Genomic DNA, 72,089 nt, shown 5'->3' with positions numbered 1-72,089 from the left:
TCCGTGGTATTTCACCACCCGGTTTGGGTAAGCCGTGGCTAGTTGTGTCATTGTACAGGTTTCTTTCATGGCAATGAACCGTGCTGTCTTGGTTAATCGGTCCACTATCACCCAGATCAGATTTTATCCTTCCTTGTTGGTGTTGTGGGTAATCGTCCTACGAAATCCATGGATATGGAGTCCCACTTCCCTTGGGGTATTTTGAGGGGTTGCACGAGTCCCTTTGGCCTGCATCGTTCGGCTTTTACTCTTTGGCAGTTCAGACATTTGCTCACGAAGTCTGCGACTTCCTTTTTCATGTTGGGCCACCAAAACAATTTCTTCACGTCTTGGTATAGTTTATCGCCTCCGGGGTGTACGGAGTATGGTGAGCTTTGTCCCTCTTCCAAGATTTGTTGTTTTAGGTGGGGGTGTGTTGTGGGTATACACCATCTTCCTTGATAGCGGAGGCTGCCACTATCAAATAGTTTGAATGGTCCGTCTTTCCCTTGAGCCAGGTCGAGTCATATTTTATCTAACTCAGGGTCCTGTTGCTGCCCGGTTTTGATTTCTTCGAGTAGTGTGGGTATTATCCTGAGATTGAATAGGTGGATTTCGGAATTTGTTTGTCCCTGCTGAACTATTTCCAAATTCAACCTTTGGAAATCCTTGCATAATTCGTCTGACAGGACCCAGGTGGAGTTGAGGGAGTGGTTAGTCCTTCGGCTTAGTGCGTCTGCCACGACGTTAGCTTTTCCCTCGTGGTACTGAATATCCAAGTCATAATCTTTTATGAGTTCCAACCATCTTCGCTGCTGCATGTTTAGATCTTTTTGAGTGAAGATGTATTTCAGACTTTTATGGTCCGTGTAGATCTTGCATTGTACTCCATAGAGGTAGTGCCTCCAAATTTTTAGAGCGAATACGATGGCGGCTAGCTCTAGGTCGTGTGTGGGGTAGTTTTCTTCGTGGGTTTTGAGTTGCCTGTATGCGTATACTATTACCTTGCCCTTATGCATTAGTACGCTCCCCAGTCCCTTTTTGGAGGCGTTGCTGAAAACATCGAATCCTTCCACTCCGGAGGGAAGGACTAGTACGGGGGCTGTGGTCAGTCTTTCTTTCAGTTCTTGAAAGGCCGAAGTGCAATTGTTGTCCCACCGGAAGGGGGTTTCCTTCTTCATGAGTCTGGTTAGGGGTTGGGCTATCTTGGTAAAATCGGGTACAAATCTCCGATAATAGCCGGCCAGCCCCAGGAAGCTTCTGACCTCCGAAATTGCCTTCGGTGTGGGCCATTCCTTGACCGCGTGGATCTTGTTCGGATCCACCCTGATCCCTTCTTTGGTTATTACGTGTCGCAGGAATGACACGTTATCCTTCCAGAATTCGCATTTGGAGAATTTGGCGTATAGCTGGTTTTTCCTCAAAGTTGGCAAGGTTGTGCGGAGGTGGTTTTCGTGTTCCTCTTTGTCTTGTGAGTAGACCAGGATGTCGTCAATGAACACAATGACGAAGTCATCTAGGTGGGGCCGAAATACTCAGTTCATGAGGTCCATGAATATTGCGGGTGCATTGGTTAGCCCGAACGGCATTACCGTGAACTCGTAGTGGCCGTAGCGGGTTCGGAAGGCTGTTTTAGAGATATCTGGGTCGGCTACTTTTATCTGGTGGTATCCGGATCTCAAATCGATTTTTGAGAACACCCCCGCCCCCTTGAGTCGGTCGAACAAGTCATCTATTCGGGGAAGGGGATACTTGTTCTTTATGGTAACTTGATTTAGTTCCCTGTAGTCGATGCATAGGCGCATGCTTCCATCCTTCTTTTTGACGAACAATACCGGTGCTACCCATGGCGAGGTACTGGGGCGTATGTACCCTTTGTCTAGTAAATTATGTAGTTGTGTTTTCTGTTCCTTCATTTCTTTTGGTGCCAACCTATAGGGTGGTTTTGAGATTGGGGCAGCACCGGGCACCAAGTCTACGGTAAATTCCACTTCCCTGGTTGGAGGTGCCCCAGGGATTTCGTCTGGAAAGACATCTGTGAACTCGTTTACTACCGGGATGGTCCGAGGTTCGGCTGCCTCGGTGCTAAGATCCTCGATCGAGCATAGGAAGGCTTCGTGCCCTTTCGTCAGGTACTTTCTCATTTTCATCATGTTTACTAGTTTGGTTTCTGGGTTCTTGTGGGATCCGTGGTAGGATACCCATTTGCTGTTTGGACCCCTCAAGACCACTTTTTGTTCGCCGCATAGAATATGTGCTCGGAATTTCCCTAGCCAGTCCATACCAAAGATCACATGTATTCCGTCCAGTCTGAATTGTATTAGATTGCTAGGGAACTCTACTCCTTCGATGGTGATCATTATATTTTTGTACATACAATCACATTTTATTACTTCGCCTGATGCTACCTTGACTTGCAGTTGTACTCTTGTGTTAGTGTTTAAGCCAAGTTGTGTGGCGAATTCGGTTGCTATGAATGAATTGGTGGCCCCTGAATCGAATAGTACGGTGCAAGGGGTGGTGTTTACGAGGAAGGTCCCTGAGACTATGTTGATATCCCCGATTCGGGCTTTGCTTATGGTAAGAATTATTCCTTGGGTGATTCCCGTTTCCTTTGTGGGAACCGGTGCTATGGTTTTTTGGGGCGAGATGGCCCTAGTAGTCTTTGATTTTCGCAGGGGGGTTGTGTGACTTTCCCCGGTTTTCCTTTTGTGTCCCTAGTGCGTCTTAGGTGGGCCGTATGGTATTTGTTGAAGTTGGGCTGCCTTTGCATCGGCTTCCTCGAGAGTCCTGGGTTTGTGTAGGGTTAGGGTATTCCGGCTTTCGAAGTTGAGGCCTGTCACGAATTTCTCTATCTTGGTTGAATCTGTAGGTACTAGCTCGGGTGTGAGACGAGCAAGTTTGAGAAACTGTTGGTAATATTCCGTGATTGGGTTTCTCCTTGCTTTAGGTGGAGGAATTATTCGTATATGGCTGCCCTTATGTGACTGGGGTAGAACCGTTCTCGTAGTCGTGCTTTTAGGGACTCCCAGTTGAACTCTAGTTCTTGTTTATAATTAGGTCCCTTGTGGACCCACCAAAGGTCGGCTTCGTGTTTGAAATAGAATGAGGCTACTTCTATCCGGCGATCCTCCGGGCATTTTACTGCTTCGAAGATTTTGTCAACGGTTCGGATCCATTCCTCGAGAATTGTGGGGTCTTCTCCTATTGAGAAAATGGGCGGCCGATGTTTTAAGATCTGGTGGTTGACTTCTGAGTTCTCACTTGGTACTGGTGGTGGTGGCTGGCTACTGTTTTGGTGGGTAGTGTTGCTTAGTGTTTGAGCAACTTGAGCCAGTCGTTGCAGGTACTGAATCAAGGATTCGTGCGCGGAGGGTTCCGGTGTCTTTGACTGTCTCCTTGTTGGTGCCATCCTGACGGATTACAGGGCCGATATTATTTTTAAGTTGCATCCTTACCTTGATGCTATAAGTGTAAGGGGAGTTCTTTAAATTAAGTATAGAATAGAGTGAGGAGAAGGTTATGTAATGATAGGTTGGCTCACAATCTCACCGCGCGTCCTAAGTTTCCTGAATCCTATGTTCCTAAATACCTAGAGTTCAAGCTTAATGTCCTAAAGTCTTGTCTTAAGAGTCTTATCCTAGGGTCAAACTTAGGCTCTGATAGCAACTGTAACACCCATAAAATTTAAAACTTTGAATACTTATGAAATAAAGGCAATACTATCATTAATCCCAAAACAGAGCGTTACTAAACATCAGTGTTTGGGGTGTTATGCCACATCTGAGCTGGAGAACTCAGATGCAAAGGCTATACTAACTAAATATCCTCAAAATAGTGTCGTTACATCATAATGTCACGTAGGCCGATAAAGAAACTAACTATCTAAGCCTTGGGTCCTCTAGCGCGCTCCAAAGCTACTCATCTGTGCCTGAAAGCCAAATATATATGCTCAGCGAATAATGCTGGTAACCCACTCCAACGCGTTAAAATACAATATAGGTATATATATATATATATATATATATATATATATATATATATATATATATATATATATATATATAGGAAAACCATTTTGAAGTCGGAAGATATATACTTAGGAGACTCTTGCTTTAAAACTGAGAGAATAGACTCAACAGGTAAGGACAAGCACATTCATCAGTTATAATCATGCATATAAAGATACTAGCATACACCCTAAGGTCACAAGATTATTTCACATCATTCGTATCACTATTCAATCATTCTCTCAACACATAAGCACACTTTGGTGGTGCCGCGGGACCAATCGCATGCCCATACATGAGGGTTAGCGCATATAGCGCTAACACAGCCCCGAAGCACCCTGCCTTTTACCGCAGCACGAAGGGGTTGATCGCAACCAACCGATGAGCCGCAGCTCATCATAACGTTTGATCGCAACCAAACGGTGGATCGCATCCCAAAAAGTGTATTTCTGACCGCAACCAGAGTATGAACCGCAGCTCATTTATAACGTTTGATTGCAACCAAACGGTGGACCGCAGCCCTATATAATATTTATATAACTGACCAATCGCAATCGGCCTGGTTAACAGCCGATGGTTCTCAACACATCCAACTGCGCGTATAGCCAATTTGATCGCAACCGAATTGGGGTATCATGCACACATAACACAGAGCAAGCACATGCAACCCACATTAGCATATTGGGACAGGGGAAGACGTATAAATAAAACTTATGCGTGGTCATCCACATACTAGGAATATTCCTAAGGGGTTCATACATCTTTCACCTAGGCCAACGGGATAACAATTCAACTAGCATGCAATACACAAGACTCTTTTATCCTACGAATGGTACCCAAAACATCAAACTAGACTCAGGCATGACAAACGGCGTTAGTTGGGACACCACGGGGAACAGAGAAACATCAAACGGGGAAAACCACCATCCACACTGGGAAAAACCAGCAGGTGGCCGGCGGCGCAATTCTGGGGCAGCGGGTAGGTGGCGGGTTCCCCTGCCCCCACCTACCCCCCACTGACCCTTTCGTAATAATTTGGTCCCGGGATCTTTCGTGGAACCCGAAACCATGTCTAGACATATTCAAACACAAACGACAACACCACGTAATCAAGTAATGGGTTAAAACCAAGAATCACATTAAATACATCCTAACTTGACTTCTAAACCAAGAATCACATTAAATACATCCTAACTTGACTTCTAAACATAAACAAGACTCAATTCCCAAACATGCAAAATCTCACCCAAATATACCAAGAAAATCACAATACGAAAGCCACGATTTAACCTAGGGCTCTAATCATATATAAAGCACAAGATGATCCTTTTATAGTGGCAACCCAATGGGATTATTTTAGGAAGATTCCAAATTTCAGCATTTCGCATTCTCGACGCGTCGAGCCTCTAATCTGGGCGTCTCTTGTAGCTACTAGAAATTCTCGACGCGTCAAGAAGCTGGCTCGACGTGTCGAGGCTCTGATGCTTCGGCTTCTTCCTCTTTTTGATCCATTCGTGCTTGAAAATCTCCCCTTGCGTTTACACTTAACCTGTAATGGTGAAAAAACACTACCAAACACCGTAAGACGTTCAAAACAAGTGTAAAACCATATTCTAACGAGAAAGCAAGGAAAACAAGTATTAATAGGCACAATTAAATAACTTTGTTACTGAGATGAATCAAAATAGCTATAAAAACACGCACAAATGTGATATAAAAACACGCACAAAATAGCTATATATATATATATATATATATATATATATATATATATATATATATATATATATATATATATATATATATATATATATATATAATATATAATATTATCAAAGCGGGCCGGCCCGCCCCACCGCAAGCCTAATTTCTGGCACGCTTTTGCGCGTCAGCCAGCCAGGTAGGATTCTTGCAACCCTAACACGCCCTTCGGGCTGAACCGCGTTTTTTTTTAAAGCTTTTGTCTTTGTTGAATTCAAAGTTCAAAAAAAAAAAAAGAAGTAAAGTCTACAAATACTAACATTGCAAATTTGTAATCCAACTTTATAGTCTAACAAAAATTAATACTAATTCAAAATTCAAAAAAATAAATAAATTCTAAAAATAGTATTAATTTTTTCGTGTTTAAAAATTAATAAAAATTATATATATATATATATATATATATATATATATATATATATATATATATATATATATATATATATATATATATATATATATATGTATATCTGGCCCGGGGCCCTTGCCGAAGGCCCACACTTGAAAGGGGCCCACCACCCTATTATATTACCTTCATATATACTACAGATGTTTTGTATAATAATTTACTATACATTTTTGTCAGCGAAATGAGAGACAGTTGAGATGGTAAGACTTATGGCCCTTGTATTCAAGCTCAAGTGATTAAATCCCTGCGTGTATATTAGCCTTCACATTAAACATTTCTTCTCTATTCTATTTATATTTCTAATATGTATTTTCTTATAATTTAATTTATAATTTTGTGATTTTTTTATCTTTCTATAATTATAGTGTGATTTAAAATATAAATTGATTTGTGATTCATATCAAATTTTGAATCTATTTTTGTTCGATTAATTTATTAATATTTAAAATATGTGTTGTTTTTCGAACTTTATAATGAGTTGTATATATATTCCTCCCTACTCTATTTATATTTCTAATATGTATTTTTTAAATTTAATTTGTAACTTTGTGATTTTTTTTTCCTTTCTATAATTATAATGAGATTTATAATATAGATTCATTTGTGATTTATATCAAATTTTGAATCTATTTTTATTAGAGTAATTAATTTACTACTTGTATTTAAAATATGTGTTATTTTATGAACTTTATAATGAATTATGTATATATAATATAATTTTCGATTTAGTTATATATGAATAATATTTCAAAATATAGTTTAGTTTTTTTTTTTTTTTTTACGAATTATCTAGTCAATGTAGTTTAAAAGTCTTATCTTGCGTCATCGTATTCAAATTAATATATACAAATTTTTCAAAATTGATATAACTAAAAGAAAAAATATTTATAAATATCGATATCAATATAGAAGATGTGCAATTTATTATGTATTTTTTATTCGAACTATTTTACCAATTAATTATGTTTTATATTTTATTATGAATATCTTTTATCACGTTTAGAGTTTTTTTTTATTTATTTCTTCCAATAATTAAGATTTTATGCTATACTCTTATTTGTAAGTTTTGTTTTATACATTTTTATTAAAAATTAATAATGTGATACTCTATAAGCTCATTTGGTTTTAAATTATTTATTCGTTTTTATAAACTATAATTCTTTATTTATGAAAGTATTGACGCGATTATTGATTATTTTGGATTTAGGAAGGCATCTTGAATTATTTTCATGTGTATGTATAATTATTAAAAACTTGTGAATCTTATTTCAAATTATTTGACACTAATATTTTTTCTCTTATTTAATTTAAATTTTAGTTATAAGAATATATAATTTAATTAGGGGTGTGAATACGGGTCGGCCCGCCTCATTAGACCCGCCCCCATCGCGGGCTTTTTATTTGGCGGGCTTTGACGGGCCGGCCCGCGAAGCCCGCGGGCTTGGAACTATACAGCCCAAGCCCGCCCCATGCGGGCTTGCGGGCTTGCGGGTCTCGCGGGCTGGCCCGCGGGACATCACTTAAATTAAAAAAAAAAAAAGATTAAATAGTATATAAACATGTTAAAACCGCTTGAAATATCGTAGCGGAAACTTCCATATCCATAAACATCGCTCAAATCTCCCGGCTCGATACCGCGCGTTCAGCAGAACTGTAGAAGGGTGATCAAAGCTAGGGTTCAACAACACACTCAATTTCTCTCTCGGCTTCAGATTTTCCCTCTACAATTCCCGTCTGTGTATAATACATATATAAATATGTATGTTTGCTAGACTTAGAGGTGATTTAGTAATTCATAAATATGTATGAATAGATGATTTAGTTTTAGTAATTGTTTGATAGAGTTGGAGGCGGATGGAGACAGCAGAACCGAAGAACTACGTACTCTAGGAATTATTGAATTAAGAATTGGCGAAGGATTATTGAATTATTGAATATTTCCCCTTCTGCGTACTCTTAGATAGTCAGATCTACACACTGCCTAAGAATTAAGATATTATATATATGATTTTTTTTTTTAAAAAAAAAAGATATTATACATATAATTTATTTATTTATTTTTTAAATATGGCCTGGCCCGCGGGCCGGCCCGCAACCCGCGCGGATTTGCCCGCGCGGGCTCTGGCCCTTCGCGGGTCATGCCCATTAGGCCCGCATTTTCGCGAGACTAATTTCTTACGGCCCTAACCCGCCCCATCGCGGGGCGGGTGCTGGCTAACCCACGGGCTTCGGCCCACTTTGACACCCCTAAATTTAATATAAGGCTCTTTTTGTTGCTATGCCCTGGGCCTATAAAATGATAGGACCGGCCCTAATAATATAGGAATAACACAACTCATAAAAGAGTCAAGGCATGATCTTTCCTCACTCAATAGATCAAAACCCGACAAGTACAACGCAAAAGAATGAGACATACACAACCGGCAACACATGCCAAGGCAACACATGCCTTTTGTGACTACACACGTCACAAGAGAAGAACTCACAACACCGGCTACAATAGCCCTCGTGATATCACCCATCACGAGTTGATATGCCTGCCTTATGCCCGGTTCCAACCTTATGGCTACCCCCAACCTTGTATCTTCTTTCCAACCATTACCTCCAGGACCCCTGTACTTCTTAGTCCAACCTTTTCCCTCCCGGGACCGTCGTCCCCCACCAACAAACCACCAACAAAGCCACCAATTTCATAGTACACGAGGGTACCGTACACACACACGGCGACACACGCATTCCCAAGAAAATACGTGAACCTGACACACAGGGCATAACTCCATAATCGCATCACGGCCACCACGAAGACCGCTGCCGTACCTTGGTGATTAAGGCCCCATAAATAGAAATCGTGCAATCCAGGTACAGCCACACACGCATCACCCCTCAACAGGAATCAATCAACGGATCACAACGAAGGTATGAAACATACTCAATCAAGGAATGGGTCACAGCCCAACAACAGCAACGATGAATAACACAAGTTATCATCAACCAATCGGAAGGTACAAACAACACACACGCTAGCATTTAGACACCGAACTAGCATGCTTATCAAATGGATAAACCAAAGGTAGTTCCGAGGAACACACAAGACACATCACGGTTCAACGAAACACAATGTATACCTACCACATAGTTCTAGACATACGAAACATCAAGAAGACACTCAAATAGTTCCACAAAAGAACATCGGGAAGTCAAAAGACCAAATACCGAGTCAAAAGAATCACAGGAAACAAATCCCCACCAACACCATATTACGTACCCGCGGGTTGGCCCACGGGTAGGCCCCTACCCGTGGTTCCGCCCGCGGGTACAGGTCTCCCACATTGTGTACCCCGCGGGTGGGCCTCCTACCCGCCGTTCTGCCCGCGGGTACAACCTGTACCACAACACCACATTTCGCGAAATTCATCTCCAAACACAAATTCAAGTCCAAGACATGTCAAATCTCACCCAATACAACAAAATGACTTGAATCATAGGAAATGCCAAGCAATGGCACAAATGAACCCTAAACACAAGCTCTAGATATGGATTTTCACAAGAACATGCATAAACACTCACATTTCATAGCAAAAGACAAGTAGAATCCAAGAAATCACATATAGGTAAGCAAAATAGGTTTTGTAGAGCATGAGTTACCTCTTGTAGACTAAAAGACTTCACTTAACACCTTAACAAGCTCTCCTCAAGGCTCACCTTCCAAACCAACTTCAAGAACAAACCAAAAGATCATAAAGATCCTACCTTTAAGAAAAAGACACCTAAGATGAAACCAAAAACACAAGATGGACTTAGGTCTTACCCTCCTAGATTCCGAAATAGGTGAAAGGTTGAATCTTGGAAGCAACTCTTGAAGTCTTGGTAAGGTCTCAACTTGGCTTGGAGGAAAAACTACTCACCTTTTTAGAGAGAAGGTAGAGCTAATATTTTAGAAAGTGTAAGGGATAGAATGAAGATGTCTTCTAGGTTAGGTTACAATACTAACACTAGGTGAAAGGTCAAGAATGCCCTTACTAACATTAGGAAATGTAAGGAACAAGGGAACTCCCTTCAAACCTCAAGGTACAACTTGACTTTGGAGTTGACTAGTCAAATACTAGTCCTCAAGTATTAAATTTCAGGATTTTAGGAATTAATTCCTCAATTGAAATAGGATTAATTACTCAATTAATCCATTAATTGAATTTGGATTTTTGGGGTGTCACATCCTCTCCCCCTTCAAAGAAGCTTCGTCCCCGAAGCTTGGGTACGACGAATTAGAAGAAACGGTAATAGGAAACAACATTGTGACAAGAGGTTCAAGAACGAATTCTTTTGGTCAAAACTCAAAAGATTTCACAAGAATTCCAAACAAGAAAGAAGGCATATCAAATCAAGAATTGACAAGAATTTAACAAAGGGTTGGATTGAGCATCACGAACTCTAGTCTTAACACCAACATCAACTTCTAGCCAAACACTGTGAACAAGACAACCAACACAACACCCACAACTACTACTAAGCTAACTAAGTCACAAGGCAACAAGCAAAACAAGCACGAAAGCAACAACAAGCAACCACCAATGGCAACAACGGTAAGGAGATACAACTACTAAGGAAAAAGGGCGAACAAGGTAGCCACAGCTTCTAGAAGGACTCGCTCTCCGACTAGTCGGACTCTTCCTCGTCTTCTCCTCTATGACTCGAGCTGGCTTCGATCTGGTCTAACCTGTGGTGCACGACGACGAACTGCGTCTTCATGAAAGCGAAGCAACTAAACCAACTACTCAAACTACAAGCTAACAACCACGGCAACAAGAGAGAACGACTAAACGCACACAGAGCAACCAGCTGCCAACGAACCTACTAACAAAACAAGCGAGGGACGCAACAAGGTTCCACAACGAAAACGGTCGGCTTGCGAAACGAATGACAAAGCTTAAGAGATGGGTTGCAAACGAGGTTTTAAGCAACAAAGGTGATCGCCACTAACCAAAGTTAGAGAAATGAAGGGTTCAAAGTAAGGTAGTAAGATTGATAAGCTTGGTCACAACGAAGTTCAACACCAAAACCATCGGTTAACAAATCGAGAGACAAGACTTAGGGATAGGTTGAGGGTTCACAAAGGTAAGACAAGAAAGAAAGATAAGGTGATAGATAAAAGATTTACCGGAAAGGAAAGCTAACTTCACACCGAGCCTAACTCCTGCTCAAAACTAGCCAACGATATACTCAAAACGAGACGACTCAGCTAAGGAACAAGCCACAAACAGAAACTAACACCACAAGAACTCTAAACTAGATCACTCGGGATCACAGAACCAGGGTTGCATCTTCAACTGATCTCTGCTGGCTTCTTCAACCAAAGAAAACAAGGTACCACCACTACTTAACTTGAGTTCGGCATCTGCGTGAACTTGATCCGTCACTTCCGACAAAGGCTACAACTGCTATATCCAAAAAAAACACGAGTTAGATGTCCTTCTCTCCGGCTCTTAGGCTAACTTGATGAGGGCTACCGAGTTAACATTTGCATTAGCACACCACTTCCAACTCTCAACAAAGCAACGCTTGAAACTTCAAAACTCCGGTCCGGATGAAAGGCTCAAACAGGAACGATAACAAAGGAGAAAGGTAACTCAGGGGAAAGAAGGCTTACAAGAAGAGATTCGGCTCAACGGAAAAGATTAGAGTGAAGGATTTGGGTTCAGAAACTCAAGGACCACGTTACATAGGAGTAGGATCGAAGTCATCAAAGTTGCAACTTAGGAAATAAGGTTACCACCTTGCACAGAATCGTTAGAAACGGGGAATACAAGAACGAGGTTCGATTCAAAGGGACGGTCAAGGTAAGAGTTTAGGTTCAACAATTCGAGGACTATGTTGATTAAGAAGAAGAGGATTGTAAACAAGGCTACAACTCAAGGAGTAAGGAATCAAAACGAGTTTAAGGAAGTTGAAAAGAATTTTTCCCCACGGAGGGTATCCGATTTAAACTCAAGGGTAGCGCTGATGAGGAAGGGAATCAAATTTTTTTTCAAAGTCACAACTTAGGAAAGATGAGGTCGTAACCTTTGACAGAGTCAAATCAAGAAGGGAACAAGAACGAGGTTTGAAAGAATTGAAAGGATTTCCTAATGAAGGGTACTAGATTTAGGCTCAAGAATAGCGTAGTTTAGAAAGGAAATCAAGATTTTCAAGATTACAACTTAGGAAGATGAGGTTGTCATCTTGTATAGAATCAAATTAAGATGGAAACGAGAACGACACTCGAAGAGATAGGAATGATTTCTCGGAAAGAGACAATTGGTTTGACAACAAGATGATAGAAAGACGGCTTAAAGAGGGTTAAGGATTCTCGACTCCAGGAAACTTCTACTTCGACTCGGACGCGGTTTAACTCTTAGACCTTGCCGGATTCTTTCATAAGTTGATATCACCGCCGCCATGCACAAGATGGTTTGGAAAGAACACAAGAACAAAGTTCGGAAGAAAATGATCACTTGGCAAAAAGGGTTATTGGGTTTGTTTAAGGGAAAGAAGAGATTTACGAGGGTCAAGGAAACACTCAAACAAGCTAACGCCCGAAGCTAACATAGAGGAAATGCACAAAGACGAAGGGAGGTGCAACAAAAGGGTACAAAACTAACTTCCACGGTTCCCACTTGCATCTGTCTCACAACTGTTGATCTTGCCTTGCCGAGGTTGTTGCTGAGTCCGTTGAAGTCTTCCTCTTGCGGTCCCCTCGGATTCCTTTTTGAACTTGCTGAACTCGATAGAGGTCGGTTGCACAAAGGTAGGCATCCTTGACACGAGCAGGATAGAACCATTCGCGTAACTTAACCTTCAGGTCTTCCCAACTGAACTCCGGATCTTGTCTATAAGCTGGCCTTTCAAGCATCCACCACGAGTCCGCTTCTTGCCGAAGGTAGAACGTAGCCAACTCCACCTTGCGATTCTCCGTGCATGCCACAACTTCGAAGATCTGGTCAAACATCCGGATCCACTCGCCCAACACGGCGGGATCTTCTTCACCGGCGAAGATCGGGGAGCGGAGACTTGCGACTTGACGTACTATGTCCCAATTCCCATTCTGAAGATGGTGGTTGTTGAGGAGGCCTTTGCTCAGCGTCTAGGTGATCTGCGTCAGTTGATGGAGACTTTGAGCTAACTGTTCACTGGTGACTGCTTCTGAAGATCTTGCACGACGTCTCGATGGTGCCATCGTCGACTTCTACAGCAACAACACGATAACGGGAGGAAACTTAGGGCCCGCACCCTTACCTGGTGCCTTAACTAAAGAGAACCAAAGCAAAAAAGGAAAACAAGCAAAGACAACACAACAGAAAACAACACAAGAACTCACAACCTCACCACGCGTCCTAAAGTCCTAAGCCTAACACTTAGATTCTTAAGGTCGCTTTAAGGTCTCAAACCACACTTAGCCACTTAGTAAGTCTAGACTTAACCCTTCCTAGGCTCAAACCTAGGCTCTGATACCAACAGTAACACCCCCCCCCCCCCCAAAACATGCTATATAAAAAGCCTTAACACATGCAGATATCACAACAAAACACTAGCACAGCGGAAGATAAAACAAAACACTAGCACAGCGGAAGATAAAAGGTAACTGGATAAACGAAAATCCAAAACATGGGGTGTTATGCCATGTCTACCAACAATGATAAACGCTACGGCCAAATATGCATGGTATACAACTATCCCAAAACTCACAAGTCTAAAACTAAATTGGCTCACAGGCTGTAAGACAAACAGAAGGAGCTACACTATCGGGTACTAGACATCGTGCTCGTCTAGACATCACCTGAAAGAACACAAATAAACATGGGACGATGCCCGGTCAGCGAATAATGCTGGTAACCCACCAATACATGTGAAATATCATACATAGATAGACATAAGTTGTAAAACCATTTTCGAAACAGAATACATATATATATATATATATATATATATATATATATATATATATATATATATATATATATATAAGTGTAAAACCAAGAGTAAAAGCTAACATAAGACTCAACACTCTCACAAACGACTGGGGAACACATCCCAAGACCATAGGAATAACACAACTCACAAAAGAGTCAAGGCATGATCTTTCCTCACTCAATAGATCAAAACCCGACAAGTAAAACGCAAAAGAATGAGACATACTGTAACACCCCAGATTTTCAGGATATTCAAAACTTATAAAATAAAGGTGAAATCTCATTAAATCCCAAACAGAGTACGAGTGTACGGGGTGCTATGCCACACCTGAGCTAGAGAACTCAGGTGCACAGGCTAACTAACTAATGTCTCAATGATACGAATGCATAAACATGGCACGCAGGCCGAAAGGGAAACTAACTACTCCTATGTTCCAAGCTCTAGCGCACTCCAGTGACTTAATCTTCTGTGCCTGAAAGCCAAATATATCTGTTCAGCGAGAGATGCTGGTAACCCACTCCAACGCGTTGAAATACAATACATATAGAGATATATATAGATATACGAAAACCATTTTGAAACATGAAGATATATCCTACGAGACTCTAGCTTTTAAAACCGGGAATGACTCGACAGATAAGGCTAGACACAAGCAACAGTTATAACAAGCGTATACAATCCACAACAGGTAAGACAGATAAAGCTGAGCATAATTAATAATCATAACCCAACATAAACAATCCCCAGCATAAATCCCTTAGTCACATCCCCCAATATACTCATAAACACAACTCCTCCATACCTCATCACATAGCACACTTTGTTGGCGCCACAGGACCAATCGCATGCCCATACATGAGGGTCAGCGCATATAGCTCTGACACGGCCCCGCAGCACCCTGCCCCGTCTCACATTACGGAGGAGCCGATCGCAACCGACTGATGGACCTTTGTCCTACATAATATTTATATACCTGACCGGTCTTTACCAGCCTGGTTAACAGTTGGGATGGTTCTCAGCCCATTCAACTGCCCGTATAGTGGACCTTTGTCCTATATAATATTTATATACCTGACCGGTCTCTACCAGCCTGGTTAACAGCCGGTATGGTTCTCAGCCCATCCGACTGCCCGTATAGTGGAACTTAGTCCTATATAATATTTATATACCTGACCGGTCTCTACCAGCCTGGTTAACAGCCGGTATGGTTCTCAGCCCACCCGACTGCCCGTATAGCCCGATTGATCTTAACCAACTCGGGGTTACATGCACACATAACACATGGCAAGTACATGCAGCCCACATTAACACATTGGGAAGGGGGAGAAAACGTATAACAAAACCTATGCGTGATCCATCACATACTAAGAATAGTCCTAAGGGGTTCATACTTCTTCCACCTAGGTCAATGGGATACCAATTCAACTAGCATGCAATGTAATAGACTCATAAACCTACGAACGGTACCCGAAATATCAAACTAGACATAGGCACGATAAACGGAATCTGTTAGGACACCACGGGGGACGGGGAAACATCAAACGGGGAAGCCGGGAACCCAAGATGGGGAAAATTCCAGCGGGTAGCCGGTGGGTGGGGGGCCACCCGCCGGCTGCCCGCCGGATTCACCATTCCGGGCAGCGGGTCGCCGGCGGGTAGCTGCCCGCTGCCGGGATCACCATTCCGGCCGTGGGTAGGTGGCGGGTCCCCTACCCCCCCCCACCTGCCCCCCACTGACTCTTTTCACACAATTTCGCCCCGGGAACCATTGTGGAACCCGAAACCATGCTTAGACACTTTACAACGCAATCAACGACAACACGTAGACAATTAACGGATCAAATACGAGAAACGAACGGCACATAACCTATCATGCTTTTCTAAACATAATCAACACCCAAACATGCGATTACCCCACCCGATAATCCAAGAATAATATCATACGATACAACCTAGGGTTCTAATCACTTTTATATCAACAAGAATACGATTCGCCTTCTAATTGCAAGATTCGGTAAGAATAACACATAAGCATCAAGGGCATCACACAATTATCAAGAGCAACACATAATCATCAAGAACTCCATATAATCATCAAGAACATCATAATTATCTAGAATCTCCCAATATCAAGATTATCAAGATCCCCCATGGGATCATCACATCGATCATCAATCATAATCATCACAAGTCATTAATACACAATAATATTGGGAAACCCTAAGGGGGAATCATAACTATGAAAATAGGTTTTGTTGAGACATGGGTTACCTCTTAGCCTTAATTAATTCCTTGGCTATGAAGGGTCTTTCTTTAAGCTTTCTTGCTTTCTTGATTTCTTCTAGGGGGATTCTTGGAGCTCTTTTGGGGAGGTGGGGCGTTATTCTTGTGGGGGTTTCTAGGTGCCTCTTAAGTCCCCTATTTATATATTTAGGAGTCCTAGTTGGGAACTAATATTATGAGCTTGCTAATTCTATTTCTTTTGGGACTAAGGGTTGGGTTTAGGGATAAGGGTCCGTGGACTATGGTGGGCCTTTCCTAATTAATTATTGTGTTTTAATTCTTTCTTTTGGGTAATTGATTAAATGATTTAATTGATCTTAGGGGTCGTAACACGGGGTGTTACACATACACAACCGGAAACACATGCCAAAGCAACACATGCCTTTGTGACTACACACGTCACAAGAGAAGAACTCACAACACCGGCTACAATAGCCCTCGTGACATCACCCATCACGAGTTGATATGTCTGCCTTATGCCCGGTTCCAACCTTATGGCTACCCCCAACCTTGTATCTTCTTTCCAACCATTACCTCCAGGACCCTTGTACTTCTTAGTCTAACCTTTTCCCTCCTGGGACCGTCGTCCCCCACCAACAAACCACCAACAAAGCCACCAATTTCATAGTACACGAGGGTACCGTACACACACACGGCGACACACGCCTTCCCAAGAAAATACGTGAACCTGACACACAGGTCACAACTCCATAATCGAATCACGGCCACCACGAGGACCGCTGCCGTGCCTTGGTGATTAAGGCCCCATAAATAGAAATCGTGCAATCCAGGTACAGCCACACACGCATCACACCTCAACAGGAATCAATCAACGGATCACAACGAAGGTAGGCCCCTACCCGCGGTTCCGCCCGCGGGTACAGGTCTCCCACATTGTGTACCCCGCGGGTGGACGGCGAGTGGGCCTCCTACTCGTCGTTCCGCCCGCGGGTACAACCTGTACCACAACACCACATTTTCCGAAATTCATCTCCAAACACAAATTCAAGTCCAAGACATGTCTAATCTCACCCAATACAACAAAATGACTTGAATCATAGGAAATTCCAAGCAATGGCACAAATGAACCCTAAACACAAGCTCTAGATATGCATTTTCACAAAAACATGCATAAACACTCACATTTCATAGCAAAACACAAGTAGAATCCAAGAAATCACATATAGGTAAGAAAAATAGGTTTTGTAGAGCATGAGTTACCTCTTGTAGACTAAAAGACTTCACTTAACACCTTAACAAGCTCTCCTCAAGGCTCACCTTCCAAACCCACTTCAAGAACAAACCAAAAGATCATAAAGATCCTACCTTTAAGAAAAAGACACCTAAGATGAAACCAAAAACACAAGATGGACTTAGATCTTAACCTCCTAGATTCCCAAATAGGTGAAAGGTTGAATCTTGGAAGAAACTCTTGAAGTCTTGGTAAGGTCTCAACTTGGCTTGGAGGAAAAGCTACTCACCTTTTTAGAGAGAAGGTAGAGCTAATATTTTAGAAAGTGTAAGGGATAGAATGAAGATGTCTTCTAGGTTAGGTTACAATACTAACACTAGGTGAAAGGTCAAGAATGCCCTTACTAACATTAGGAAATGTAAGGAACAAGGGAACTCCCTTCAAAGCTCAAGGTACAACTTGACTTTGGAGTTGACTAGTCAAATACTAGTCCTCAAGTATTAAATTTCAGGATTTTAGGAATTAATTCCTCAATTGAAATAGGATTAATTACTCAATTAATCCATTAATTGAATTTGGATTTTTGGGGTGTCACAATTAATACATTTGTAATGGAATGATGAGATTGAATGAGATATATAGTGTAAATATGGCCATATTTAAATATGATGGGTTAAAAAGTACTTATATTAATGTGTTAATTTTGGTTAGAATTAGATTGGAATCTTTGACATAATAATACACCACATAATTATTGGAAATAAGTAGTAATCCATTTTAGTTAGTTGATGTAGCATTCAAACCATGAAAATAGTGAGGAGAAACACAGGAACAATCCAAAGGTTGTGGATGATGAGTAATAACACAGGTATGTTCTGGTGTTTTGATTTTTGGTTCGTTAGGTCACGTCGGTCTGTGCATTTCGGTTCTGCAGCGTGTGCATAAGAGCATTTAACGCATTTGTATTTGGATTTGGTTGATGTGTTGTGAGCTATTTATATGAAATGCTAACACGTAGGAATCGGGGGGTTATTGTTTCTGATTTTAATTAAAAAGAAGAATGCTTAAGCCGTTGGGTAATGGGTATAGTGTTGGTGTGTGCGTGTGTTTAAATTAGCGTGTGCAGTTTGTAGAGTAAAGGGGTTTGGAATTTTATTTTCTTTAATGTTTTATCCAAAATTATTATGTGGGGTGTGCGTGGAATGATATTGGTATTTCATTTTGAATGAATTAGACGGTATGAGTATTATTTGGTTGTTTTGCTATGCAATGTATCTTTTATACACGCTGGTGTGTGCGTTAATGAAGGAAAGTGTGTGCAACGAGTTGGGATAAGGCAGGAGAAAGTTTTGTTTTGTTCCAACGGTTTTTCTTGTGGAAAATTATTATTAGATGTGTGCATAGTGCATTGTTTTTATACGTTGATTTTTTTTTAGGGTCCATTTGGAAAGCAGGAAAATGACTTTTGGAAAATGAGTCATTTTCCGGAAAATATTTTCCTTTTCCAATCATTTTTCGGGTTTCCAAACACAGCATTAAAGAAAAAGAAGGCAAGAGGGGTATTCCGTTAAGTTTTGGTCGAACATATTTGAATAGTTAGGGTGGTGCGTTCGTACATGTATTTCAGCGTGTGCATGATACCATGGTATGGTGAGTGGAAATTGCATGATACCATGTTGGCATGGGAGGTGAAAATATATACTTTTTATGTTGTTGTGTGATTCATAACATTTGAAGTGTGAATGTTACCATGGTATGGTGAGTGGAAATTGTAGGGTAAAGAGGTTTGCAACTTCCGTTAATTCATTTTGGTACACAAAATGCACACGCCTATACAGAGCTACACATCGAATATTTGGTCCTATTACTTTGCACACGCCATGTTACGCACACACAGAAAATGGCTAATCGCGACTATGGAAGCCGACAACCAAATAATATTTAGGTATACCATGCTAAAAAAACCTGGGCCACGGTGAAATGCACATGCCTACATACATCTACGCACAAACAAGTATCAACACATCCACGATGAAACAAATTGCATCTCGGAACAAAATAAATCAAAACATTAGACCCCTAAGATAAAATGAAAATGGAAATACGATTAAAAGTCATGCTCACGCTAAGTTAAAAAAATCCAATAACCAAACACAAAAACAAATACATTATAATACATACATTATAAACAAATGCATATGTATTATTTTTTGTTGTAACTACTAAATTATTATTTATATAATAATAATTTAATAAGAGTAAAATAGAGTACTAATTATGCCAACTTTGATTGGGATGAGGTTCGAACCTAAGACTTTTTTTTATTGAAATCAATGAGTAAGTTAACGGTGAACTAACGGCAATTCTTAAAATTTTAACGGAATTAGTAACGGTGTGAGGGTATTTTAGAAAATTTTAGTGTAAAATTTAAATCTGATCAATCTTTTAATCAATCTGAGCCATTCATTTGATTAAAATCTGTGACCGCCATTTTTTCTACCCATTATAGGCCTAACTCTCTTGGGCTCTTATTAGTATAGTAGATAGTAGATATATATATATATATATATATATATATATATATATATATATATATATATATATATATATATATATATATATAATGTTACACAACAAGGCAGCGTACTGCCTTGCTGTGTAACTGTTACATATGTTACAGTGTAGCATATGTTACAGTGTAACATATGTATATTCAATATTCTTTTTATTTGCACGGGCCGCGGGCTACGGGTCTATTCCGTCCCGTTCCGTTAGATTCGCATTTCCGCACGCCTATTTTTCATGACCCTAACCCGCCCCACCGTGGGGCAAAGGCGGGCAAACCCGCGGGCTTCGGCGCACTATGACAATACTATAGGCCCGAAAAATTTGACATGTGCATCCCTTGGAAAATGACTTTACCAAAAAAAAAGGGGAAGTCATTTTTCCACAAAACATACCTATTTTCCTTTGACTAATGCATCATTTTTTATTGATCTCATTTTCCCCCCTCTTGCCAAATACTAAAAACTTGAAAAACATTTTCCGGAAGTCATTTTTCCGGGTTTCCAAACGCACCCTTAATTAAAATAATAGGGCATAATTGTTATAGGATACGAATATTTGATACGGAGTATTAAATTATCAAAACATAAATTTTTTTATATATAATTGTGAAGTTTGGATTCTTTTCACAATAAGCCTTCAAAGAAAAAAAAAAGTAAACAAAAGGAAAAAGACTAACCAACTACCCGCAAATTTTAGAATGATGGTTGTTTAGACTTTAGCGTTGACGAGAATTGCTGTCTAAATTGTCTGATTAGTGGTGCCACCATCTGTTTTCTTCTTCAAAAAGGCTGAACTCCAACCCTAAGGGCCCCCACACCCCGACCCGACAGAACATTTGGGAGGATGTAAATCATGGTAACTCAACTGAACATGAACCACAGAGGCTAGACCGGTGCTCACTGCGCACAAGGAACCCCCCTCACTTTGAGAGGTTGCTCCCACACTGCCGTTGGTGCCACCATCTGTTTTCTTCAATTACCGGCATGTGGAGATCGATAAGCTTACCTATCTTCTGCTTGTGGTGATAAGGTGAAGAGAGACTGGGATTTCTTAATTCTGCTTTAGTTAATCTTCTTCTTCTTCTTCCTCTTCTTATTTATATGAACAGCTACGAACTTCGTTTTGGGGATTTAATTAATATATGAACAGCTTGAAGCTTCAATTTGGGGATTCCGTGGAAAAAAATTAAAACATTTCTTTTTATTTTTTAAAATATCTACGTGACAATCTGTTAGATATTTATATAGTAAAATGTATATTTTGTTAAACTAAATTAGACAGAGAATGAAGAGGGAAGGCAGCTTATTCTTATTCATCCACAACCATTCTTATGGCAATATATATATATACAAGGTAAGCATAAATATGTACTAAATAGGAATAAGTACATCAGTTACAACATGGCTGTTACAACATGGACAATAATGTCCACAATAAGTATAATATTTATAACACTCCCCCTTGGACATTATTTGACCACAATCTTGTCTCGTCAAAAACTTGCTAGGAAAACCCTGTGGGAAAAACCTAAACAAGAAAAGAGTACAAGGTATACGGATAGCATACATTCATGCCTCATTAAAAACTTCACTAGGAAAATCACGTGGGAAAAAAACCTAGTTGAAGAAAAGAGTACATGATATATGTAAAAACATATATTGTATTGGTCGCCTCATTAAAAACCTTAACTTAAGAAAACCCTGTGGGAAAAACTTAGTTAAGGGAAAAAGAGTACAACTATAAGCCTTCAGGGCGCAAAACGCATAAATCTTCAGGATTTTGGGGTTTGTCCATTTAAACAATTATTTTGTAACTTTTCCCCATTGTCATTACTATATCATACTCATGCCTCGTTAAAAACCACACTAGAAAACCCAATGGGAGAAAACTAGTGAGGAAACGAGTACATGATATTTATGTGTTGCAAATAGTGAGCAACTGTTAGTCTTTTATGACTTAATCTTCAGGATTTTACGTTCAATCTTCCGGATTGATTCAAGTAAATGTACTTCTCGTTGTGTTGCTAATAGTGCGCAACTGTTAGTCTTTTATGACTTAATCTTCAGGATTTTACGTTCAATCTTCCGGATTGATTCAAGTAAATGTACTTCCCGTCTCCCCCTGAAGATAACAATCTTCAAGTTCTACATATATTTCAAAATTTGAAGAGATGAATTGGACAAATCTTCTGGATTGTCACTAGAGTAGTGTACAATAATCTTATGGCTCTTCTAGAGCTCATATAACATTTGTGCAACACAAGTGTTATTGTCCTCATTTTGAACATTTAGGGAAATTCATTGTATAACCAGTTTTGGACTTGGCATTGCGGGGATCAAACAAAACAGCCAGTACCCAAGTAGCTTATTAAAACCGTATCATGGTTTCTTACATAAATGTCATGCCTTTGTATCTCGAAGATACCGGAGGATATGTTAATCATTATTCAAGTACTTCATTTGTAGGCGGGAGCACTAGATTTTGCTAGCAATTTCATCGCAAATATGTTGCGATTATGGAACTTCTGTTTCTATAATGGTGCTCCAACGATAATGAAGTAAGGGACTTCGAGTCCAAAAAGGTTCCTTATCTGCTTCAATAGATTATTAGGCAACCTTTAGTTTGATAAAAAACATGACACTTATATGCATATAGACATGTGAAAAGCAATTTTAGATGTAAGCTGACTGGTGTATATAAAAAAATCTTCAAAGAAAAACTCGATCTTCAAGTCGAGATAATACTTATAGCTTTCACAAGCTTTTATTTCAAAAGTCTCAGTCTTTAAACATGAACTGACATTATCGAATTCTTTATATATTTCATTGATGTTTACACCATCAATCTTGACTGAGATAATAAGTTCATTATCAACCCTTTATCGAGCACACAATGGTACATATTATTCCTTCAATGAGGATATTATCTCCATTCGCAACCCTTTAAAGAGTAAATAATGACACATAATAATACTTAAAAATCCTCATTTCGAGAATTATGAATCCATCAGGGATTTCTCAAGATAAATTCAACTGCATATCTGAATTTATTATTCTGCCAATTGTATTATGTAGCGGAACTTAATGCCATTTACCGTGGGAGAGTATATTTGACTAAAATCAATTAAGGGTCTCTGCGTAGACCCATAGGCTACAGACTCGCTTCATATCTTATCACCTTGTTATTCTTACTTCTCTTTCATGCACACACCCATTTGTAACCTTCAGAGTTAACGCTTAATGGTGTATTGTTATAAAGAGAATTTTCCATTTTAGCGAGTCGAGCTATGCCTTAATTGCTCCTTTATATATTAAGTAGTCATGGCACTTCTGTGCCTAAATCTGGATCCAGATTATATAACGAGCAATTTGTAATGGCAATTGTGTTGTCGACAACTATAAACTTTTTGTAAAACTCCCATATTTGTAAAAGTAATGGCAATTTCTAAAACAACCAGATTCTAAACATTTCCCAAAGATATTTTGATCTATTCGTTCCGCATCCCTAGTATTACGTTTGTTTGGTGCACCTATAAGTCTTACCAGGGTTTTTCGTCATCTGGACGAACGTCTGCATGACATAATTATTCAAGCTATTTCAAGAGTGACAATATTTCTTTACTAGATCTAGTATTATGATCCATATCTCTTTCACCGATAGATCTCCTACACTTCTCGTGTCAAGGAGTATCGATAGATATGTTTGGTCCAAGGATATAGGACCTAGTCACTTCTTTTATAATCATTATGATCAATAGATGTATTTAGCAGATTATTTGCTAAAATCGCAAATAGATTATCTTTTGAACTCCCAGTTCAATCTAACTAGTACATGGATTTAAATAATGAAGATGTTTTTATTCTTATGAAATTTCTTTGCATTCCAAAAAGCTACGGAGTAGTATATTATCTCCCCCTAATGCCGAGAAACAATCTTCATTAGGAATGCAGTCAACGTACCCAATTATATGTATTGATCCCCTATCATGGGCTTTCGATATTTAATCAATAGACGGGGGTTTCTTTGATAGCCCTTTTAGAGGTACGTTGTGGTGGTGATATAAAATAGACTGCGCAAATAAAATAACGCAGATAGGGAAATGTTACTTCTGAAACCACCGTACTAGGTGAAAAAGGGGGTATAGCAATCCTTGAGGGATTGATTTGTGATATGCATTGAGTTAGACTTGGGTAAAAAGAACTTGACAAATAGTAACGTCATAGCAATCCTTCGGGGATTGATGGGATAGGTGGACCATTTTTTGTCATGAATTTATCGTCAAGGTCCATCCTAAAGGGTGACTTAGAGAATTAAAGTCCTTAATCTACCTTCTGGGCAAATAAATATAAAAAAAATGAGGGCTATAAATTTAAATATATATGCCCAAATCTCATGTCAAAGAGTTTCTATAGCAGAAACTAGCACTGTAAACATGTCATAGTCTTTAATTGTTACCACATGCAAGTTAAGGTTTATCAACGACAGGTGCAACCTAACCATATTGAGAATTCATGCTACTTTCCCACATATAAGTTGGGTGATAAATCTCAATAGCTATGGCCTATAGCACATCATAAATTTCCAACAAGAGAAATAACAAAATCTCTTATATAAACATAATCAAGAGATTATATGCTAAATGATGTCAATTAAAGAGAAGCACATGCAATATGTGATATATTTGTCCCTTATGTCTTGGACACCAAAAACTCAATTTAGTCATGCACATCATATTTGGTACACACAAGGCATGACATGACAAGAGATATTCTTATTAATTCATAAATTAGAAAAATGAGAGAAGTACCGTTCGCCAAAGAATAATGAGCACATGTTTGCTGCCGGGCCCATTCATTCCTATTTTGGGAGTCAAAAACAGTACTTTTCCAAGCAAACTCTCATTTTATCTCATAGTTTCATACAAGCATGAAAACATCACAAAATAGCAAGATATACAAGCTGAAAACGGCAAAAAATTTTCAGAATTGTGACCTGAATTTCAGAATTTTCTTGGGGGAAAATGATAACACATTTTGGCACAAAATTTTACATATATGTAGTTCATCAAGTATAGAACGTACACAAAAATTTTCATGCCAATCCAAGGTGTAAAAGTATTTTTCCCGAGATTTTTTTCAACATTGCTCCAGGCAGAAAAATAATTGGCAGCACACTGCCAAAACTTTACAATTTTTTCTGGAATAACCAAAACATATTTTTAACAAAATATTTTTATAGACATCAAATACCACGAGTCTAGGTTTTCCAGAAAAAAAAATTCCATGCCAAAAGGAGTTCAAGAAGTATTTTTCACGAATTTAATTTTCAAACTGCGCCGGTCAGAATTTTCAGGCAGTGATTACTATGTGTAAAAAAAACACAACTTGTTTGCTTCAGGCAAACCAACATGATGTGAGTCAATTTTTACTTTCGGAGAGTATCATAGCATTAGAAATAGAAGTTCCAAACTTCATTCATAAGTCATTAGTCACTTTAAAGATCAATCCAAATTCAGGGTCTTCCAGACCTTATTAAAAATAGCCCAATGACCAAACACTTAGCATAATTTTGTCATATACTACTACTAGAGTACAATACGACCATTGACAATGAGACCCGCATACACCAAATAACATACACCAAATATCCTTCAGGGATTGATTTAGGGTCTATAGATCCTTTTAGATCAAATATCTATAATCGAGTGCTTGGGCCTAGATAACGGGTGACAGATAAAATTAGTGCTCTTGATTTACCTTCTGGGCAAAACTATATTGAAAAAATGCACTATTATTTTGTTCAGATACTCAAATTTGAGATATTCAAGATTCAAGACTCATGCCATATAATTTTATGATAAAGACTAGTACCATCAATATGCATGAATTTGGACAAATAATCATCGACTTCCAAATCAGAATTAAATCAATTTGACATTAGTCACATAACTTGTCATAGTGCTATTATCATATAACTAGAGCTATGAATTCGCTTTCTGGGCAATGCTATGTTTAAAATTCATGTTGTAACCACTTGTTGATCATGACAATAATACAAGGATTATCGTATAATAAGTATATAAAACAGTGGCTTTAATTTTCCATCTGGGCAAAGCTCCCATTAAGATTTATAAATCTTAATATATATGGCCTATAGCAAATAATTGACAGCAACATGAGTAAAGCTGAGCAATTTTTCATGCAAAAAAATTAGCCAACAACATAGGGGTGTGATACTACTAGAACTAGGCAGCAACAACCATAATATCATTGATCAATAATTGGGTTCACTTAAACATAAACAAGTAATAAGTGTTTATGTTAAAAATACCTTCAAGAACCCAGTCTATACTGCTTTTCCGTAGCACCTAGTGTGGCACAGAGATCAGTGACAGTATGAATAATATCTTATTCCTGTCATTTGACTGTGCAACTCCTGCCTCTAGTCCAGCATGACATGTGTTCAGATTTTGAAGGCTGGATCAACATTAGTGATAAATTGCCAATCTGATGAAAACTCCAGGTTAGTAATGATGTTGCAATAGCAGGGAAGATTTGGAAGTGCCTTCGCTTCTTATTGGAAATATGTTGCTTTTCCAAAAATTCTCTATATATGTTAAATACACCATTTTCAAATTTGTATGCAGAGCACACAAAACAACAATATAATTCTTGCTTATATATAGCAACATCACTAATTTCTTTCTCCAATAAAAAATGTGCACAGCTTATCACCAAAGATCATATCAGTGACCAAAAATTAACAAGCTTGTCATCGTTTCCATTTGGTAGTATGAGCAAGGAGGTTCAAAGGAACAATTTTTAAGATAAATAATTTTGCCCGTTAACTTGCATCATATGATCAATCACTGTACTATATGAAAGTATAAATATATTTCTTAGAAAATAAGAATACTTAGCTTTGAGATTAATCACAAGGCCAGTTGATGATTCCTTGGTTGTTCCGCCTTCGGGGCCTTTCAAGAAAATCATTGCTGCCAAGAAAACTTTCCAACAACACGCTGCGGCTGAAAAATAATTCGCACCACACATTGCTGCCACAAAAAAAATTAATTTGAAGCTGCCATGCCAATCGGGAAGTAATTTCCACCGCCCAGATCGCTGCTGTCCAAGAACTATGCCGAAAGAAAGTTTGATTATGCCGGATCGATTAATTTTGCTACCAACAAGAGTTTGCAACAGCTGATCGGAATGAAGAAATCGCCACCGCCGGAAAATCGAAGCAGCTACCTTGAATTATAATTGTTGTAGACCAAGGAAATTGCCCAAATTGGAACTGCTTTTGAACCCAATTGAGAACAACACTACCCAGGTGATTAAGCGCGATCGAAAACGTAGCCCTCGATTTGGGTGCAGTCACCGTCGCTGATCGCTTGTCGCGTTGGAGTTGAGGTCGAAGGGCTTGAGAAGTGACGGCCAGTGGGCAATGTTCCTCTACGTGAGAATGGTAGAGATTTGGTTGATCAATTGGGAAAGGTTGATCTGTTCTCTCCAGTCTGGTTTAAGAGTTAGCGCTTCGAACTGGGCTGATGCCTCCTTAATATGGCACCTTCGGGTTTGGAACCCATTCTCCAGTGGTAGATCTTGTAATCGATCACTGACGAAGCTTGGATTACTGAGGCCGTCGATCGATCGATTGAGGATGGCGATGATGTTGCTGGACATCAGAGACAGCACCGGACGGCTCCAAGGCTCCATCGCCGCCCTGAAGACAGCGGATCGCCGATGGAGACAAGTTCACGCCTTGGCGGCGCAAATCGGTCAGAATATTACGCACCCGATCCAGCTCTTGTTCCACCGAGTTGGGAGGCGGCTGACCCACTTCCATGATCACCTCGACGTGACGAAGAAGGTGGACGGAGCCGATCGCCGGTTTGAGGCCCGCCGGCGCCGGAAATTGCGAAGGCGTGGCCGAACCTAGTTTTTTTTTTGTTTAGAGCAAAGTGCCGATAACGTGTTAAACTAAATTAGACAGAGAATGAAGAGGGAAGGCAGCTTATTCTTATTCATCCACAGCCATTCTTATGGCAATATATATATATACAAGGTAAGCATAAATATGTACTAAATAGGAATAAGTACATCAGTTACAACATGGCTGTTACAACATGGACAATAATGTCCACAATAAGTATAATATTTATAACATATTTGAGGATTTCAAATATGTTGCTAACCTTGTTAACCTAAACAGACATATAAAATGGGATGAAAGGAGTAATTAATATCATCATTAAAAAAATTATATTTTAATTTATAAGAAATAGTTTTGTAATAGAGTTATGTTCATGTTTTTTAAAAAACGAATCAAACAGAAAAATTAAAATATAATATTTTTACTTTTAATTAAATAAAAATGACTGATTTTTAACATTCTGCAAAACACAAACAAATGAAATATTTTTAACAAAAATTAATTATTTTCTAAAAATTATTTTTCCTATTTCCAAGCTCACCCTAATTCAATTGTATTCATGAACCTGCTGATCTACAAATCTACCATCCCTACTTAATATTTCTTATCAGTTGTTCCTATTTTTTATCAAGCTGGAGCTGACTTCGAGAAACACAAAACAAAGAAAAAAAAACAGAGGACAAATTTGAGTTGTCATTATCTTCCTCTAATATTTAATTCCATATTACTCGTAGTTAGTGTTACAAGTTGCAGAAAGCCATATAAATTTTAGGAATAAGGGTCAAATAGACCACCCAACTGCACACCAAACTGCAATTAGGCCATCAAACTAAAAAAACAATGCATTTAGGTCTCTGAACTACACAAATTCATGCAATTCAACCTAAAATTACCTGTTTACCTGAAGTGGCATTTAGCAATTTTAAAAATTATTTTAAATAAAATAATTAATTACAAAAAAAAACAAGAACGTGTTGGGGACAAATCGTCTCCGGCTAGCTTCGTCTCCATGGCCGTAAACGAAGGGGACCTTTGCCCCTTCATATCCATGGCCAGGAGACGAAGCCATCCGGAGACGGACCTTCGTCTCCTGGCCATGGAGACAAAGCGGCAAAGGTCCCCTTCATCTCTGGCCGTTCTTTTATTTTATTTTATTTTTAAAAATAATTTTTAATTAATTATTTAAAATTATTTTTTAAAAATTATTTTTAAAATTGGTAACCGCCACGTCATCATACTTCTAGGTAAACAAGTCATTTTTGGTTGAATTGCATGAGTTTTTGTTGTTCAGGGACTTAATTGCATTGGTTTTGAGTTCGATGACCTAATTGCAGTTTGGTGTACAGTTGAGTGCCCTATTTGACCCTTATTCCTATAGATAACTTTGGAAAATTCCATCAAGGGTTTTGGTAAAGAAAAAAAAAAAAAAAAAAAAAAAAAGGAAGTAAATTCCAATGTTGCTATGGAGACGAAGCTCTTTGTCTCCAGCCATGGAGATTAAGCTTACCGGAGACAGTTGGCCTCCGGAAATTCTAGTTTTTTTTTTTAATAAATAATTTTATTTGATTATTTTATTTATAATTTATATTTATTTTTAAAAATTAATTATTTTATTTAAAAATTATTTTTAAAATTGGTAACTGTCATTTCTGGTATACAGGCCATTTTGAACCTAATTGCATAATTTTGTGTTGTTCAGGGATCCAATTGCATCTTTTTTGAGTTCGATAGCCTAATTACACTTTGATGTGTAGTTGGATTGTCTATTTGACCTTATTCCTAAATTTCAATATAAAGTATTAAAAGCCAATATAAGCTGCCATTTTGCAATTAAAAATATAATGCTTCGGTCTTGCAATTATTTCACTTAGAGCCATTATGCAATCGCCAGTTAAAAGCCTTTTATGGACCGGTGCTTTGAAGTATAACACTATTTTGATTTCAATTCCTATTTATTACCAAACACAAAGACTCATCCTTCTTAAACTCATTACCATTATCAAGTACTAATATTTTTGTCCGTGCGATGCACAAATGGATTTGTTGTAATATATTAAGAATATTTGAATCAATATATAATTATTTAAATTAGAACATAAAATATTATATAGTGAAATTGAAGGTATGGTTTGGATCGTTTATGTGTTTTTATGTTACCAATAATGCTTGAATTTCAGCAAAATAATTTCTCAAATTAATAGTCAATGTGTAGATGTACGTATGCGGTGCTGAAACTTTGGAGATTTTTTTTATCATTGTTCAATATTTTTATAAATTATGCAAATGTGCTCGTTCTCTAGCAACTTATTTATAATAATAAATTGATATCCTAATTCATTTGTATGAAAAATATATTTTTTGTCAAGATATATATCAATTTTGCCATTTAAAAAACATAACATCACCGATTGTATTTACACATTATTGAAACCTACAACGTTGGTAGTAGCAACACAATCTTGTCAATATTCGTCTAGAGCTAACACCTTCAGTCTATCAGGATGGGTGACTCGAGGGCAATGATCTTAGAACTTTGCGAACCAATTTTTCTTCCTCAAATGGTTTACCCAAGTTTCGTGCACTGTTTGTCAAGTTTTTTTTTATCCTTGCACTGAACTCAGAGACTGACTTAGTTTCTTCCAGTCTTAGGCTTTCATACTTGGTCATGAGCAATTCCAATTTTGAGACCTTGACAGACCAAGTACCTTCGTAATGAGTCATAAGTGCATCCCAAGCAATTTTTGCAATATCTATAGCTGAAATCAACTCAAATTGATCTGGTCCAAGAGCACTATGAATAACATTCATAATCCTATTGTTTGCTGGTGATTTCTTCTTTTCATCTGGTGTCCAATGATTAAGGGGTTTTTTCTTCTCTTCATTCTGGACCATCATCATGCATGGGTGGAGTCCAAGCATTTTCAACTACATCCCAACATTCTTCATCCAGGGATTTCATAAAGGCTTTCATCCTGGCCTTCCAATAAGCACAATTGCTTTCTTCTTTCAATAACGGCAGTCTTGAAACTGAGGCACCCTCTTCGATTCTGCAAAACAATACTCGAGTATCCCTAGGATCTCGCTAGCAAATTGAGCGACACTGCTTTGACACCAATTGAAATTATGTAATGCAGATATATAACACAATATGAAGAAATAAATGAAGCACCAAAATAAGTACATAGCTGAATTTGATAGCGCAGTTGAAAAACACCTCCTAATCTGGGGTGACGCCCAAAAACTTTTTCACTCAAGATCAACCCGCGGTTTTACAATTACAAGGTTCAATGAATTATAAAACTAGGTCTACCACCTATTTAAACATTAACCTCATAAAACAGTCTCACCAGCGGCAGTGTGGGAGCTCCCTCTCAAAGTGAGGGGGGTTCCTTGTGCGCAGTGAGCACCGGTCTAGCCTCTGCGGTTCATGTTCAGTTGAGTTACCATGATTTACTGTAATACCCACTACTTTAGAAATAAAGATATATCTATGTTATTAAATGAGGTCAACAAGTCAAAACTTATTAAAAGATGATATTGGGTAAATTACTAACTTGCCCCACTCTATCCTTAAAGCTTAAAGAATTCCTTTTATCTTGGAAGAACATTTCATTTGAAAGAAGAAAAAGAAAATATTGGCTAGAGAGAGATAGGGGAAGGAAAACATTGAAGCTTTGATCTCCTTCTTCTTCAAGCTTAGATCTCAAGCTATTGGAGTATTCTAGGTAAGTTTGACCTCCATATTTCACTCTTTGAGTTAGGTTTATCATTTGAGCCATAAGATTAATGTTTGAAAATATTAGGGATTTTGACAAGGAGTATTTGGGCGAGCTTAATAACTAAGATTTCGATGTTTTTAGGTAAGTGGTTAACTCTTCTCTCCTTGTTTTGCGAAACCCATGTATAACCTATTTTGAAATCTCTACTATTTTGAATACCCATTTTAGGGTTAGTATGAGTTTAAAATATTTTGGGCTATGATATGTTTTTGGGTCTGAAAATACTGAGCAATGTATTCTGAAGCCTGGATTGAAATTGTTATGCTGTATTCGGGATTGAATTTGTGTTTGGGTCAGCCCGGACTGTGTTTTAGACTGGAATAAGAAGTTTGCAAAGAATTTAAATTTGCAAGCTAAGAAGTTGAGTGATCATTTGTATGTTAATAACCGTATGGGGAAGATGGTGGTGACAGATATTTGGTTTCAAGATTGTCATCTACAAATTAATGGGAGTGATGTGTCAATTTATTTAATTCAGCTAGATATGCAAGATTTTGATGTGATATTAGGATTGGACTGGCTATCCAAAAATTATGCCTACATTGATTGTGCTTGTAGAAAGGTGTATTTCAAATTCCTAAACAATCTATCTTTACTACTGGGACACTTTCCTAGGAGTGGGGTGTTGGTGTCAAAAGTGCCATTGAAAGTAATTTATGCATTGAAGGCTTAGAATGAATTGAGAAAAGGGTGTAGCGATTTCTTGACTTATGTAATGGATACCCACCAGAAAGAAGTTAAGTTAGATGATATCCAGTTGTTAAGGAATTTCCATAGGTGTTCCCAGAGCGTTTACCTAGATTACCTCCAAATAGAGAAATTGATCGAGTTTGAAATAGAGGTTATTCCTAGAACTACTCCAATCTCAATGGGTCCTTATCGCATGGAAACATCTGAACTACGTGAGTAAAAGGTGCAATTATAAGAATTGCTTGATATGAGATTTATTAGACCTAGTGTATCTTTTTGGGGTGCACTAGTGTTATTTGTGAAGAAAAAGGATGGTAGCTTGCGATTGTGTATTGACTATTGGAAATTGAATAAAGTTACTGTCAAAAACAAGTATCCTCTACCTCACATAGATGATTTATTTGACCAATTCAAGGTGTTAAATACCTTTCAAAAATTGATTTGAGATTAGGGTACCATCAATGGAAGGTTAAAGCTAGTGATGTACCCAAGACTACTTTTAGGACCGGTATGGCCATTATGAATTTTTGGTGATGTTGTTCGGGATAACCAATGCTCCTGCTTTCCTTATGGATTTAATGAATAAGGTCCTCAAGCTACTTCTAGACAAATTTGTTGTGGTATTCATTGATGAAATTTTGGTATATTCAAAGAGTGGGGAAGAGCATGCTCAACATCTGAGGACCCTCTTGCACACCTTGAAGGAAAAGGAATTGTATGCCAAGCTAAGTAAATGTGAATTTTGACTTAAGGAGATGTCTTTTCTTGGTCATGTAATTTCTAGAGACAGGATTTCTTTAGACCCAAGTATGGTTGAAGCAATAACACAAATGGCATAAACCCACTAATGTTACATAAGTAATAAGTTTTCTAGGTTTAGCGGGGAGATTTGTGAAGGAATTCTCATTAATAGCTATGACATTGACTCGATTAACTCGGAAAGGTATAAAGTTTGAATGTGATGAGGAGTGTGAGAAAGTGCTTTTAAGAATTAAAGAAAAGATTAGTTAGTGCACCTATCTTAGCCATACCATCCGGGAAGGTGGTTTTGTTATTTATAGTGTTGCATCAAGAAGAGGATTAGGATGTGTGTTGATGCAAAATGATAAGGTGGTAGCCTATGCTTCTCGACAATTCAAGCCCCATGAAGTTAATTACCCCACTCATGACTTAGAACTAACAGCTGTGGTATTTGCTTTAAAAATTTGGAGGCAGTACCTGTATGGAGAATCTTGCCAAATATTTACGGACCATAGAGTTTGAAGTGCCTCTTTACCCAAAAGGAATTAAATATGAGACAACGACGATGGTTAGAGCTAATAAAAGATTATGACCTCTCTATTAATTATCATCCGCGTAAAGCTAACGTGGAAGTTGATGCTTTAAGTCGTAAGTCTTCCACGGTTAATGTGGCAGTGGTGACCACTCAAACCCAATTGTTGAAAGATTTGCAAGATTTAGAAGTTGAGTTTTTTTTCGCAAGATAAGCAAGGGATATTGGCCGCTATGACTGCAAAATCGGCATTATTAGATCGCATTAAAGTTGCCCAAGTTTTAGATCCCGAGCTGATTAAGATTCGAAAAAAAAAAATAAAAATTCAAGCGGGTGACCCAAAGAAGTTCAGTGTTCATGATGATGGATCTATATATTTCAAGTCCTGACTATGCATTTCAAATGATGTTGAGATAAGGAAGGATATTTTAAAGGAGGCCCATCAGTCTCACTTCTCGATATATTCAGGTAGTACCAAAATATATAGAGATATGAAAAATAATTTCTAGTGGAGTGGTATGAAACGGGGCATTGCCGACTTGGTGGCTAGATGCATGATATGTCAATAAGTCAAAGCTGAACACCAAAGAGCTGCAGGATTATTGAAACCCGTAGAGGTACCTCAATGTGGGATCGTATATCTATGGATTTTGCGATTGGATTACCTAACAGTCAGCACGGGGAAAATGCAATTTCGGTTATTGTGGATCGACTCAATAAGGTTGCACATTTTCTACCAATCGAATATAGGAATGACACCTTTTGAAGCTTTATATGGAAGGAAATGTTGATCTCTTTTATATTGAGATGAAGTTAGAGAAAGAAAAATCTTAGGGCCAGAACTTGTACAACTCACAGTTGAGAAGGTTCAATTAATTAAGAAAAGAATTAAAGACTCTCAAGACAAACAAAAAAGCTGGGCTGAGTTGAAAAGAAAAGAATAAGAATTCAAAGCTGGAGATTTGGTATATTTAAAGGTTTCACCAACTCGAGAAGTAATAGGGTTTGGAGAAAAGGGAAATTAAGTCCACGTTACTTATGACCATTGAGATTTTGAGTAGAGTTGGTAGTTTGGCTTATGAGCTAGCCCTACCACTATAACTAGTTGGAGTTCATAATGTATTCCATGTATCAATGCTACGAAGGTACATTGCAGGTCCGAGTGATGTGGGGGAGTATTAACCACTCCAAATCAGAGATGACTTAACTTATGAAGAAGTGCCTCCTCGCATCATTGACCGAAAGGAACAAAGTATTGAGGTCCCGAGCAATCCCATTTGTTAAAGTGAAATGATCAAATCATACCCAAAGAGAAGCAACATGGGAAAACGAAGATGATATGAAGGATAGATATCCTGAACTCTTCAAGTTTAACGGTATGTAAGTTTCGAGGACGAAACTTATTTTAAGGAGGGGAGATTGTAATACCCACTACTTTAGAAATAAAGATATATCTATGTTATTAAATGAGGTCAACAAGTCAAAACTTATTAAAAGATGATATTGGGTAAATTACTAACTTGCCCCTCTCTATCCTTAAAGCTTAAGGAATTCCTTTTATCTTGGAAGAACATTTCATTTGAAAGAAGAAAAAGAAAATATTGGCTAGAGAGAGATAGGGGAAGGAAAACATTGAAGCTTTGATCTCCTTCTTCTTCAAGCTTAGATCTCAAGCTATTGGAGTATTCTAGGTAAGTTTGACCTCCATATTTCACTCTTTGAGTTAGGTTTATCATTTGAGCCATTAGATTAATGTTTGAAAATATTAGGGATTTTGACAAGGAGTATTTGGGCGAGCTTAATAGCTAAGATTTCGATGTTTTTAGGTAAGTGGTTAACTCTTCTCTCCTTATTTTGCGAAACCCATGTATAACCTATTTTGAAATCTCTACTATTTTGAATACCCATTTTAGGGTTAGTATGAGTTTAAAATATTTTGGGCTATGATATGTTTTTGGGTCTGAAAATACTGAGCAATGTATTCTGAAGCCTGGATTGAAATTGTTATGCTGTATTCGGGATTGAATTTGTGTTTGGGTCAGCCCGGACTGTGTTTTAGACTGGAATAAGATGTATATGTTCTGGACGTAAGTCATCACTATGTGTATTGATGGTGGATTGGTTACAGCGTTGCTGTGCAAGTGTATGGTTGTGGGTTCGATTCCAATTGCCAGCATTCTATGTGTTTGTTTTGTATATATTATGCTTACAAAATGGATTATTTATTTAAAGTAGGACTTGAACCCTTGACCTTATGTTTAATAATTTAAGTTCTTTCCAATAAGCTAGTTCAACTCTTTTGAAACTATTTTAGTGTAATAAAGTATTATACGATTTTTAAAGATCGAGTTATGTACTAAGAAAATTATCATTTTTGTAAGGGTTTATACCTTGCATATTTCTTAGTTTGATAAATTTATTATCAATAATTAGAAATATTATGTATCTTGAGAAAATATGTGACTTGAAAAACTTGGTACAATAGACTATGTACTTGTTATGTGGTTTTTAAGAAAATGATTTTTGCTACATCGGGCTATTTGTTTATATGAACTATTTTGAATGTTCGGTCAAACTCATGAGGCAACCTACCTTTTGTTGTTTGTTTTGTTCGGTTTGGAACATTCCTAATTGCTCATTCCGAATCGTCGAGCTTGACTCATTCTGAATCGTCGAGTCTTTTGAATTATTATTTATTGGAACGTTCCATCCGGCTCATTCTGAATCGTCGAGCCTGACTCATTCCGAATCGTCGAGTCTTTCTAAACAATTATGCCGAGAATGGCCTTTGCCACGTGTTATAATAGTGGTTGTAGGTTGCCAATGAGTAATATGTTAAGGAATGGTTTGTGCTTTTGAAAGTATTGTATTATGAAATAATGATGATGCCCATGTAGCTAAAGTTTTCTGTTTTGGGAACTTGTGTATAGTATGATGAAAGTATTATGACTTCGATAAGGTTTAAAGATCAAGATTTGCATCTAATTATTACTCTAAAGCTTAGCGTATTATGTTACGGTTGCTTGATCCGGGGTGAGAAGAGTACCACTTACTGGGCATTAGCTCATTATTTGTATTTTTCCTAATGTTTCAGATTAGTTAAGGACATGTGAATAGCACGAGCACAAGTGGTGGGGTCTTGAAGGTGACTCTTGAAATTAGGAGACTTACTCCTAGTATTGGAGCTTATCACAGACTTTTATTTATTTAGTTATTCTCTTTGACCCTTTGTATTTTTGGTAAACCATTGTGTTTGGTTTGGTGCTTGTGATTCATTTTGGACACACTACTCTTGATTATAAATATTTAATAGTGGATTTGATGAGTTTTGAGAAGAACTAGTTGATTATATTTTGCCATTTTAGTTGTGGAATTATTATGTATTCAAGTGTTATTATGAAGGTTCCGAGAGGTATGTATGGTTAGGCTACGTATTGTTACAAGTCCTCATGTAACGATACGGCCGGGTCATGTCCTAGAGGTGGGGCGTGACATTTACATCCTCCCAAATACTCTGTCGGGTCGGAGTGTGGGGGGCCCTTAGGGTTGGGGTTTAGCCTTTAGAAGAATTAACATCATAAAACAACTCTATGAAAAAGTTTACAAGTACATTTTGAACTAATTCTACCAATTAAACAAACTGTAACCAACTTGGATTTTAACACAGCTCGTACTGATGATATAAAGTAAAGCCGATTTCTCATATAGTACACAAATCTTTCCTGTTTTGAAGTTTTCTTGCAGCGCCTTCCAAATAATACCTTGTAGCACTTTCAGAATAATATTACTATTTTTTCCGTTTTGAAAACTTCAATTTTTCTTCATTACACAGTTACCTATTTATAGGGTCTTGAACACCTAAAAATAGGAAAACTAATCCCATATAAATAGTGAATTAATCCCATGTCTTCACCTTGTAAATAGGGAGTTAATCCCATGTCTTCACCATGTAAATAGGGAGTTAATCATATTTCTTTAACCACCTTAGCTTTCACGTAATTAAGGCCTCAAATATACTCCGTATTAAACTAATATAATTATCTTCATAATTATACTACTTTAAATATTTTCGTACTAACACTCAGGGTATAACTCTGATCTATAACAAGAAATGTAATTATATTTCTCCTGCATATAACTATATTTAAATATTGTATATAACCACCAAATGAACTAAAATATAAATATAAATCAAAAGAGTTTAATTATTTGTAATCTTAATTAAAATAATTGGACAGAATCGTCATGGGATAGAAATATTTGATATTAAATTATCTGAGAATAATATAATTTTAAAATGATGGTTGTTTAGACTTTAGCGTTGACGAGAGAGTTGCTGTCTAAACTGATTGTATCACATCTTTCATTTCTTCTTAGTCAGTTCTGATCTGATCATCGATCAACTTACCACATACACAGAGGCAAATGGCTTATGCTGCTGTAATTTCACTTAAAGGAACACTCCATCTACACTTCTTGCAATCACAACCACGCTTCCCTCTTCAACAAAACCAAGAGATACTTAATTCTCTCCATGAAAATCTTGGTTTCCTCCAAGATATTCTTGAGAAATCTGAGATCATCTATAATAATTCGGCGATGAAAGATTTAGAGGCAGAGATGAGAGATGTAGCGTTCGAAGCTGAAGAAAGGATTGAGATGGAATTGAGTAGCATATATCTTCAATCAAGCAGTATAGAGGAGGCTGGCCTCCGCATGCAGGCTTCGTGGAACCCTCTGCAGGCTTCATGGAATCTTCCAGCAAGCAGTAAAACAGACTGATTACATCAAGAAGAAGTTGATTGAGATTAAAAGTAAACACCGGTTTGCAAAAGGTTCATCAATCACTGGCGTTTCACTCCTTGGTTGGATGCAACAAAGAGGACTACTCCTTGGTTCAACATCATCGCATCCTCATCCAGAACGCCAAAATATTACTGTGAGTAAATTTTCCAAAAGTGCTTCAAAGTTTGATGGTAGAATGGTTGGATGCGACGAGGAGTTTAAGACGATAATGGATCAGCTCACTCGACAATCAGCGAAGCAGCTACAAGTTTCATCAATTGTAGGCATGGGAGGAATTGGCAAGACCACTTTAGCTCGGAAAGTCTATGAAGGTTCATCAATTACTTCTCATTTTGACAAACGAGCATGGGTTACTGTATCTCAAGAGTATAATGTGGAACAAATGCTCCAATGCCTTATTGATTGTGTTAATGCAACATCAAATGATGTACTCCATGAACAAAGAAATGACAACTTTGCAGAAAGTCTGCGTAAACACTTGAAGGAGCAGAGATATTTGATAGTGATGGATGATATATGGAGCACTACTGCTTGGGATAGTGTGCAAAGATGTTTTCCGAATGATAATAACGGAACCCGTACACTATTGACTTCTCGGCTTAGGGAGGTGGCTGAATATGCAAGTTCAGGTAACTCTACCATTAACATGTCTTTCTTAGATGCCAATAAAAGTTGGAATCTCTTCTGCAATGTGTTTGGTCAAACGGAATTTCTTTCAGTGTTTGAGCAAATTGGTAGAAACATAGTGAAGAAATGTAATGGATTACCTCTAGCTATCTTTGTAATAGCTAGTCTTCTCTCCAAGACAGAAGCGGCAGTGGAGAAGTGGAATAATGTTGTAGAAAATGTGAGTAGATATGTAATTGGTGATTCTAATTATGCATGTTCCAAAATACTATATTTGAGTTACAACCAATTACCACACCACTTAAAAGCTTGTTTTCTATATTTTGGAGTTTTTCCCGAAGACTATGAGATTCATGTGAAGAAGTTAGGTTAGGTTGTGGGCGGCGGAGGGATTTTTGAGGGCAGAGGACCATCGAAATAGCGAGGAAGTGGGCATGGAGTGCTTGCAAGATCTTGTTGGTAGAAGTCTTGTTTTTGTTAGCAAACAAAGCTACAATGGGCAAATGAAGGCAATAAGAATACATGACATGTTGCACGATTTGTGTTTGAGAGAAGCTCAACATGAAAATCTCTTGAATGTCATTAGAGATGAAAAATTTCCATTTTACAAGAAGAAAATCCCTTGCCGTTGGATAAGTGCTAAATCAGAGTTGTATATACCTCCTTTGACAAAGTGCTTTGACAAATCACATTCCTTACACTCTCTTTATGGTGTTTACTCTTATGCCCTCTGTAAGCGTGAAATGTCTATTTTCACACTTCAAACTACTAAGAGTAGTAGACATAGAGCGTATATCTTCCCATGGAGATGGGGTACTATATGCGCTTGAAAATCTTATTCATTTAAGATACTTAGCTTTGAGGTATTCAACAAATTGGGCTTCTGTTAGAGAAAAGAACAAAGAGGTATTTTGATTGACTAGAAACTAAAGAAAAGAAACAGGAAGTCACAAGACTTTCCCCAACAAGAGTTTTAGGCTCTTGCCCCACAAGAGTTTTAGCCTCTTGCCTAGCTACTAAAGCTTAAAGACTAAGGAAGATTATTGGATGATTTACTCTCATCTAGAGATTCTAATTTATAGTGCTAGGAAATAAATAATTATAGAAAGGAGATGATTGTTGAGATGATTATGCCTCTATTTATTTTTGTCAAATCCCTTGAGTTAAGCCTTCCTTGTATATTCTGATTTGCCTGATTTGCATCCTTCCTTTTTTTTCCTGAGTAAACCATCTCTTATTTTGGGTGCGTATCATTGCCACCCACCAAAGAAACAGCCTTGTCCCCAAGGCTAGATTGGAAAGACTGCCCTATATTGTCCGGTGTCGATTTGGTCAGTTACACCAGGCTCGTCGCTCGTTTCGTCCTCGTCATCCTCTGCTGCAATTAGAGTTTGCAAGGATTTATTCGGGCATACATGAAGCGGACTGTACGGTTGCTGACAACGGAAACAAAGTCCTTTGGCGCGCATGTCCAGATACTCTTTGTTACAATAATGTCGTGCCGGAGCTCGTGATGTTGATGTGCTGGAATTGCGTACTGAAGACTGCATAGCAGGAAACGCAGGTTGCGTTTGGGAGGAGAAGGAAGATGTTTGATTGCTGCTAGAGAATTGAGACTGGGTTGGAATGGGTTTGGGCTGTGAATAATTCAAAACAGAATTGGTTTGGGAATTCTTCCCATGCCCGTTAGACCAAGTAGACCCACTATGTGAATGAATTATCTGTAGCGCTGTATTTTCGTCTTGCAGACTGCGTCCAAGGAGCCGGCCTGTTGAGAGAAATTCAATTTCTCGTTCTGCCGCGCGAGCGACACGCATCGCTGTTCGGAGATCTATCACATCATTCGGTCTGAGCCGCACCCGAATTGCAGGTTTCAAGCCATTGAGAAAAAGCCCTAATTGAATGTGAGGAGCAAGTCCAGGAATTTGGGCAATGCGAGCTCGAAACGCAGCGATGAATTCATCCACCAAGCCCGTTTGACGAAGAGCGGCAAGCTGTTTAAACGGTGGCCCAGGCAATTCGTCGCCAAATTCTTCCAAAAGGTCATGTGTGAATTGAGTCCAAGTAAGAGTGGGTTGTTGTTGTTGTAGCCATCGGAGCCAATGTAGAGCTGCCCCCTCCATACTAACAAAAGCTGTTGGGACCTTCAAATCCTCTCGGGTGTGATGAATGGCAAAGTACTGCTCCACTCTAGCTAACCACCCAATTGGATCGGTGCCTTCAAATGTAGGGAGTTCTGTTTTTCCAATGGGCAGCGAGGTGTTGTCCGACTGAACATGTTCTGGGAGAGAGGTTGAATTCGGCGTTGGGATGTAAGTTGATGAAGCACTGGCATTGTTGTGCCCTCCGCCTTGGAAGGAGAGAGCGATGAGATCAGACATCCTAGCCACAGAAGCTTCTATGGCTGTAAATCGATCGGTCAATGTAGTCAACTCAGTACGGATTGCATCTTGGTTCTTCTCTAAGGTCTCTATGCGGGAATCTCGTGTGTTCGCCATCCAGCAGCAGGTCGGACCAATTTGTTAGAGAAAAGAACAAGGAGGTATTTTGATTGACTAGAAACTAAAGAAAAGAAACAGGAAGTCACAAGACTTTCCCCAACAAGAGTTTTAGGCTCTTGCCCCACAAGAGTTTTAGGCTCTTGCCTAGCTACTAAAGCTTAAAGACTAAGGAAGATTATTGGATGATTTACTCTCATCTAGAGATTCTAATTTATAGTGCTAGGAAATAAATAATTATAGAAAAGAGATGATTGTGGAGATGATTGTTGAGATGATTATGCATCTATTTATTTTTGTCAAATCCCTTGAGTTAAGCCTTCCTTGTATATTCTGATTTGCCTGATTTGCATCCTTCCTTTTTTTTTTTTTTTTCTGAGTAAACCATCTCTTATTTTGGGTGCGTATCAGCTTCTAGCAGATATTTTCAGTTTGAGCTCTTTGAGCATTGGAATTTGCAAAGCTTTATTGTTCGTGGAGCATTGAATTCCTGTAACGCATATGGAATTTGGAACATGCCACTATTAAGGACTTTTTACATTGAACAGATTGATTCATTAAGAACTTCGTCAGTTGTTCATAGAAACTTAGAGAGTATATCATGGTTGAATTCTTAATTCTGTACAAAGGATTTGTTGACAAGGATTCCGAATTTTAAAAAAAAAAATGGGAATTTATGGTGGATACAATGAAAACAATTTAGATTGTTTTTAGGGAAAATGACACTTTTTACCCCTGAGTTATATACTTATAGCACTTTTTCCCCCTCAATTATTTAGGTAAGCACATTAGCCCCCTCAATTATTCTAAAAGTGGTGCTTTTTCCCCCTGATATATTAAATTGACATTTATACCCTTAAAGTAAACATTTTATTTATTTTACTACTCCAACAAATTATTGCGTATACGTAGGGATGACCACGGTTCGATTTGAATTGAACCGGATACTAAAGCAATCGAATTAATAGTTTACGTTTATAATTCAGATCTAGAACCCAATATTTAAATGTCAATTTATTAAAATTATGTATCAAAAAAATTGAATCTTGAATCGTGAACCGGCGGTTCCGGATCTGATTCGCGGTTTTGAACCGTATTTATTTTAAAATTTTATTTTTTATTTTAAAATAGTCTAAATTCAACAATAAATGTATTTTATTTTTTTTTCGGAACATGAACCGTCCGTTCCGGTTCACGATTTTAATAAACTCTAAATATCGAATTTCGATTCTAAATTGTAATTGGAATATTTCGGTTTGGTTGCTATAGTGTTTGTTTAGTTTGAACCAAATTATGGTCATAATTTGTTGGAGAAAAAAATAAATTAAATATTTAGTTTAAGGGTAAATATGTCCATTTAATATTTCAGGGGGAAAAACAGCCACTTCAATAACTTAGGGGGAAAAAATGCTATAGGTATATAACTCAGGGGGAAAAAGTGTCATTTTCCCTTGTTTTTATAATTTTGTGCACTTGGGGCAGCTTGAGGAGCTAAGCATTAGAGGGTGACATAATGTCAATCGTATTCCATGTAGCGGCATCTCATGGGCAACTAGTTTTCTACCAAATCTTAAGAAGCTCAAATTCTTCGACACTAGTTTGGCATGGAGTGATATGAGGCTTATTGGTATGTAGCAAAATCTAGAGGTTCTAAAACTGATAAATGCTATTGCTAGCAAAGACACAATGTGGGAACCATCCGAGGATGGGTTCCATCAATTGAAAAGATTGGTAATTCAAGATACATTTTTGGAACGTTGGAATGCTGTGGGTAACAATTTCCCTGTGCTAGAATGTTTAGAGTTACGTAAGTGCGATTCCTTGCAAGAGATTCCTAGTGGTTTTGCGGATATCACGACACTAGCACTGATTCTGTTAAACTTGTGTTGGGATTCCGTTCTGGCTTCCGCAAAGTTGATTCAAGAAGAGCAATACAACAACTATGGAAATGCCCTCCTTGTTTGTTCGGAAAATATTATGGTCTCTTTCTATCCCTCAGCTCTAATATATATTATGTATGCACTTACTTCATGCTACTTGAATTCTTCATGACCATCATATCTAATCTGTTTCCTCTCACTTCTATCTCATATTTCCTTACCTATCTAATTGCTGTGTGTTTTATCTTATCTTTTTTTTTTTTTACTTAATTTATCAATTGCAGACGAAACAAAACGTGTAAACAACAAAGAGTAAGAATTGGATGTGGAGGAAGAGAGTGATCTTTTGGTGGATTAGGCTGCAGGTATTTGAATTGCCACAATACTCTGTTGCAAATCATACTATTTATATATTTTAGTAAACTGCAATGGTTTCTGGTTGTCAGAAGAAGTTGCTGATGGAAAGAGCTTAGTAAACTGCTTTTTATTATTTTAGTTTTTGACTGTGTTTGCAGAAAGAGGTTATTACGATTTAATTTTCTGAAATCTGTTTGGTCTTGCTATTTTAGGGAGTATATGGAACTATTTTGAGATTAGATTTTTGAAAGCAGATAAAATGGTAATTTCCAATAAAGAAAAAGTTATTCACTTAATTATTTTAAGTTGTTTAATTAAAGTATCCAAATTTCATAATATATATAGAGCATTGATAGTTTTGAAGTTATAAAGACAATATAAATTTGGACTTGCAATCTTGGTGTCAATGTTTTTAAATTATGGCATCCAAGTGAATGAGTGATGCTCTTTTTGGTTGAAGCAGATAGAACTTTGGGCTTTTTCTATCTGGAAGACTGGAAATCGATCAATGCCAGAGAAGGTTAGTGGAGTCCACAGCTAGCAAAACCAATCTGAAGGATGGTGAAATTAAGCTTAATGATAGTTGATACACATAACTCATAAGTGGAGGAAAAATGGGGTTTGGAGTCTACTCTTCCAAAGTGGCGGAGGCAGTTGCCATTCGGGAGGTACTCAGACGAGGTATCAAGAGAAGCTTCAAGTGGAAATAGATTCACTGTCGGTGGTTCGAGGCCTATCAAATGACAATGACTAGTCCTCATAAAATCAATATGTAGTGTGTTGCTTCATAAGCTATTATGGTTTCTGCTTCAATTGTGGTATAATAAAGTTGGTGGTATTTCTTCATCTGAACTGATTTTTCATTTTTCCATCTAAAAGCAGAGAGTGAATTAATTAGTAGATAGGAGTTTTGTATGTTGAAGTAGGTACTCCACTTGCGCTGCGTGCCTTAATCACATGAGGAGCTGAGAGATCGATGGAAACTGAATTATACTCCGTATTAATTAGCCACTAAGCTCTGCTGCCAGAAGGAAATTGCCCCAACCATGTGTTTTTTTTTTTTTTTTTTTTTTTTCCTAATGAAACAAAATTAAGTATTAAGTTAATCAATTTCAGCTATGCACATGATGTTATAATTTTCAATGGAAAGATAATATTTTAGAAGATAAATATAATAATTTTTAAATAAAAATATAATGTTTTATAAATAAAAAGTAATATGTCTTAGTAAGTATTTTTCATTAACTTCATTTTTTCTTGACCAGAATGAGTATTTTTCGTTGATAGCCAAACATTGAAAATTCTAGGAAATTAAATGATTTCGGGAAGTCATTTTTTGGATGTTGTTTTTCATATTTTCCACCATTTGGCTATCAACAGAAAATACTCATTCTAGTCAAAGAAAAAATAATCCATTTTTGAAGAAAAAAATCTCATAAGATTTTTATTCTTAAGAAAATTTCCAATTTCTGTCTCACGCTTAGCTTTTCATCTCACACTATTGTCTGGTTGGGTTGGACCGTTGTCTGGTTATTATTTGAACTGAACTAAGCAAGTTCAATTAAAATATAGGTTTGGTCAGATTGGGCCAAACAATAAAAATCTTAACTCGACCTTCGTAGGGCAAATTATATCATGCACCATGGTGCATGATCAATCATGCACCGCGTGTCTTTTTTTTTTTTATATAAATGAAAATAAACAGTGTTTGTTTTCCGCCGTTTCGCACCCTTTTGCAAAAAGTAACCCCTATTCTTCAGTGTCATTTTGTATACACTGCAGTGTCAGTTCAACACAACTACAGTTTCATTTCGATATAACTATAGTTTCATTCGATATTTATAGTTTCAAATATGTGAAACGTTATTTAATTTTATTTTATATACACTATAGTTTCATTAAAACACAACTACATGATCATTTGGATATAATTACAGCTTCATTATACAATATACACTCAAATATGTGAAATGTTATTCAGTTTCATTTTATATACACTGCAGTTTCATTTCACTATAACTACAGTATCATTTTGATATAACTGCAGTGTCGGTTTAGATATACTGTAGTGTCAGTTGATGTTTAATACACCAAACAAGCGGATTCCGTTAACTATAACGGCGGGCCGTTTCTTTACTTAAAGAAACGGCGCCGTTTTTGACCGCGGTGCATGTGCACCGCGATCTATAATATAACGACTGCCTATAGACTCTTTTTTTTTTTTTTAATAAAAAAAAAAAAAAAAAAGCATTTACGTTTTTTATTTTTCAATTTCTTTAGTTTAAACTTATTATATTTGTCAATCACCAATTAAAATTTCGATTGTTGAAAGCTGAAACAAACAATAAAAATGTTAAACCCATTCACAATCCAAAAGAAAGTTTTTTTTTTTTTCAATTTCTTTAGTTTAGAGTTATTGCATTTATCAATGGCGGGCCAGGCCGAACCAAAAAAAAATAAAATTATTGACCTCGCTAGGCGCACACTACAAAAAAAATAATAATTATTATTATTATTTTTTCTTCAATTTGTTTCCTTCATCAAAGCTGTTATATTTATCAATTTATTTTTCTATAATAAATTGTAAGTTAAAATTATTTTTTTTTACACTTTTATTATAATTATTATTAATCTTTATGACTATTATAAAGTTTACTTTATAATTTTATTTTAATATAAATAATAATTATTATCATTATTAAAATAATTTATATTTTATAAGAAATAGCTTTGTGATAGAGTTATGCTCATGTTTAAAAAAAAAAAATTGAATCAAATAGAAAAAATATACTGTAATATTTGTATTTTTAACTAAATAAAAAATAATTGCCAACTAGAATGTAATGTGAATACAATTATACTCATGTATTCATGAACCTGATCTACAATCCCTACTTAATTTTTTTAAAGCAAATTTTTGAAACTTTAACCGGATTACCTATTTCTATTTTGGATCAACTTGGAGCTGGCTTCGATACACACAAAACAGAGCAGAAAAAAAAAAAAGAAGAAAAAAAAAAAAAGAAAAAAAAAGACATATTTGAGCTGTAAAATTCCACTTAATATTAAACAATTTCGTCTCATGTTGTCCTTATCTTCCTCTATTACTTAATTCCATATTTCTTGCAATTAGTGTTAAAAGTTGTAGAAAGCCACATAAATTTTAATATGAAGTACTAAAAGTCTGTTGTAATTTGGCATATATATATATATATATATATATATATATATATATATATATATATAGGGAAGGATTCAGGTGCGGGTATAGCTTCCCGTGCGGTTGTGCGGTTAGATCTGAGCTGTTGATCAAATTTAGATCAACGGCTCAAATTAATAAAAATTAAAAAAAAAAAAAAAAACTCGTGTCGGGAAGAAGATAGCGCATACACAGTGTCTATACAAATGATAGCGTCTACACAAATAATAGCGTCTACACACAGAGTCTACACAAATGATAGCGTCTGCACACAGTGTCTACACAAATGATAGCGTCTACACATAGCGTCTACACAAATGATAGCGTCTGCACAACCTCACGCACATTAAGTACAAACCACACACACATTAAGCACAGCCTTCACGCACTTTAAATATTAACTCACAGACTTTAAGTTTCAACAACTACTAACATTAAGTACAAAACTCACGCACATTAAGTACAAAACTCACGCACATTAAGCACAAACATCACGCACATTAAGCACAAAACTCACGCACTTTAAGTATTAACTCACAGACTTTAAGTTTTAACAACTATTCACGTTAAGCACATCCCCACGCACATTAAGCACAAACCTCACGCACATTAAGCACAAACCACACGCACATTAAGCACAAAACTCACGCACATTAATCACAGATCCGCTCACTTTAATTTTGACCTAGATGCAAAAATTACAAAATTGCCACTGCGTTTTTTTTTAAAAACTCTTATAATCCTGGACGTTGATTAAAGCGAGATGAATGGCTCAGATTAAACCGCACAACCGCACCTGAAGCCTTCACCCGCACGAGAACCTAAATCTATATATATATATATATATATATATATATATATATATATATATATATATATATATATATATATATATATATATATATATATATATATATATATATATATATATATATATATGTGTGTGTGTGTGTGTGTGTGTGTGTGTGTGTGTGTGTGTGTGTGTGTGTTAGACTAAATATATCACATGCATCATATAATATGTGATAACAGGACCGACTAACCTCCAGCCATAGTTCTTGAGACGGTTGAGCGATCCGGACTGCTGCAGAGATAACGAGTATTTTGTCTCTCACTTTACTCAGCTCTTTCTAGATGGTGTATGAGGTATGTATTATGTGCAGTGAGAGGACTAGTGACCTTATATAACCACTGGCCATCATTGTGGTTTTATGTCTTTAGGTCTCCTAAACCCTAACCAGACTCCTAATCATAATGGTAGTCTAGCTATCAGGTTATTAGTGTTGCACCACATATCAAATACTGAATATTATCATAACTTATCTTAATGTTATACTAATAGTAACGGATAAAAACGTTACAATCTCTCACTTGGTGCAAGCACTACCACTCAATAACAGAAAAACACCAACCATAAGGATATGTTCTCATTAGCACGAGTAGTATCCATTATGATCAAATGCAAACTGCCATTGAGCACTTAATTAGGAAACAAAACCCAACGAAATAAACCCTATGTTTATTCCAAGTTCCTGAAGTACATTTTCTCATCAATATAAAGTAAATGAAGGTGTACACACTTAATTGAGAAAATGTCTGAATGCCAAAGAATTTCATTAAAACTGAATGTATATATACAAATTACAAATTGGACGAAAGTCCCATTTTCTGAACCAGATCCTTGAACTTAAATGGCGGCATGCCTTTAGTCAAGGGATCTGCTAACATCAACTCAGTACTAATGTGTTCAATGAATACAACTTTATTTTTGACACGCTCCCTAATTGCTAAGAACTTGATGTCGATGTGCTTAGTTCGACTTCCACTTTTGTCGTTCTTAGCTAGGGAGACTGCAGCTGAGTTGTCACAGTAGACTTTCAATGGCTTAGATATATAATCCATAATTCTAAGACTAGAGATAACATTCTTTAGCCAAACACCTTGTGAAGTAGCCTCGAAACAGGAAACGAACTCGGCTTCCATGGGAGAAGTAGCTATTAAGGACTGTTTAACACTTCTCCATGAGATAGCCCCACCGACCATAATGAAGACGCACCCTGAAGTTGATTTTCGAGAATCAACACAGCCAGCGATGTCCGCGTCTAAATAACTGACAAGATCTAAATTGTCCGTCTGCCTAAACCCAAGTTGATTAGGCTGCAGGTATTTGAATTGCCACAATACTCTGTTGCAAATCATAGTATTATATATTTTAGTAAACTACAATGGTTTCTGCTTGTCAGAAAAAGTTGCTGATGGAAAGAGCTTAGTAAACTGCTTTTTATTATTTTAGTTTTTGACTGTGTTTGCAGAAAGAGCTTACGATCTTCTGAAAGCTGTTTGATCTTGCTATTTTAAGGAGTATTTTGAGATTAGATTTTTGAAAGCAGATAAAATGGCAACTTCCAATAAGAAAAAAGTTATTCACTAAATTGAATGTGCTTAATTATTTTAAGTTGTTTAATTAAAGTATCCAAATTTCATAGTAACATATATAGAGCATTGGTAGTTTTGAACTTATAAATTTGAGCTTGCAATCTTGGTGTCAATGTTTTTAAATTATGCCGAGTGAACGATTGATGCTCTTTTCGGTTGCAGCAGATAGCACTTTGGGCTGTTTCTATCTGGAAGACTGGAAATCGATCAATGCCAGAGGAGGTTAATGATGGCTCAGAGTCAATTTTTCTGTTTGATTGTAGAAAATGGTTGTCATTCTCTCAGTATAGCATTAAAGCACTATCTCGCATAGCAGAGTAGGAAGATCTGTTATATATGAATCTGGCAATGGTTTTTGTACCTGTTGTGTGTTTGTTGCTGTAATGAATTTGGGTCAATACATACTGTGTTGTATCATAAACTATTATGGTTTCTGCTTCAATTCTGGTATAAAGTTGGTGTTATTTCTTCATCTGAACTGATTTTTCCATCTAAAAGCAGAGAGTGCACGGCGTGGATAGGAGTTTTGTATGTTGAAGTACTCCACTTGCGCTGCCTTAATCACATGACGACGAGCTGAGAGATGGAAATTGAATTATATTAATTAGCCCCAATCATGTGCTTTTTTATTTTTTTTTTTCTGCTAATGAAACAAAATTAAGTATTAAGTTAATCAATTTCAACTATGCACATGATGAAATAATTTTCAATGGAAATATAATGTTTCTGAATAAAAATGTAATATTTTTAAATAAAAATATAATGTTTTATAAATAAAAAGTAATATGTCTTAGTAAGTATTTTTCATTAACTTCATTTTTCCTTGATCAGAATGAGTAGTTTTTGTTAACTTCATTTTTCGTTGATAGTCAAACATTGAAAATTCTAGGAAATGACTTCGGGAAGTCATTTTTTGGAAGTTGTTTTTCATATTTTCCACCATTTGGCTATCAACAACAAATACTCATTCTAGTCAAAAAAAAAATTGAAAAAGAATCGTGGATCTTGAATGCAAGTGGTTCCTACAAGTTCTACTTAAATTTTAATCCAATTACTTATCTTAATTTAGTCATGACTTTCACACAATGAAAGAACACAATAAAAAATAAGTAAAGAAAAAAGAACTAAGGACACAACAATTGGTAACGCAGATCGGAGCTAAAACTCCTACGTCAGCGCAGAAACTCATGTCAGCTCAATCCACTATATGTTCACCAAGATTACAGGGGTATGTATGACATAATCACATACACAAAAAGGCCTCATCCAAATACACCAACTTAATCTTCAAAACATCTATGTTGGAAAGGTTCGTGCGTGCCAAGAATAATCTTCAAACTTCACCACGCAAAAATACAAGATTGCAAAACACGTTAGGAGCCCCCTAGGCGCCGATTTTTTCTTTTTTAATTTTTTTAAAAATCTTTTTAAATTTTTTTAAAAATTTTTTACAATTAAAAAAAATTAAAAATTAAAAATTATTAAAATTCACTAATAAAACATAAGGTTCACATAGTTATTTCTTAGAAACTATTTACGAAAGTGGTTGTAAAATTGTTCAAAAGATTGTTTAAACCATCTAAATACATAAAAAAAAAAAAAAAAAAAAAAAAAAAAAAAAAAAAAAAACTTAAATTAAGAGCTAAAGAAGCATTTTTTTGAGAAATTAGTGGACCAAACCGCCTTTGGCTGTTTGCGGTGTATAGATCTCGAAAAAAATACGCGATTTAAAAAAAATTGTCCAAAATGGACAACCGAGTCAAAAGTTATGCCTTGCCGAACTTTTAACAGTTTTCAAAAAAAATAAAACGCCGAACCGACCGGCTAGGCGGCCGGCCGCGGAGTCCATTCCTCACGGCGGTCCCCCGCCGCCTAGCGCCTAAATCGGCGCCTAGGTACGATTTTTGCAACACTGCAAAAATATGCTCCTTGACATAACCTTGCAGAGATTTTGTCAACTTAATATAGAAATATAACCATCTTAATATAATAGATTGATCCTTCGAATTAGTGCATTGAAGTCGTGAATAATGAAATCCAAATCTCCACTTTATATAGTTGACGATAAATATGTTATCGGAATAATTGTATCGAGTGATTTTGTATTGTTTAAGAATCTAGTACTGAGTTTCAGCGTCCCCCCAAGTGACATGGGCTCATCCTTTATACTATAGTTGATTTAATGCTTTTGTTTAGTGAAGCTTTGCCGCCAATTCAGCGCTTTAATTGTTTCGCGTGAAGATGGCTCAACACGTCGAGCTTTAGCTTGACGCGCCGAGACCTGCTGGTCTCGACCAAGTCGTTCTCTGGAATTTTTGGACGTGTCAAGATTACTGTGCACGTGTTTTTTGGTCCATTTTGACTCCAAATTTGTCCTAAGACTTCCCTTGCTCATAACTTTGACCTACAATGGTTCAAAAACACTAACAAACACCGTAAAAATTCAAAACAAGTGTGAACCATAATTAAATAATAAAATAAAAAATTATGCAATTAAATTACCACAATCATGAACTCAAGCCTAATAAATATAATCAAATTAATACTAAAAATGTGCACAATTAGGTGCACTTCACTTGGCCATGGGAGAGCCGAGGCTTGCCTCGGTTGGTGGCTGAGGAGGTCTCGGTCCCCACGACCGAGGACCGCCTCGGCAATGGCAAAGGCCGAGGACCGCCCCGGCTATGGCAAAAGGCCGAGGACTACCTCGGCCAAAGCATTACCATAACCTTTAAACTATGTATTGCTTAGCTTCTTGTTGATTTCTTAGTGCTAGTGCCTAGTTTCTTGTTATTGCATATTACATGTCATAACAACCAATCCCCTGAGGACGACATAAAACACCGGAGCTCACATCTTATTTTTGCTACCATCAATGACCAATGAATAAGGGTAAGTAGTTAAATAAGAATGCATACACCTGTTTATTGTGTTTTGTTTCTTCTCAAAGAAAAATCATACTTAGCATGACTAAGGGTAAGTAGTTAAATAAGAATGCATACACCTGTTTATTTTGTTTTGTTTCTTCTCAAAGAAAAATCATACTTAGCTTGCTTTCATTTTTTGGCAATCGAGAAAGTTTTGATATTTAAGTTTTAACAGACTTTGTAGTTTCTTGTTTCTTTAATCAATACAAATTTTTATTTATTTTAGGTACATAATAAATATTTTTAAGGTACAAAATTTTATAACACGAGACATAAAAACTCATTACACAAGACACATACACATGTTATATATTACTTATTCTCAAATCTGTTTTGTGTTGAAATATATGTCCTATAGTTACATAATTTCATAATACATGATATAAATTTGTAAAATAAGTCACACAATATGTTGTGTGTTACAGAATTATACCAATCTCTTTCAGATATAGAATCCATGCGTTTAGGGTATAGAATTGCATAACACAAGACACATACACATGTTTTACAGTAAAAAGAAAAAAAAAAAAAAAAAAAAAAAAAAAAAAAAAACCAAAAACTATAACGTGAATTGAACAATAAACAATCAGCGTCAAAAATTAAAATTCAAAACTACGTCATTTAGGTCCAGGGTCCACGGTATAACGCTTTCCCCCCACCCCAATTATCTATTTATTATTGAAATTTAGCTTTAATTTTGTTCATAATTATTTGTCAAGTCTAGTCTTGTCTAGTCTAGTTTTATAATCACCAAACAAGCGAAATGTTTTAATTCTTAATCTTTAACCATGCATTTCTTTTCTCCTTAACATCTTTGATATCCGTAGTAGCATACGTGGATGGAAAGAAGATGCGAGGAAGATGAAATTTTCCGGGGATGTCGTTCTCTAAGAATGACGAATGAGAATCGAACAATGCACGGCTAAGCACAAGTGCGTAAGAGTCATAGAAAGCTAGGTCTCAAGACTTAAACAAAGAGCATTATCAAAGTAATGAGTGAAAGTAAAGCAGCACGTAAATTTAAAGAAGCAAGTAAATGAATGGAGGGGACTGTGACTAGGTGTTCCTTGGGTCGATGCAATAGAATGACCCTATGTATAGGAAGTAGTCTATTGCATTGATCATGATTCTTGGAAGATCGATGTTTCCATCGCCAGGCCACTCTCGTGGTTTATTTGGTCTATCAAGTAGTAAAATCCTACTCTCATAGCAACCTTACTACTTGAGACATTTCATCGAACACTTAGAGTCCACATTTTCTCCCGAGCTCTACTTCTCGGTACAAGGTGAGAAATGCTAGTGGATTAGACTATAGTGTAGTCTCAATCTCTTGGCAACTACACACCCACAAGACCTATTGCGTGATATGGCCATCACCACACAATAGTCTATACAAAATCCACTTCCAATAAGAATCAAGTCAATACATCAAGTCACTTCTTAATTGCAATCAAAACATTCTAGCATCCTAACAAGTAAACCTAATCCTAATTCCCTAATAATTAGCTAGACATTGTCACAATTGAATAGCTAAGATGAAGAATCAATGGAAGCATTTGAAAGGAAAGTAAATTGCAATTAAAATGAACACTTAGCTTTGATTATGGAAATAGGAAGATTAAATCTGAAATTGAAGATTGAAAAGCAATTACATGTTGAATTCTTGCTTTAGATCTTCAATATTCTTCCTTTAGATCTTCAATAATGTCGATGGATTACAATATAGAAGGGTTTGAGAGAGTTTCTATTGAAGAAGACATAGAGAGAGAAACTAAGGGATCAAAAGATTAGTCAAAACAACGGCTCCAAGCTATTTACACTTGAAAATCACGCCAAAATAACCTCTTGGGAGTCGCCACTGGTTGCCTGGTCACGGTGGAATAACATTTGAAGAGCAATTTCTCACACTTAGCTATTAGCAAAGGTGCAAGTTTCAATGGGATGTTGAATTCGGCCCTCCAAGCCGCCGGCTTCAACTGCACAATATGCTTTCAATCTGTGATTAGAAAGCCTGACTTGCTCTGATACAAATTGTCAGGATCAAGCATTGACCACTACACAAAAAGTTATAATTAATAGAGAATTCACAACTTTATTTTTTTTATACTTGCATAACTGTATTCATGAACCTGATCTACAATCCCTACTTAACTTTTTTAAAGCAAATTTTTGAAACATTAATCTAATTAGTTGTTTCTATTTTGGATCAAGCTGGAGTTGGCTTCGATACATACAAAACAAAGAGAAAAAAAAAAAAAGAAGAAAAATAAAGAGACAAATTTGAGCTGTAAGATTCCCACTTAACATTAAACAATTTCGTCTCATGTTACGTTGTCATTATCTTCCTTTAATATTTAATTCCATATTTCTCGCAATTACAGCACGTTTGGTTCATGGAATGAATTTGGATGGAATAGAATGTTATTCCACAGGGAATGAAATATGTAAGAAATAGAATAGGAATTGTGTATTCTATTGTTTGGTTGACTGAAGGAATAGACTTTAGTAATTTTATTCCAGTGTTTGGTTGGTTAAAGGAATAGAAATGGAATAGATTTTAAATACATAAATACCCTTATACAAAATAATAATAATAATAATAATAATAATAATAATAATAATAATAATAATAATAATAATAATAATAATAATAATAATTATTATTATTATTATTATTATTATTATTATTATTATTATTATTATACAAATACATATTTATATTTATATTTATATTTATTTTCCCACTTATCCCACATCGGTTGGAGAAGTAAGGAATGGAGTCTTGAGGCTCCATAATTTCAATTGCAATGCTCATCCGCTAGGCAAACTTGCAATGCCCATCCGCTAGGCATGCAGATGGGCAGTCTAATTAATTTAGGAGCCAACACTCCATAATTAAAGAGTCTTATACAGTTAATTTTTTTTATTTACATATATATATATATATATATATATATATATATATATATATTTATTTATTTATTTATTTATTTATTTATTTATTTATTTATTGATGGATAAAAATTATAATTAATTAAATATATACATTTATATAATGCATTATATTTATTAAATAAATATAAATATTATATAATGTGCAAAGGGTATTTTTGGTATTTGCGATATAAAAGCTATTCCCAGGGTATGGGAATAGCTAATACCAAGGCCACCCTAGGAATGGCTATTCCCCTTGCTAAGGTAATAGCTCATTCCTAGGCATGTTAATTCGCATAACAAAATGATCAAACCAAACGATGGAATAGGTCTATTCCAATGAATGTTATTCCATTCCTGACCTATTCCATGAACCAAACATGCCATTAGTGAGTTCCTGGATCCACTTGCTTACACTCACTTCACCAAAGATGAGAAGTCGCAATTAGGGGGAGATAGTTTAGGGTTGGATGTTTAATTTGAAAATTTGCTTAAAATTAATCCATGTAGATTATAATATAATAATGAAAAATAAAATAAATATGTGGCAACTCAGTCAGCAAAAGTGGGAAGGTAACCTGTTAAAAATATCAATTGTTTTTTTTTTCTTTTCCTGATTCAGTGACTTATTAGAAGGTTATTTGAGTTCGATGGCTTAATTTCTCTTTTCCAAATAGTTCAGTGACTTATTTGTACTTTATCCCCCTTTTTTTCTTTGTATTTGCAGAATTGCAGTGTGCGTTTTGGCATATGTGGTTTTGAGAATCTTGCATTTATTGGTTGAAATATTGACGTTGATAGTTAAATATGAAAATATTCAAATATAATATACGATTGTTATACTGTGGATCATGGTCTGAATATGGTGTCTAGGTAAAGAAACGGTAGTCGTTACATTTTAACAATTCCGTCCGTATTTTTTTGTGTTCTTAACAAAATAAAATTACAGTGTATCTAAAATAAATTGTCCCGCATATTGTGTTTATATTATCAAATGAAACTGTAATTGAATTGAAATGATACTTTAGTTGTGTTGAAATGAAATTGCAGTATGTATAAAATGAAACTGAATAACATGTCTCACATATTGAGTATATATTGTCAAATAAAACTGTAGTTGAGTATAAATGATACTTTAGTTTTACTTAAATAAAACTACAGTATGTATAAAAAATAAACTGAATAACATGTCTCACATATTGAGTTTATATTGTCAAATGAAACCGTAGTTGAATTAGAATTATAATTTAGTGGTGTTGTAATAAGACTATAGTGTGTATAGAATGAAATTCAATAACATGTCTCACTATAATAAGAGTATTGTAGTTGAAAGAAAATAAAACTGTAGTTGTATTAAAATTAAACTACAATGTATATAAAATAAAATTGAATATATTATACAAGCAAAGCTAATTACGCAGAACGAATACCGTTTCTTTTGATTAAAAGAAACAGCACTTTTTGGACCATAGACCATAGTAAAATTTGCCTATAATATATGCATGCATAATTGCATGAAGCGTTATGCTGGGCAACCGTGTGCACAATGCAAGGTGCGCAGGAAATTGGATTCATAATTTCTATACTATAGATTCATAATTTCTATACTGTAGATTCATAATTTTTAAACTGTAAATTCATAATTTCTAAACTGTAAATTCATAATATCTGTACTGTAGATTCATAATTTCGGTACTGTAGATTCATAATTTCTAAACTGTATAGTTATCAAATTATGAATATATAGTTATGTGATTTGTGAATACAAGGTTCAACAATTGGGAATATGAACATTGAAAATTATGAACATAGAGTTTTGTAATTGTGAATATAGAGTTCAATAATTATGAATCTATAGTATAGAAATTATGAATCCAATTCCGTGTGCATCATGCATGGTGCACACGGTTGCACAACATAATTTTCCATAATTGCATCAGTTGTTATCGTGGACAGCAGTGCACGTGGACCACGGTCAAACAGCGCCGTTTCTTTAAGTAAAGAAATGACGCGACGTTACTATTAACGGAGCGCGCATTTTTTTTTTTTTTTGGTGTTAATTACCAACTGAAACTACAGTGTATCTAAACTGAAACTACAGTGTATCTAAACCGACACTGCATCACGTATTATTTTTATATTATCAAATGAAACTGTAGTTATATCAAAATGATACTGTAGTTGTGGTGAAATGAAACTACAGTGTATATAAAATGAAACTGAATACCATTTCACATATTTGAGTGTATATTGTGCAATGAAGCTGTAAATATATCGAAATGATCATGTAGTTGTGTTTTAATGAAACTATAGTGTATATAAAATAAAATTAAATAACATTTTCACATATTTGAGTCTATAAATATCGAATGAAACTGTAGTTATATCGAAATGAAAATGTAGTTGTGTTGAACTGAAACTGCAGTGTATACAAAATGAAACTGAATAATAGAGTTACTTTTTGCGGAATGGTGTGGAACGGCGCGAAATGGATGCCGTTTCTTTTCATTAAACAAAACGACGTCGGTTTGAAGCTCCGTGCATAATCGATTATGCATCGTGGTGCACGATATAATTTCAATCGTTATGCTGTGCAACCGTGTGCACCATGCATGGTGCACATGGTTGCGAACAACGCCGTTTCACTATGGTGGAGCAACAGTGCCGTTAGTGGCACCGTTTAACTCCACCAATCAATTTTTTTTCTCACCATTGTCAGGGGAGGTCTACTTCTTCTTTAGGTATATGCATTTTATGGATATATAGTTCACTCATTCTGAATTTATAGTTCATTAATTCTGAATATATAGTTCATTCATTCTGAATACACAGACGCAGCGAACTGCCATAATCCAAATCATAGTACTAGTAACCGATGTGGATATATATTTCACTAATTCTGGATATATAGTTCATTAATTCTGGATATATTGTTCACTAATTCTGAATTTATAGTTCATTAATTCTGGATATATAGTTTCATTCATTCTGAATACACAGACGCATCGAACTGCCATAAGCCAAAACAGAGTAGCAGTAATCAGTGTAGATATATAGTTCATTAATTTTGGATATATAGTTCATTAATTCTGGATATATAGTTCAAATTATGCACAGCATAACAACGTTAACGGCAATCAAAAAATAATTTTTTTTTAAGTCGGACGGCGTTGTTTTTAATCAAAACGATGCCATTTTGCATGATGCACACGATTCCACGGCACAATTTGCCTAATTGCATATATTCTTCGTAACCCACTTTTGGGCCAGTCGGAATTTCCAAGTTTGCAAGTCCATTAATGGACGATAGGTCGGTGCTTTGGCAGAAAAGGGGGAAAAAAAACAAAGTTCCGTTGCCAAGAATCAACGTGTTATTTGATTACATATTATAATGTTATTTGAAAGTGAGAGAGTACATTAATTGTCCTTTATTACACAGGTTCAGCGTCGACGTGTCATGCAAAATCTAGGTATATCGAGCTCCAATCTATTTATTCGACTTTATTATTTGCTTTTCATTATTTATAAATAAACTAATTTGTTATTTTTTTTCAATTTTTGTTTCTTTTTTTTTTTTGTTAAATTTTGTAATATGTTAGTCAATCTATATCTATATCTATCTATATCTATATCTATATTTATATCTATATATATATAAAAGTAAAATCCTCCTACATCATTTTCCCGCCCAAACTTTTTTACTAAATTACTTAAATATTTTAATTATTGGTCAAATAATTAATAAATCTTATTTAATTTGGTAACCAAATAATATTACATATTTATGGTATTGCGTATGTGAATACTATGTAATACCATAATTATGAAATATCACAATTAAGACAAGAGTATATATATAGAATCAGTATCTGTTTATTATTTTTTCAATTATATATTTAATTAATTTTAATTTTAATTATAAAAATATTTACAGAATATTAATTTCATATATGGTCAATTTTTTGTGGCTATAAAATGATAGGATTTGCCTCTCCCTGTACTACTAGAGATTCAAGAATCAAATTCTCTCTCTAAAGTTTTTTCAAGAATGGTGGATTGCCGTCATCGTTCCCGGACCCAGCACAAGAGAGTGTCTCATCATGGTCGGCATTAACATTTCCTTTCGTATGTATTCTCTCTTGGTTTTCTTTTCAAATTCTAAGTTTCCCACGCGTATGTGTATCAACACATCTTTCGTGTGCAGGTATTTCAAAAACGAATCGAAATTGTGTCATAACGTTGGACAAAGCTTTATGTATCCAACTTGGGGGATGAAGTTTCGAACAACAATATTTTTGTAAATTCTCTCCAGTGTATTTTTTTAATTCTTATTTCAAATTTATTCATACACATAGATAATTTGGGTGTGTGCATGCAGGAACTGTTTTCATATATTGGTTATTTGAATTCGTCCACACTCCACATAGAGAATTTGTTTTTTTTTTTTTTTTTTTTTTTTTTTTTTTTGGATTTTTCAATATTTAAATAAGAAAAGTGGTTTGTAATAAAAAATGTTGATATATTCTTTTTTTTTTTGTTGTTGTTTTTTTTTTTTTTTTTTTTTTTTTTTTTTTTTTTTTTTTTTTTTTGGAGAAGATATGGATCTAGAAAGATTGATCGGGAAGCAATAGAGTTCGTTGCTCATCAAGTGGATAAAGTTTGGGGAGGGACGGATTCTGTGTATATGTAAAGAGATATAGAGGGAAGCATGATAAGAATACAGTAAAACCAAAATGAAATTCAAAGCATTTTTAGTTGTCAATATATCAGTTGAGCTTTGTTTCGATTCAATCTCTTCGTCTTTAGAGTGTGCATTTTCTGTAATAAGAGAGTAGTTTGTCTCTCCCTTCAAGAGGTTTTTCTTGCCATTAAAACTTTTTTTTTTTTGGGACAAAAAAATTATGAAGTACTGTAGCTTAGTTTGAATAGAGTATTATTTTGATTTTATACTTTAGCTGACTTCCCTTGATTCAAATCACTTTTCCAATGTGAAATGATGTTATTGACTTACCATGTTTGCTTCGATATGCTAAGTCATTTTTTTTTTTTTTGAATGCTACTAGCTCTATTACATTGTAGTATCTGTTCATATACTTTCTCAACCTATTGAAACACAAAGAGCTAATAACACCTCCACTGAGGCTCGAACATAATAAAATTTATAATTGTAATACTTCCATAATAATAATATTGAATAAATATTAACCATATGTTTAGAGTTAATAATATATTATATTAAAAAATTAATATATAATATAGTGATGGTTAATACGGATAAACCATATATAAGCATAATCTAATATAGAAAAATATTCATTATTAACCATATATAACTTAGGAATAAATAAACTTATTGAAACTTAATTATTTATAACTTCAACTTTAATCTAAATATATGATTTTAAATATATAGTTTTAATATCCAAAATTAATAAGATTTTTCTTAATGTGAATCTATATATTTTTAATAATTTCAATTTAATAATATTATACCTTAATTATAAAAATTCTACCTAACAACTTTAGCATTACATGACATACAATAATTACCATAAATAATATTTAATAATTGACAATTTGTATTAGGCAATAAAAATTAATAGTTAATTATTATGTCAATTATAAAAAATTTTGTACTGTGAACAAATTATTTTTCATTATTTTGATTTAATAATATATTTATTATATCTTATTTATAAAAATTAAAAGTAATACTTTTAGTACTATAAATGTGACTAATAATTAACTTAATTATTAAGGCAGTTAATATATATTTAATTTTAAATAACTTCAAATATATGAATTATAGTAGCATGGAATCAATTAGTGGGACAATTATATTATTACAAGTTGCATTAATAATTGACTTTTTAAATTATATTCCATTTTTAATAATGAGTATTTTCCTAAAGTATATACATACACAAATTATGCTTATCAAATATAGAATTAGAAGTGTGTGTGTGTGTGTGTATAATTAATGAAATTATTTTATAGAAATTTCCATATAATTATATATAAGAAAAACCCTCATATTTAATTTTTCCTGTCTAAACTTTTGTAGTCAATTAATTAAATATTTTATTGGTCAAATAATTAATAAGGCTTATCTGGTAAGAAAATGTAAAATGGAAGTTAACTAAAATATATTAATTGGTAATATTATGTATGGTATTATTTTTTATAATATAATTAGTAATATTATTGTTTAAGTATAATAAAAATCCTAATTTTAATTCGTAATATAATAAAAATTATAATCGTGACCAGCCCTCTTAATTTATAATCTATACTATAATTAGAAATAAAATCCTATTTACCTGATTTTCAACATAAACAATAGTAAATAGTAAAGGTAACTTAACAAAAAAAACCGAAATTAAAAAGGAACATGAATATTTCACAATAATATTCTACATTATCAAATAAAAATGGAACAAAAATTAGGTAAATAGGAAAATAAAATGAATATTAATAATTGACTCAAAATTTAAAATTAAAAATAGAACGGAAATTAGGTTAATTGAAAAAAAATAAATATTAATAATTGGCTGAAAAAATGATCCATAATTGACTAAAATAGAAAAGGAAATGGTCAAATTATTACTTTTTAATTTTTCACTATAATATTACACGCTAGAATAAATCAAATCACAATTATATCATAAATATTTCACAAATTTAAACAATGGAATAGAAATTAAAAATAGAACGAAAATATTTCAATAATAATATTCTACACCATCAAGTAAATGTAAATTTAAAATGAAAACAAAATATTTCAATAAGAATATTGTACATCATCAATAGTAAAGACATATTTTAAACAATAATAAAGGTAAATTAAAAATAGAACAAAAATATTTCAATAATAATATTCTACATCATCAGTTAAAATGGAATAAAATTATGTAAAAATATCATTGCATCTGATTTCTAATTGACTCATTGACTGAAAAAGAAAAAATAATTGACTGGAAATGAATATGATATTACTAATTGACTGAAAATATAAAAGGATGGACTACAAATAAAAAATGATTCATAATTGACTAAAGTGAAAAAAATGGTGAGATCATTGCATTTTAATTAAAAATTGGACGGAAATATTTCAATAATAATATTCTACATCATCAATAGTAAATGCATATTAAAAACAATAGTAAAGGTAAATAAAAAATGGAATGGAAATATTTCAATAATAATATTCTACATCATCAATTAAAAATAGAACGGAAATTAGTTAAAAATATCAATACATCTGATATTCTAATTGACATAAAATAAAAAATGACAATTGGCTGAAAGTGAATATGATATTACTAATTGACTGAAAATATAATAGGATCACTAATTGACTGATATTCTACGATTATATATTTTCACTCGAGTCACCCATCGTAATGGACTGAAGATGTTAACTATAGACGAGGATTGACAAAATTGTGTTGCTACTACCAATGTCGTATACAATGAGGTTTCAATAATGTGTAAATACAATCGGTGATATTATGTTCTTTTAAATGACAAAATTGCTATATATCTAGACAAAAAATATATTTTCCATACAAATGAATTAGGATAGCAATTCATTACTATAACTAAGTTGCTAAAGAATGAGCACGTTTGCCTAATTTATAAAAATACTAAACAATGATAAATAAAATCTTCAAAGTTACAGCACTGCATGCGTACATCTACACATAGCTATTAATTTGAGCAATTATTTGCTCAAATTCAAGCAATGATAACATCAAAACATATAAACGATCCAAATCATATTTTCAATTGCACTGTACAATATAATATTTGATATTCTAATTTAAATAATTATATATCAATTTAAATATTCTTAGGGGGGGGGGGGGGGGGTGTATTCAATCATGATTTTTGTAGAGTTTTAAAGACTTTTAAAATTATAGATTTTAATAAACTTTGATTGACTTTCATAGAGTCGTTCAAAACTTTTTAAAACTTTATAAGACTCTATAGAAGTTAATATAAAAAATATTTATAGACTTTTATCAATTTTTTATTTTAAAAAGTCTACAAAAGTCATTGAAATTCTAAATTGAATACATCCTTAAAAAACTTCCAATGATTTTGATTCTTATCATTTATAATTTTCTTACAAAACATTTATAATATATCATAAAATTCTTCTATTATATAGTTCTTCACCAACATCAACATTCTCAACATTATTATTTTTATCCATAGTATGCTGAGATTTCTATGCTAATTACTTATTCTTCAAAAAAAAATGCTAATTACTTATTTATATATATATATATATATATATATATATATATATATATATATATATATAAAATTAATAAACATCAACAAAAAAAATCATTTCATTAGAAATTCATAAAAATATTAAACAATAAAATTTATAATAAAAGAATTGATCAAATAAAATATTTAAAAATATAATTACTTGCATAAAATAAAAAAATAAAAATCTAATATTAATAATATATGTATATAAATTATACTTGGTATATTGCTAGGCATCACATAAAGTACTATTATTTGCAATAGCAATTTGAGACTGCGAACAACAACAAGGTGCTACTGTTTGCAACCCCAAATTGTTGTTGCGAACAGTAGTTCGCTATTCGTAGTAACATGTTGTTAAAAAAATGAAAATATATATTACGAATATAAACATAAAAAGAATAAAAATCAAAATATATAAGTATTTATATGAATATTATGAAACATATACTAAAATTTGATGATGAAAATTTTGCTTTGTTCATGTATTTAGGGAGAATTAGAGAAAGTTAGGGATAAAAATAAAAATCAATATAAACAAGCAATAATGAAGTAAAAATAATATTATTTCGAATTTTTAGATGAAGATGGTAAAGTTTAGGAGAGAGAGAAAAATTAGTAGAGTTTAGATATGAGGAAAATATAGGATAATGAAGAAAAAAAATAATTTTATTGAATTTAGATAGGTTTATAAACTTTAAGTAGGGAGAAAAAATAGAGTTTAAATAGAAAGAGAACGTTCAAAGTTGTTAGAAAGAAAATTTTGAAATCTTGGGATTGATGGTTGGATTTCAACTATTTATATTTGAGAAAGAAAAGTCTACAAAAGTCTTAAAATTAAAAAGTCTACAAAAGTTCATAACTTTTTGAATACCACATGAGTTTTAAAGATTCTTTAAAAGTCTTAATTGAATACTATACGATTTTTAAAAACTCTTTCAAAATCTTGATTGAATACCGCCTAACTTTTAAAGACTCTCTAAAAGTTTGAATTGAATATCTCTAAACTTTTAAAGTTCATAAAAGTCTTTAAAACTCTATGAAAAGTCATGATTGAATACACCCCCTTTAATATATATTATAACAAATCCATTCCGTGCATCGCACGGGCGCAAATACTAGTATATACTAATATGAATATCTAATGAATTGATACCACAAATTAAAGTCAATATCTACTTAAAAAAGGAAAATGAAAAATTCAACAAAATTCTTTTTCCAATTCATTAGATATTATTTAATTTCCATATAAAATTTTGTTACCAATTAAGCTTTATTAATTTTTTTACCAATTAATTAATATTCATATTAGTATAAATTAGTGTACGGTAAGTAATATATTAGAATCCCATTTGTATTAAAAAATTAATAGTATATATTGACTACAATTTTATATGGAAATTAACTAATATATTAGAATTTCGTTGGAATTTTCCATATCATTAATTATCTTTTTTCAATTCATTAAAATCCCAATGAAATTCTTTTTCCATATCATTAATTAACTATTTCTTTTTCCAATTTATTAGATATTAGTTAATTTTCTTATGAAATTTTGTTAACAATTAAGCTTTATTGCTTTTTTTTTTTACCAATTAATTAATATTCATATTAGTGTAGATTAGTGTACGGTAACTAATATATATTATCAGCCTCTAATGTATTTATTCGACATTGTTATTTGCTTATCGTTATTTATAAATAAACACATTTGTTGATTTTTTATTTTGTTTCTTTTTTGGCCTATGATGAGTTGGTGTTATCGGATTCAAATAAGAAACAGTTCGTTCTGGTGTAGTTGGAGAACTTGCTATCTTTGTGCGGGAAGAGCCATAGGGACTTTCCAGAAATGCCAATTCCAGACGAAAGCAACATGGGTTTGATGGAAAACATGTTGATAGTTGAAGAGTTGGCGTATGACAAGGAATCGTTGAAGACAAAGTATGAAACGTTGGTAACACAATTGACGGACGAGCAAAAGAATGTTTACAACTCTGTGATGAATGATATTGATTCTAATGGACGTGGATTGTTCTTTGTGCATGGTTACAGAGGAGCATGCAAGATGTTTGTGTGGAGAACGTTATCCTCAAAGATATGGAGCCCCGAAGATATTGTTCTCAACGTTGCTTCAAGTGGAATAGCATCTTTGCTCTTACCGGGAGGTAGGACAGCGCATTCCAGATTTGCTATACCACTCTCATTGAATGAAGATTCCACGTGCAATATATCGCAAGGCAGTGACCTTGCTGAGCTTAAAATAAAGAGCAAATTGATAATATGAGACGAAGCACAAATAATGCACAAACATTGTTTTGAGGCTTTGTACAAAACCATGAGGGATCTATTGAGGTTCGCTATACCGAGTTGTGCTGAAAAGACATTTGATGGAAAGACATTAGGTTTGGATGGTGATTTTAGACAGTTTTGTCCAGTTATTCTGAAAGCAACGAGACTAGTAGTTGTCGGATCAACTATTAATTCTTCATACCTCTGGACAAATTCCAAGGTATTGAGGCTCACAAAGAACTTGAGGAAGATAGACAGACGGTTGATTGGTTTTCAAAATGGATTACAGACATCGGAGATGAGATTACATAGGTTGTAAACGAAGGTTTGTTTGGGATCGATACTCCAGCATGATTTCTATTGAAGTGTGGACCCGATCCCATAGCAACTATAGTGGAAAGCAACTTCCCAAGTGCGAGATATGACATGCTTGATGAGTCGCACCTAGAAGGCTGAGCGATCCTCTCACTAACTTTAGATGTTGTTGATCAAATTAATCAGTACATGTGCGACATGAATACCGCAGAAGGTCAAACATATTTATGTTGTGACTCTTTGTGTAAGGCAGAATCAAACGTTGAAAATCTATCAGAAGTATACACTCATGAATTCTTAAATAGTTTGAGATTGTCGGGTATTCCTAATCATTCATTGATATTAAAGGTCGGTGCACATGTTATGTTGTTGCGGAACATAGACCACTCTCTTGGTCTTTGTAACGGGACATGGCTCATCATCACAAGATTGGCAGATCACATTGTCGAAGCAAGAATAATTCATGGGACACATCAAGGAACCAAAGTTCTTATCCCCCGTATGTCTGTCACACCTTCTGATACGAGATTGCCCTTCAAGTTCAAGCGTAAACAATTTTAGTTGATGCTTGCATATGCCATGACTATCAACAAAAGCCTAGGCTAAACACTAACTCACGTTGGGTTATTGCTAAAAAAACCGGTCTTTAATCACGTACGGACAATTGTACATGGCTCTCTCCCGAGTCACCCATCCTGATGACCCGAAGGTGTTAGCTCTAGACGATGATGGACAATATTGTGTTGCGGCTACCAATGTTGTCTACAAAGAGGCTGTCAATAATATGTAAATACAATCAATGGCATTATGTATTCTTTTTTTTTTTTTTCAAAATGATATAATTGCTATATATCTGATCTAGACAAAAAATATATATTCTCTATACAAATGAATTAGGATAGCAATTGATTACTATAACTAAGTTGCTACAGAACGAGTACATTTGTCCAATTTATAAAAATCTTAAACAATGATATATAAAAGCTCTAAAGTTACAGCACTGCATGCGTACATCTTGACATTAGCTATTTATTTGAGCAATTATTTGCTCGAATTCAAGCAATGATAACATCAACAAACATAAATTATCCAAACCATATTTTCAATTACACTATATAATATTTTATGTTATAATTTAAATAATTGTATATCGATCTAAATATTTTTAATATATTATAATGAATCTATTTCGTGCATCGCACGAGTGAAAATACGACTCGGGGAGCGCTGAGTTCTAAGTTTGAGTGCTCATAACTTAGAACCGTAGTACGTTTTATCCTGGAAAACCTAGGTCGCAACGCTCTTAGCATCTTTGGAAGACGGCAAATAAGATTTTAAAGAAAGAGTGTTTCACTCGACTTGTACTAAAAACCTAGCCAAAAATACATTCGTCCCTGTAGTTGGAGGTTCATCTTCGATCCTTCTTGTCTTATCGTTTTCAAGTAAGTGAGATTATGTTTTTAACAATCAAATCCCTTATTTTGTTTATATATATATATATATATATATATATATATATATATATATATATATATATATATATATATATATATATATATATATATATATGTATACATATATATATATGTATATATATATATATATATATATATATATATATTCTATCGTTCGATTTATATATATTAGTACATATACATATTGAGTTGACTGTCACTTCATTAGGGAAAATATCACATCAGGGTTGTTTACTACAAAGCAGTGCTTATTTATCTATTTTTTCCCTCCTCTCACTAAGCCATTTTGCATATAGATCTTTCCATTTCTAGGATGGTGATTTATTTTATTTTATTAATTTTTTTTTTTTTTTTTTTGCTTGAGGACAAGCAAAGGTTTAAGTGTGGGGGAGTTGATAAGTGCTTATTTGTCTATTCCCCCCCCCCCCCCCCCCCCCCCTTCACTAAGCCATTTTTCATATAGATCTTTCCAAATTTTATGAGATTAGGACTAAATTGTGTTATTTTGCAAGGAGTTTGATTTGGAAAGCATTGGAAGCAAAGATGAGTAATATCATGAATTTTGGTGGATATTGGAATCAAGTGGAGCATTATGGATACATTTAGAGTTCATGGGAGCAAAGGAAAAGCTAAGAGGAAGGGAAAAACACTTCCAAGGAAGCCTAAGGGTGGTGCATTCAATGGTATTGGTCATTTGAGCAAACCAAAGCAAAAGAGAAGCAAAAGTTCATGGAATTGAAATTCCCGACCTGCACGTCGACGTCATAGTCATTGGATCATATCTCGAGCTAACAATGTCCAATTGAAGTGATTATTGTGTCATTGGAAACCTAAATTTAAAGGCTACAACTTTGATTCAAGCACCAAAGACTAGTTCAAACGTTTCGAGGGTGAAAAATGACCAAGAAAACAGACTCAGTGCACAGGCAGTGCACACTGCCTTGTAGCCACAGGTCTGGCCACTCCCGTGGCCACACCCGTGGCCATTGGGCAGTGTATACTGCATTTCTGGCCACGGATGAAGCCACGCCCGTGGCCACACCCGTGGCCAGCCCTCTACAACTCATATCAGCTCGTTTTACCTCTTTTAAAAGGGGATTTTTTTTTTTATCCCAAAAACACATGCATCTTTCATTTCCCTTTCATTCCTTAGTTAGGTTTAGCTCTAGTATAGCTTAGATTAGTGTAGATTTAGGTTCTTTTTCATATTTCAAGCTTGTAATCAAGGATTCAACACTTGGATTCCAAGATTTGCCATCCATTTCTTAGTGAAGTTTTCTTTCTCTTTATCTCTTTCTTTTGCAAGATTTATGTTTAATGCTTATGTTTTTGTGCTTTTTATGCTATTTAATGATGAGTAATTAGTTTATGGGCTTGAGTTAGGGTTGTATTATCTATCTCGATGCTTGATTCATGATTATTGCATAAAGGGGGAAGAACACTAACCTAGGGTTCTTGAGTTTATGAAGGATTTGTGTTTGTATTTTGTTAATGCTTGGTGTACAAAATTCATTGACATATTTTGGAGGATTCTTTGCCACAATGAGAGTTGGGTCAAGATTCCAAGCCACTCCTTGCATAAACCCAATTTTTCCTATGAAAATGGGGGAAATTGGGGGTTTTAGATGCTTTGTGTTCTTGAAGAACTTGGAGTTTGTAATTTTGCATTTTCTCAATTTAATGATATTAATTAAACGACTGACGAATTAGTCTGACAGATTCAGCGATGATATCAGTCAGATAGTTGAAACACTAATTAGCTTGCGAAGAGAATAAACTAAGGCAGACAATGAAAAGAACAACACACAAGATGTTTACCCAGTTCGATACAGTGTGTATCTACATCTGGGGGACGATCACATAGGCGTCCAATCCACTAACAAATAATCGAATGTACAAAGGTAGAGAACAGTAATCTCACCCAAGTGCCCCACACAAGGTACGTACCCAGTCTACACTGATTTAGTGGATTGTTGAAGATGGAGAGCCATGCATAAAGAAGTCCAATGAAATCCCTTCACTTGGAGAGCTAACTCTGATGTAGTCCACTTCAATGACGCAATCCAACGTTGTTCCCACAACTGTGTGATCTTAGCATCCTTTTCGTTTAAGCAACGATATCTCTTCTCAAGTTCTTCATCATAATCAACAAGAACGAATTGTCTTGAGAAGAGTCATGATAATCAAATATGTGATCTCTTAGTATATGTCGGAGTGTTTCTTTCTTCTCAAAAGCGTAACCCTAATTCTTGATCGAATAAGAGTACTTATAATTCCATAATAAGAGCACTCTCCATAGATATCTCTGATTGTAGATGGTAGGACGATATAAGAAGAATGTAATCTTTAAGATCCGGTCCATACCTTTCCAAGACAGATACGCTGATCTTCATTCCAAAACTGACTTCTTAAATCGCGTTCTGTAAAAAGGAAACATCTTCTTAAAACAGATCTTCAGTGTCAGTCCCTCTGTTGCTGTATCTGATCAATCAGTCCTCTATAGAACAAACCGACACCAAGCTAACCCTATCTTAGTTTGCCATAATAATATTGCCAATTATATGTTGGTGTTTTTTGAGCAATTAAAACACTAACAAACTCCCCCTTTGGCTATTATTTGGCAAAACAACTCGACTACCTATAATATCACAAACTAGTTAGGACTAAGATAGTAATTGCATAGAAAACCAAATATCTGATTACAAAGCATAACAAAAACACAACATACAAGTTATGCTGGAACAAAACAACGTTCTTCATAAGGTGGTGCCATCACAATCAGTCGCCCAGACAGGGCCAGAAGGTACAAAAACATCAAAATACTCCCCCTAAGTTCTACACTTCCCCTTTTTGCCAATGATAGTCAAAGCACGGTCAAGCATTGGAGGGGTTCTCACAGTCAGACTTAGCAGCATCAGCAGCAGCAGATTCAGTCAAGCTCAAGCGGAGAAGAACGGTAGCCAATTCAGTACGGGCCCCTGTCAGCTGCTTCGCAATGATTCCATGAACAGTCTCAAGTTCAGATACACGGGTCTTTAAACGAAGAAAGAGTTGGACATCTTTCGCATGTGGCGAATCATTAGCCACTGTAACAGCATCAGAAGTGGAAGGAGCAATCACCAGCGTAACGTCTCGGATGTGTCCTCTAGTCAGAAGACGAGGATTAACAGTATAAAGAAGAGTCGGACTGATCACCTCACTAGCATTGGCTCAAGGCCCTGCGATGTTAGAACTCCAAATATTAGATTAGGGAATGGCAACCGTACCCCAGATCCAGGATACGATAGAACTCCAAAGTGAGGATAAGATAATAGATCCAGGACCCCAGATCAATAGATATTTTTGTCCCAATTCGAAACAAGAGAGCTGCCAATTGCTTGCCGACCGTATGAAAGTGAGCCGATGGAAGCCAGTTGTGAAGTGCAAGACGGTGCAAGATGACATATTTGGAGGTGAGTTGTGAGCTAGGCAGATAATCTTTTTCACCCGTAGGCCATGTATCAGTTTGTCCACCTGTGAGGGTCTTTGCCACCAAATCCCAGTCCGTGATTTCTTCCTCGTGCACACCTTTCAAACCATAATACTCATTTATCATGTCAGGGCTGAAGACATACCATTTACCACGAATGAAGATTTGCATTGGTCGCGTCCCGGTCAAATTGTCAATCTCCTCATTAAGATTACAGTAAAACTCGTAAGTTAGAAGCTTCGAATACGGACAAATGGAGGAGACAGTCTTCAACAGGCCCACTTCAGTCAGCAAGGGCAAGATGTCGCAAACAGAGTTGAACTGGTGTTCATCAACAGATTGCTGAACAATAAGATCTCTCCGGATCATTGTGGACCATTTTCCATGAGCAGTGGATGAGACAAACTAAGGTCTATAGATAGATGTGTCAGGATTCTCAGCAGTAGGTTGAACCTCAGGCGTAATACTTCGTCCTCTGGAGCGAGTAATTGGTTTCCCCTTCCGGGTAGAAGATGTGGGAACCACAGCAGTACCTTTTTGCTTGACGGATGACCGCAGGGTTTTGAACACTTGTTGAACAGGAGGATTAGCTTCAGTTTTGACTGACTCACCAGACTTTCTCCTCTTCTCAGGTTGAGCCACATCAAGATTGTCGTCACCGGATTCCACAACCACTTTCACAGGGACACTCTTTCGTTTGGATTTTCTCATCTCTTTGGATGGGGAATGAGCAGAAGGGCTTGGAGACACAGAGTGACTTGTCTCAGAAAC

The 72,089-nt window shown here is 35.5% G+C and overlaps 1 protein-coding gene and 1 long non-coding RNA gene across 3 annotated transcripts; both read left to right on the top strand.

The window, feature by feature from the left end:
• The first annotated feature begins 38,603 nt into the window (after nucleotides 1–38,603).
• Nucleotides 38,604–39,629, top strand: LOC109150727 (disease resistance protein RPP13-like). The gene has a single exon (XM_019298711.1). The coding sequence runs from the start codon at nucleotides 38,694–38,696 to the stop codon at nucleotides 39,627–39,629; it is 936 nt and encodes a 311-aa protein (XP_019154256.1). The 5' UTR covers nucleotides 38,604–38,693.
• Nucleotides 39,630–43,249: 3,620 nt separating this feature from the next.
• Nucleotides 43,250–49,843, top strand: LOC109150771. Of its 2 annotated transcripts, none has more exons than XR_002049214.1 (3): nucleotides 43,250–43,734; nucleotides 43,919–43,999; nucleotides 49,792–49,843. It is a non-coding gene; the product is annotated as an uncharacterized LOC109150771 (long non-coding RNA). The 2 variants fall into 2 exon arrangements; XR_002049215.1 differs by lacking the exon at nucleotides 49,792–49,843 and adding an exon at nucleotides 44,455–44,477.
• The last annotated feature ends 22,246 nt before the right edge of the window (nucleotides 49,844–72,089 follow it).

Source organism: Ipomoea nil, unplaced genomic scaffold (assembly GCF_001879475.1).
Source record: "Ipomoea nil cultivar Tokyo-kokei standard unplaced genomic scaffold, Asagao_1.1 scaffold2280, whole genome shotgun sequence".
Taxonomy (NCBI): Eukaryota; Viridiplantae; Streptophyta; class Magnoliopsida; order Solanales; family Convolvulaceae; genus Ipomoea; species Ipomoea nil.
This window is presented reverse-complemented; position numbering and strand designations above follow the sequence as displayed.

Bases quoted from the DNA above. Each gene is read 5' to 3' on its own strand.
- LOC109150727 (XM_019298711.1), top strand. From the start codon at position 38,694: ATGCAACAAAGAGGACTACTCCTTGGTTCAACATCATCGCATCCTCAT.